Below are 72089 nucleotides of genomic sequence, written 5' to 3'. Positions count from 1 at the left end.
ATCGGTAATGAAATCTATGTTGATCACGTCCCACATCTACTCTGGCAACTCAATTTCTTGATATAATCCTCCTGGTCTCATGTGCTTAATTTTCACTTGTTGATACACCATGTACTTGGACATAAAATTTGCCATATCCCTCCTTATATTGTTCCACCAATACATCTCCTTAAGTTCATGATACATTTTTGTCGAACAAGGATGAACAATATAGTGCGACCCATGCACCTCAGCCAAGATCCTTTCTTATAAACCATCAACGTCAGGAACACATAATATCCCTTGTTACCGCAAAGTACCATCACCACTAATCTCATATTTTGCCCACTTACATCACCCTTGTTCCTCATCAAGGCTGGATCTAACATTTGTTTCTCCTTAATTTCAGCACCAAGACAACCGCGCCACCTCCTGTACAAAAATGCCACCATCCTCAGAGTCCAAAGGGAAAGCTTCAAGGTTAGACAAACGACAAATGTGCTTCACCATCTCTTGCTTCTCTTTATCCATATGAGCTAGACTCCCTATGGATAACCTGTTAAGAGCATTAACAACCATGCTAGCTTTACCTTGATGGTAGTGAAGACTCATGTCATAATTATTGAGCATCTCAAACTATCTTATTTGCTCGAGGTTAAGCTCTTTCTGAGTAAACATATATTGCAGGCTTTTATGATTAAAAAAGATGTCCACATGTACTCCATACAAATAGTGACGCCAGATTTTTAATGCAAACACCACCGCTAACAATTCCAAATCATGATTTGGATAGTTCTTCTCATGTACCTTCAACTGTCTAGAGGCATAAGCAATCACCTTGCCATGATGCATCAAAACACAACCTAAACCAACCCGGGGCGCATCATAATAGACCACTAAACCCTTGGTACCCTCAGGTAGAGTCAAGACTAGAGCTGAAGTCAACTTATTTTTTAACTTCTCAAAGCTACCTTGGTAAATATCCGACCACAAGAACCTTACCTTCTTCTGAGTCAATTTGGTAAATGGAGCAGCAATAGATGAAAAACTTTCCACGAACCTCCTATAATACTTGGATAAACCCTAAAAGCTTTGAATATCGATTGGAGTCGTGGCTCTAGGCCACTTTTTAACTATAACCACCTTCTAAGGATCCACCATGATCCCTTCACTAGAAATGAAATGCCCTAGAAAAGTGACAACGTCCAACTAGAATTCATATTTTAAAATTTTGGCATACAACTGCTGCTCTTTTAGGGGATGCAACCCTACGCGAAGGTGATTAGCATGATCCACCCCACTCTTTGAGTACACCAAAATATTGTCTATGAATATAATGACGAACAAATCCAGAAACTGATGGCAGACCCTATTCATCAAATCCATGAATGCTGCTGGGGCATTGGTCAACCCAAAAGACATAACTAGAAACTCAAAATACCCATATCGAGTACGAAAAGCTGTCTTAGGGATATCTATCTCCCTAATCTTTAGATGATGATACCCAGACAGAAGATCAATCTTGGAGAAAAATTTAGCACCCTGCAACAGATGAAACAAATCATTTATCCTTAGAAGAGGGTATTATTGCTTACTGTTACCTTATTTATCTGCCGGTAATCAATGCACATTCAAATGGAACCATCCTTTCTATGCATAAATAACACCGGTGCACCCTACAGGGACATACTAGGATGAATGAAATCCTTTTCTAAAAGATCCTTGAGTTGCTCCTTCAACTCAGCTGGAGCCATTCTATACGGAGGAATAAAAATTGGACAAGTATCTAGAACAAGATCAATCCCAAACTCAATCTCCCTATCAGGAGGAACTTTATAAAGGTCATCAGGGAGGACCTCAGGAAATTTATCCACCACTGGGATGGAATGTAAAGAAAGACCCTCCGAGTTAGAATCTTTAACTTGGACTAGATGATAGAGATACCCCTTGGAGATTAATCTCCATGCACTAAGCTACAATTTGAACTTCCTCTTTGGAGCTAGGGAACCACCCTTCCATTCAACAATCGGCTCATTAAGGAATTTAAAGACAACCTTATGGGTTCGACAGTCTAAAGATGCATAGCACAAGTACAACTAATCTATCCCCAGTATGGCATCAAGATCCACCATGTCTAATTCAAATAGATCCACCAAAGTTTCTTTACTACCAATAGATACCATACCCCCTATAGACTCTTCTAGCAATCTAAGAGTCACCTACCGGGGTAAAAGTAAAAAAATAGTCCAAAATATACTCTGGATCAAAACCAAAATACACAGCCATGAATGGTGTCACATAAGAAAAAGTGGACCCTAGATCAAGTAAATTGTACGCATCATGAGAAAAGAGTTTCAACATACCAGTCATGACATCAAGGATGCCTCAGACTCCTAAAGAGTAGTGCAAGCATAAAGATGGTTTTGATCAGTGTCGAAGCCAGATGGTGCACCCTTTGGTATCAAAAATGAAGAAGAGGCAACCAAAACCTTGTTTGGCCCAGTGGAAACCTTACCAATATGACAATTTCTAACCCATATGCCCTGGCTGACCATAATTAAAGCACCTGTCCCTTCCCTCATTACAAAAACTGTAATGCAAACAACCATAAAATCTATAGAGAGTATAGGATAAAGATGACTAGGCCCTACTTTCCTGAGATTAGGCACCCTGTGTCCTAAAATTACTGCCACCATAGAAATTCCTATCACCCGTCAGCTTTGGGTAGGTAGCACTAGCCTTTGAATATGACCCAGAATTTCCCCAGTTCTTCTTATGCCACTTACCATCATCCCTGCCACTCTACTGTTGGCCACCACCCTACTTAGAAAATCTAAACTTCTTTCCCTGCCTCTCTCCTAACTCAGTTGATTTTTCTTTTTTTTTCTCAACCTACAGTATATATACCACTAACCTAGAGATATCCCTCCATCAGACTCACGATGAGCTATTACAACCCGTCATTTTTGTCCAATTAAAAACTTTAGCATATAACTAACCCACCAATTCCAAAATTTAATTACCAAGGCATTATGAAGTGGTATCGTCATACCGACTATAGCTTGCAAGCAATGTCATTAGCCAACACTTAGGGGATTCCCATGTACCCCACAAGATTTTGAATTAAACTAAAAACATAGACATCAAGGCCTTTGTAAGATATTTAAAATCAACCATACCAATTTAGGTTCCATTACTATTTATGCAATGCAAAGGTGTCAAGATTAGTCAAACTATGAGAAAAAAAATCATCTCATTGGCATTTTAACAAACATATTGAGGGCATATATTTTCCAAAAGAAAAACCAAGTATCAATTGACCATTCCCATGCAACCATATGTTCAAACCATAATTATAACATGAAAAACCATAAGTAAAACATGGAAAACATTATCCAACCAAACAACCAACCCCCCCCAAAATCCATTTCAAACCAAAACCATGCCACAATAATACCATAAAAACTATTCATTAAAACATGCTTTTAGTTGAACTAATAATGAGGAAAGAGTAACATTCCTGAGTTACAAAGATTCACGGAGATTTTTTGATCCTTAAGCCTTTAGATGACTACCTTGATGAAACCCTAGCCTAATCTTCTTGAGAGATTTTTAGAGAACGTTTAGGGAATACTTTGATCTTCTAAAGTGAAGAATGAAAGGCCAAAAATTATTATAAGATGTGGGGTCTTAAGGGCTTGGGGTGAAAATTGTCTAAAATACCCTCAACTTAAAAGCTGTAGAAGGCTGCAGGAGGGTACGGTTAGACTCCTCCACTCGTACCCACATCATACGAGTGGTATCTTCCATTCGTACCTTAATTAGAAAATTGGACATAACATTCTGTCCAAAATACAAGTCCTTAGCCAAACTTGTACCCTAACCATATGACTAGTACCATTCAAGTCGTACCCTAAAAAGAAACATCTAGGATAGACACTGGATAATATACGGTTTAGACCCTACCTCTTGTATCATGTACATACGACTCGTATGGAGTCTTCTCATACCAAGAATGACACTTGGCCAATGTGACACTGATCAACATACGACTAGGGTCCTAGACCCGTATCCACACCATATGAGTGGTATGGTGTAAGTCATATGATGCACAGAAGGTTCAAGATTTAGGAAATTTTGCAAGGGCCAAAGTTTTAGGGTGTTTCACTGATAGCTTAATCTCTTGAGTCAACCCATCGGTCCTCAAGTGCTCCACCTTTACTTGCTGATATACTATGCACTTAGCGACAAAATTGGCCACATCCCGCTTCATATTATTCCACCAATAAATTTCCTTAAGATCATGATACATTTTTATCAAACAAGATGAATAATATAACGTGACTCATAAACTAAAACCAAAATTCTTTCTCGCAACCTATCAACATCGAGAACACATAGTATACCTTTATATCTTAAGATTCTATCACCACCAATCTCAAAAACTACCACTTTCTGCCTACCTACATCATTCTTGATTTGCATCAAAATAAGATCTAACATTTTCTTTTCCTTTACTTCAGCACCAAGAGATGACTTTGCCACCTCTTAAAAATCACACCACCATCCTTGGAATCCAAGATAAGAACTCTGAGATTATCCAAATGGTGAATATCCTTTACCAAATACCGCTTCTCCTCATATGTATGAGACAAACTTCCTGTGGATACTTGGTTGATAGTAAAGACTAATATGATGGTCCTTGAACCACTTAAGCCATCCCCTTTGCTTGAGATTCAATTCTTTCTTTAGTGAACACATATTGCAGGCTCTTATGATCAGAATAAATATCAACATGGACCCCATACAAATAATGCCGCCAGATCTTTATTACAAACACCATAACTAACAAATCAAAATCATGAGTCAAATAACTCTTCTCATAAACTTTTAACTATTTAGAAGCATAAGCAACCACCTTGCCATGCTACATCAACAAACAACCCAATCCCCCGGGATGCATCATAATAGACAACAAAACCATCAGTGCCCTCAGGCAAAGCCAAAATTGGAGCCGAAGTCAACCTATCCTTCAACTTCTTGAAACTACCCTCATATGTATCAGATCAAAAGAAATTCACCTTCATCTAAGTCAACTTAGTCAATTGGCAGCGATAGAAGATAAACTTTCCACAAACCTTCTATAGAAGCCGACTAATAGAAGAAGCTCCAAATATCAATGGTGGGCCTAAGATACTTATTAACCACCATAATCTTTTGTGGATCCACCATGTTCCCCTCACTAGAAACAACATGACCCAGGTAAGTGACAATATTCAACCAGAACTCACAATTAGAGAACTTAGCATACAAATGCTGATTTTTTAGGGTCTGCAACACAAGGAAAAGGTAATCAACATAATACATCTCACTCTTAAAATACATCAAAATATCATCAATAAAGACAATGACAAAAAAGTCTAGAAACTGACAAAAACCTAATTCATAATATCCATAAATATTGCTGGAGCATTAGTTAAGCCACATGACATCACTAAAAACTTAAAATGATTGTACCGAGTTCAAAAAGCAGTTTTAGGGATATGCGCCTCCCTAATATTCAACTGATGGTACCTAGATCAAAGATCAATCTTAGAAAAGAACTTAGCGCTATGAAGTTAATCAAAGAGATCATCAATCCTCAGAAGCAGATACTTATTCTTTATGGCCACCTTATTCAATTGGCGGTAATCAATACACATATAAAGGGAACAATCCTTCTTACACATGAAGAGCACAGGAGAACTCTATGAAGATACACTAGGACAGATAAAACCCTTATCCAGAAGATCGTTCAACTGCTCTTTAAGTTCTTTTAACTCAGTTGGAGCCATCATATAAGAAGGAGTAAAAATAGAATGACAATCCAAAAGAAGATCAATCCCAAAATAAATTTCCTTATTGGGAGGAATAATAGGAAGATCATCAAAAAACATCTCGAGAAATTCACAGAACACAGGGACAATTTGCAAAGAAGGACCTTCAGATCTAGAATCCTTAATATGCATGAGGTGATAGAGGCACCCTTTAGAAACCAATTTTTAGGCTCTAAGATATGAAATAAAACTTTCCTTAGGTACTAGGTAAATGCCTTCCCATTCGATCACTAGCTCATTTGGGAAATGGAAATGAACCCTTCGAGCTTGACAATCAAGATACCCATAGCATGAATGCAACCAATTCATCCCTAAAATCATATCAAAGTCTAATATGTCCAATTATATTCGATCCACTAAGGTATCCCTACCATGGTCCAACATCACACAATCCCTATAGACCCTTCTAGACACAATGGAGTCACCTATTGGGGTGGACACCCATAAAGGGTCCGAAATACACTCAGAATCAAAACCAAAATAAATAGCCACATAAAGAGTCATATAAGAGAGGGTAGACATGGTATCAAGGAGACAATATAAATTACAAGAGAAGAGTTTGAGTGTACCAGTAATGACATCAAGAGATGCTTCAGAGTCCTAGTGGGTGGCAAAAACATACAAAGGGTTTCATCCAGCACTGGAATCTTATTTGACCTAGAAGCAAACTTAGAAGGACAATGGCAAGAAATTTAAAAACTTTTAAAATGGATGAACCTATTAGAAATCTAAAAACTCTTGAACTCAAGAAGCAACAAGGGCAAGAGAAGAAGGAAGAAAAAAGAGAAAAATATATGGCATTAAAGGCTTCAAAATTTAATTCAAGTGAAGAAGACATTGATGCTGCCTATTTGGAAAAAAGGATTCTTAGAGCTATGAAGAAAAGTGGCCAGTTTCAAAGAAGAGGAAGTAGCAGTAAGAATGAAGGCACTATTAAAGTTATTACAAATTTGGAAGTCTTGAGCACTTCATTAAGGACTGTCCAATGCACAAAATAGGTTATCAGGAATATCTCAAGATTGAAGGTGACAAAAGAAAGAACAAGGACCAACTGCCTGTAAAATTAATAAGAAAGTCTGCAGCTGGTTATGCAGCGATGCATGCCCAAGCAGTGTGGGGAGATTCCTTCAGTGAATCTGATAAAGCTAAAAAGGTTGAAGATGTATCTATGCTGGTTGTGGAGGGTGTGAAGTTACATATGATTCCTTGTTTTCTCTCAAGGAAAACACTAAAGATGAAGAAGAAAATTAGGTAACTCTTTATGAGATTAAGGAAAATTTAGATAACTATTCTGCTAGAAAGATAAAAAAGCTAGCAAATGTGTTGATTGATTCTGTGTGTAAACTAACTTCTAATAAAAATGCTCTAGAAGAAAAAGTAGAGAATTAGGAGCTTGAATTAATTACTTTAACTCTCCAAATATCAGAAACAAAGGAACAGTTTGCTAAGTTGAAATCTTAAAATTTGGGTTTAGTAAGTCAACTGGTGAAAGTAAATAATTCCGATAATAAAGGGAAGAAAAAAGCTTTAAGAATTCAAATTGAGCTTGATGAAAAATTGAGGGATTCTCAAAAGTAACTTATAACTGCCCTCCATAAGAATGAATTTAGAAAGGGACCTGGTCCATATAAGGGAAGAACTTAACATATCACTAAAATGGACCACATCCTCTCAAATCCTTTCTAATTTAACTGGTTAGAGTATTAATAATGGTGAAGGGATTGGATATTAGTATCAAACCCAATCACTAGGGTCTTAAGGAAAAACTATTCATGGTATTAGAAATAGGGTCGATAAACCTTTATGTACTCATTGTTGAAGAGATGGACACTTGAGGAAAAACTATTAGTATTGACTTAGAGCTAGAATAGGTAGTACTAAATACATCCAGTAGGAGAACTATTATCCTAAGGGTTTTATGCCCTTGAAAAATATGAAGAATAACTCTATACCTAGATGGGCCAAAAAGGATTTCATCACACCTTTGTCTTCTTATACTCAAACTCAAGTGGGTTTCCAAACTAATAAATGACTATGTTTGTAGATAGAAGGAGGGGAATGCAGTCAGAATTGATTCATGGATATTAGATGTTTAAAGCATATGACAGCGAGGACTGACTATTTTCATTCTCTCAAAACACTTCAAGGTGGAGGTGTATCTTTTTAAAATGGTAAAAAGAGCTATATCCAAGGTGTGGAAAAGATTAGAAAATCACATGATCAAGCAATAGAAGATGTGTATTATGCGAATAGTCTCAAGTACAATCTTCTAAGTGTTTCTCAAACCTGTGAAAAAGGTAATAAGGTGAAGTTCTCAGCAGGTGGATGTGCTATGTCAAGCATGAAGTCTGGGAGAGTTATTCTCAAAGCCAAGAGGATAAAAAATATGTATGTGGCTGATTTGGACTCTGTGGCTAATGGAGTATTAACTTGTTTAAGTGTTAAGGTAATGATGCAGATTTATGGCACAAAAGACTGGGACATATAAGTTCCTCTTTCCTGAACAAGTTAATTTCAAAGGACCTGGTCTGTGGCATGCCAAAGCTGAAATTTCCGGACAACAAAGTTTGTAATGCCTGTTTAAAAGGCAAATAAACCAGGTCTTCCTTTAAGTTGAAGAAGCAGGTGAGTACTTCTAGACCCCTTGAGATGCTGTATATAGATCTATGTGGACCTGTTAAAGCCCAAAGTAGAGGAGGAAATAAGTATGTATTTGTTATTATGGATGACTACTACAGGATCACCTGGATAATGTTCTTAAGAACCAAGGATGATAACTATGAGGTTTTGGTTACTTTTTCCAAAAAAAATTGGTAAGATTGCTGAATTCAAATTTGATCATGGAACTGAATTTGAGAACTCCCAAGTTGTAGGATTCTATGCTGAAAATGGAATCAGTCATATCTTCTATGCTCCAAGGTCTTCAAAACAAAATAGAGTTATTGAAAGAAAGAACAAAACCCTCATTGGAAATTCATAGAATTTTCCACTCACTGCCCTGATTATGACTTGGCCTACGAGTCATAGGTATCCTGACAGGTCGTTAAGATGAGTCACAATAAAAATTAGTAATTAAGTGGCTAAGTTTTGCTTTGAGTATGAGTGTCTTACTATGAGACATAAGAACTTGTTATGAGTTGTTAGGTGTAAATCGTAGGGTGTCCAGTGTATACCCCAAATAGATTCTGTGTTGACTGCGACTAGACCCTATGATTCCTAGGGTCCCATTACAAGTCGTGTCATTGATTCGTAAGGTCAGCAGTGTATGGTGCCTTAGCGGTTTTTCCTTGGCTACGAATCCTTGTGATGAGTCATATAGTGACCCGTTGTCACTGAGGACTAAATTTTAGCTTCAAATAAAGGGGTACTTTGGATAATTCCCCTCTTATCCAATTAAGACCCCACATTCATAAGGCACTTTAGAGAGGTTATTCCTCATTCATAACTTACTCAACAGTTCAAAAAATTCTCTCATTCTCTCAAACCTCCATACTTAGGGTTTCAAAGAGGTAGATCATCCAAGGGATCTAGGGTTAAATTATTCCCATGAAACTTGATATTTCAGGCATGTGACTCTACTATTAAACTTAATATCTCTATTTCTTAAAAGTACATGGTTGTTTATGTGATTGAAAGTAAAAGTTTTGACATGATTTGAGGGTTTTGACATGAATGGTCAATTAATGGTTTTCCCATAGTTTTATTATCCATTACTTATGTTTTAGATATGGTTTTGAACTTGTGGGAACATGGTTATGGTGAATAAACTAAGGGATTGCGATTTTCCAAACTTATGACTTTTGAAGTGGTTTTAGTTATGAGAAATATGGGAATTTAACTATTCTAGAACTATTGCATTATAATATTGAATTGAACCTTGTGGGTTAGTGTTTTCAAAAGCTATTGCATAATTAAACCAAGAGGGGTTGTGAATTCCTCAAGTAATGAAATTATTTTGGTATGTTGATGATACCTTGCAAGTGTAGTTGGTATGATGATACCAACAATGTATGCCTAAATATTTATTATGGTTCAATGAATAGAATTGTGTGGTAATTTTTTTAATTGAAATTTAAAGAAGGTTGTGTAGCTGATCGTGAAAGTAGAGGTTCAAGAGACCAACACTGGAAACCACAGTTGCCAACTCGGGGGTCTATATGAATGGGTTGTTCGAGTTCCCCCATTATTATTCTCATATGATTGGGAGGTTTTAGTCCTCCACATTGTACTATATGAATTGGTGCTCGCGTCACCTTAATATACTAGGAGGTTCGAGTCCCCTGTAGTGCATATATATATCCTTTGGTTCGTACGGGGACACGCACTTGGGCACTACCAGCTGGGGGAGAGATGGGCCCATATAGCCCATGGGTGCTTTGTATGTTATGATGGTTGAGCTACACAACCTAGAATAAGGTTTTAAAATGCATGTTAAGTCTTGTTCCCTATACTCTCTCTCTTTCTCTCTCTCTCTCTCTATATATATATGACCCAACCAGACTCAGGGTCTTGTCGTAATGGGAATCCAAAGTTTAACCAGGATCAGGGACCACTCTCGATACCTGATGTTGGGTGTATTTATGCATTCTAGCGCTATTATTCTAGCTTATTTAGCCTTATTTTGAAGATAATGCTTATGCTATATGTGTTAATAACGATATAAATGAGCATTTATGTTTCCAATAATTTTTTTACAATGTTTAATGGTGGATTCACATGAGTTTTGATTCAATTTGAGCATTTATAGTTCAACCGAGAAAACTAGTGTAACTAGCTTGAGCTAGGTGTTTTTCTAGTCTATTGTGTTGCATTCTAAAGTGTTTTAATGAGTTACTAAGGTTTTTATTATGTATTTATATGTGAAACAACTTAGTTATAATGTTCAAGGGTCAATTGGATCAAGAAAAGAGTCAAAACAATAAGTTAAAGCTCAATGTGAATTTAGCCTATGCTTAGCTTGTGTTTCTAGTTCATTGTTGAGGATGTTGAGTTGTTTTGAGCTCTAAATTGTTCTATTTAATGATATATAATGCTTTTTTAATAGACTATGATGATATATGAAGTATTTAAAAGCTTCAAATTAAGTGGAAATAACTCAAAAAGGCTTGGAATGGATCACGGAAGCACAAACTGCAACTTGACACCAATTTGGATACCTGAAAAGTATTGGAAGAGTGTAGGTGTATGGGAATGAGTTTTGGCGTGTGCGACACATCAATGGATTCAGAAGTTACCCAAAATAGTGAAACAATGAGAATTCGATGCGTCACGTTGATTTACACAACCCAATAATTGATGCGGCACATCACTGGGTTCGCAGACGACCAAAAATAGTTTCCTTGTTCAACAAGGCATGGGCTATTTCTTCCACTATAAATAGGACTTTATTGACATTTTTTACTAACTTTTGGAAATCCTTGGAAGATATTGGAGGCTACACAACTTCTTTTTAGGGTTTTTATCATTCTTTTATTTTAGTTTATTTCATGGTTTGTATCATCAATCCAAGGGATTAGATGATGATTATCTCCATTAAAGGCTAACACTCCTATACGGGGTTAAGGCCACGATCATGATTACTTTTATTTTGAATTAATTTTGTTAATTTGCTTATCATTATTGGTTGTTTGTTTATTCTTGTTTTAACTATTTTAAGGATTAGCTACCCTTAGAATACATCAATTGTCAACCTTGTGATCTCGGGAGAGGGAATAGGGAGATAGAATGGGAATAAGCAAAGTATGGTTCTTGTTTCTTTATTAAATAAGGAATTTAAATTAGTATCTAGGATAGGGATAGACTTAGATGACTTACTTAATTCACACGTAGGATGATAACTTTAAAGAACTTAAGTAGACTATTATATCCTTGCTCAACGATATAGTTGTAAGGTTCAACTTAGGTAAAGTATTAGAGGTTGGGAAACCATGATCATGAAATTAACCCTACGAATCAACAATTAAGATAAGTGATTTAACGATTGATGTTCAATAATGTAGTATGATTGTTCGTAAGACTTAACCCTGGGTTTCTGTCCATAGATTGTCCTAAGTGATTACTTTTTCCACATTAGTTAAGTTTCTTTTTAGTTTACACTTCTTAAACCTCCCTATTTACTTTTTCTCAATTGTTAAACTAGAATTGGATAGGCGGCGAACGTAAGTCCCTATGAGATCGATACTTGGGCTTTCTTGAAGCCAGTTTACTACTTGATAAGACCACATACACTTGCGTGTGTGCTTGGGGGCCGTCAAGTTTTTGGCGCCATTGCCGGGGACTTGTTATTAGGAAACTATCTTATTTTTCGTTTTCCTATATTAAGTTGTAAATAGTTTTTGTTTAGTTTCTTTTATTTCTATTTTTCTCATACTGTTCTTGAGATGTCAGTCTAGGATAGGTGGTTTTCGAGTGATGCAATTCTTATTGTTTTTGTGGAGGACACCACTTTGTGACTTATTATCCAGATTTTTATGAAAGTGAGTGGATGAAACCTTCACAATATGATACGGATAATTCGAAGAAGTCTGAGTACTCGAAAACTGATATTATAGAAATTATTATAGAGCCACTGCTACCTTGTCTACAGTGGCTAAGCAAAGAAATATATGGGGAGGATATTAGCCAATGTGTGGAGCAAACACAAGAATCACAGCCACTCGATTGTCATCTTGATCTTGAGACTGAAATTGAGAAGGTGAATAAAAGTGAGTATGTAGTAGATTGTGTAAATTATGAAGTAGGATTGGTTGGGCCTCACTCGAAGAACTTTTCTACATTATGTTTAGATGATCTCTTGTCCGTGGAATCATTTAAAATAGTGGAATAATGTGAAGATGAGGAACAAGAATCCTATATTCTTGATTTTACACCGGATAAGCAACATAAAAACACACCTCACTTAAAGGCCGAGTGGTTTACCATGCACATTCCATTACTCGGTTCCTTAATTTTTGTACAACCTACCTATGATTGAGGAAAGAAGATGGATGCAATATTGGGGGTGAAATTTGTATCCTCAAGGTGGAGGAAAAATTTGATGGGTCCTGCCGTGACACTAAATTAGGCGCTTCTTGGGAGGCAACCCAAGCTAAGTTATATTTTCTTTTCAGTTTTTAATTTTTATTTCATGTAGTTTTTATTTTTGGTTGAGTCACAGGTTAATAGGAAGTCTGAGTACCATAAACTTGAGCTTGAAGCATGGCAAAGAATGAGTGTGAGGTCCCATGGATCTCCTTTATGTGAAGATGCTACTAGCTAGGCCTATAGGCCTCAGGGAGTATTTCTATCTTTTACTTTTAAATTCACTTTGGGGAAAAAGTATATTTTTAAATGTGGGGTGGAGAAATTCCTAATTTTCAACTCAATTTAAATTTTTTTAGGTTAGGAATAAGTGAGATATTCTTGTTGGTGCTATTTTTGATAACATGATGCAAGTGGGTTTGTTTGTAAAAGCATGTTGATTGATGTGAATTGCTATTTTTTAAACTACTAGGATCAAGTTTATGATTTTTTTCTTATTGGCTTAATTTTCAATTCATGCTATTGTTGGTTGGGAGTCTATGATGATTCTATTGAGTTGAGCATGTGCCATGTGTGTGTAAGATTTTTTTTTTTTTGTATATTCCTTGTTGCATGTGATGTCTAGAACTTGCCCAGCGTGTGTGTGAAATAAAATAAAGAATGTGGGTTTAGGAGATGATATAGGCATTTCTTTGATAGCCTTATTTTTTACCTTCTTTTTACCTAACCTTATGCATTGTCCTAGTTAACCCCCATTGAGCCTTTAGCTTTTTTGTTGGAAACCTCATAAGTAGCCTAATTCCCTTCTTTGATAGACCATACTTTGATCCAAAAAGCTCCTAAGTGCTTTAAAAAAAATAATTTAAGAAAGGAGTAGAGAAATTAAAGAAGAAAAAGGTGAAATTGTGCCCCAAGGTAATGGTTATTGGTGCATATTTAATGTGTGATGGATGGTTGTGATATAAATTATGCTAAAAATATTGCCATGATTGTGAAAAAGAGAAAAATTAATTCTTGTGGTAGTAAACTATGTGTCAACCAAGTGTTTGTGAAAATGCTTAAAAGAGATGGGGCAAAAATAAAAGAATGGGGTAGACAAAAAATGATGCACTTTGGTTGTTGATGAGTGATTTTAAATATTCAATGTATTGTATTAAAGCGCTTAGAGAGGTTAGTCACTATTTCCAAATAGTTTCTACCCGTCCCTTAGCCTACAATACAACCCAAAAAAGTCCTACTTGATCCTAAAATTTACATTCTACTATTAGTGGAGCATTACACTAAGGGAAAGCCTATGGTTCATTATGTGTAACTTGTGAATTCTTTGTGAGAGTGAGCGTAACTTGATTTGTATACCCATTGTGATAAATTGCATTATTGTGAGTGATTATGGTTAACTCTCTTATGGTGAGGGGAACATGTTTGATGAATATGATTCTTGTGATGTCTTTGATTGAGCAATATGCCTGACTTTGCCACTTGTGGAGTCCATTCTTGAGGCTAGGATATTTTAGAAGTAGGATTCTTGAGCTTACAATTGTGTATAACATGCTTTGTGTTGTAAACTTGTATTCCGTGTATTCATTGTAGTGCTATCTTGAATCTCTAACATGTAGTATAAGTTTGGAGTCTCTTCAGCTCATGGTGTTTGTAGTTAAGAGTTGTTCGAGGACGAACAAGGCTTTAAGTGTGGGGTGGTGATATTGGGTGTATTTATGCATTCTAGCGCTATTATTATAGCTTATTTAGCCTTATTTTTAAGATTATTCTTATGATATATGTGTTAATAATGATATAAATGAGAATTTTTGTGTCCAAGAATGTGTTTACAATGTTTAATGGTGGATTCACATGAGTTTTGATTCAATTTGAGCATTTAGAGTTCAACCAAGAAAACTAGTGTAACTAGCTTGAGCTAGGTGTTTTTCTAGTCTATTGTGTTAGGTTATAATGTGTTTTAATGAGTTACTAAGGTTGTTATTATGTATTTATATGTGAAACAACTTATTTATAATGTTCAAGGGTCAATTGGATCAAGAAAAGAGTCAAAACAATAAGTTGAAGCTCAATGTGAATTTAGCCTATGCTTAGCTCGTGTTTCTAGTTCATTGTTGAGGATGTTGTGTTGTTTTGAGCTCTAAATTGTTGTGTTTAATGCTATAGGATTCTTTTTTAATGGACTATGATGATATATGAAGGATTTACAAGCTTCAAATTAAGTGTAAATAACTCAAAAAGGCTTGGAATGGATCACGGAAGCACAAAACGTAGCTTGACGCCAATTTGGGTACCTGAAAAGTATTGGGAGAGTGTGGGCGCGTGACAAGGATTATTGGAGCGTGCGGCATATCAATGGATTTTTAAGGCACCCAAAATAGTGAATTAATGTGAATTTGACGCGTCAAATTGATTTACACAATGAGATAATTGACGCGACGCGTCACTGGGTTCACAGACGACCAAAAACTGTTTCCTTGTTCAACAAGGCATGGGCTGTTTCTTCCACTATAAATAGGACATTATTCACGTTTTTTTACTAACTCTTGGACATACTTGGAATATATTGGAGGCTACACAACTTCTTTTTAGGGTTTTTATCATTTTTTTATTTTAGTTTCTTTTATGGTTTGTATCATCAATCCAAGGGATTGGATGACAAATATCTCCATTAAAGGCTAAAACTCCTATCCGGGGTTAAGGCCATGATCATGATTACTTTAATTTTGAATTAAGTTTGTAAATTTGCTTATCATTATTTGTTGTTTGTTTATTCCCTTTTTAACTATTTTAAGGATTTGCTACCATTAAAATACATCAATGTCAACGTTGTGATCTCGGGAGAGGGAATAGGGAGATAGAATATAGGAATAAGCAAAGTATGGTTCTTGTTTCTTTATAAAATAAGGAATTTGAATTAGTATCTAGGATAGAGATATACTTAGATGCCTTACTTAATTCATACATAGGATGATAGCTTTAAAGAACTTAAGTAGACTATTACATCCCCGCTCAACAATATAGTTGTAAGGTTCAACTTAGGTAAAGGATTAGAGGTTAGGAAATCATGACCATGAAATTAACCCTGCGAATCAACAACCAAGATAAGTGATTTAATGATTGAAGTTCAATAACATAGTATGATTGTTCGTAAGCCTTAACCCTGGGTTTCTATCCATTGATTGTCCTAAGTCATTACTTTTTCCGCATTAGTTTAACTTCTTCTTAGTTTACAGTTCTTAATCCTCTGTATTTACTTTTTCTCATTTGTTAAACTAGAATTGGATAGGTGGTGAATGCAAGTCCCTTTGAGATTGTTACTTGGTCTTTCTTGAAGCCACTTTACTACTTGATAAGACCACGTACACTTGCGTGTGCACTTGGGTGCTGTCAATAAACAATCCAACCATCCAAATGTATACCCTGAGTCGGATGAATTTTGAACATATAATAAGTTAGCGTATTTGCGCAAACCCAGACTCTGGGATAGGTCAATGACCGTGACCGACCCAAATGAGTCTGATCGTCTTAAACCCAACCAATAACTATAACCAAACCAATATAAAAGCCAAGTTTCTTTCCATAACATAACATAAAAGGATGTAATAATCATAAATCCAGTTCAATGGTATCAACCCCAATACCAATGCCAATACTAAGGCTGACAATAATACCGATCCCGCCTATTCCAACCCATAGTAGCCACATTCGCCTCTGACTAAAAGAGAAAAAATATCCGGTTGGGACATGCCCCCAACCATAGCCAATACCAATATCTATAAAATAATCAAAGTATGTAAAGACATATATGACATGACATCAAATTATAGAAGCTCACCACTTCAATCTAATAGCTGATCCAAAATTCGATCACTGAGCAGGAGAAGTAGAATGATCGATTCCTACATCGCATGAGGATACAAGCGCCTGAAGATGGGTTAGCGGGTGAACGCTAGCATGAACTCAGGATAAGGATAAAATAATGCCATATAGTAAAATCAAGTAAACCAACCATATGCATACAAACCATATATATATATATAACGATATCGGGAAAGGGAGCCAGGTTTAGCATGTCTTTAAAACCATTAACCTGGGTATGCGTAGCTTAAGCGTCCTAAAACCACTCATGGGCTATATGGGTCCAGTGTAACCCTCTGAATGGGCCCTGATGCGTGTAGCCGCATAAATTGGAGATACCATAAGAGTAGGGGATTCCAAAGTACCCTTCGCTCTACATTATATATATGTACAGTGTACTTAGAGGATTCCCATGTACCTCATAGTATCATATATAGTCGCTATGATCAACCCTAATGTCAACAAATATGAGTTTACAGTGTCTGTCCTTTGGACTCGCACTTTCACAGTTAGCTATCAAACCCCGCCATTATTGCCCAATTAAAACTATTACCACCCAACCAAACCGTTATCCATTATTATTAACCAAGGCTATAAGTAGTGGTATCGTTATACCCACTATAGCTTGCAAGTAATGTCCTTAGCCAACCTTTTTATGTAAAGGGATTTCTTTGTACTCATAGATTACCTTATCAAGTTAACTTGCGAGAATTCGTGTACCCCACAAGTGTGCCATTATTAAGTTTGCTTGGGGAAATCCCTTGTACCCTACAAGTTTACTTAGGCGATTCCCTTGTGCCCCACAAAAAAGTTTAATTAACCATAACCACCAAACATTACCATTTAGCCATTCCAAACCATTTAACCAATTTATGCCATTTATGGTTCCATTACCAAGCCATACCATGCTATAGTTTCATTAAAAGTTCAATAATATAGTAAAAGCATTCTCATAGGCATTTTATCAAACATGTTTGGGGCATAGTGTTTCCAAAGCCAATTTCAATTACCAATTAACCATTTCCATGCAACCAATTGTCCAAACCAACATTAAAATATGTACTTACATAATTAAAGCATGGGAAAACTATAACCAAACATTAGATACCAAAACCCAACATATATTTGAAAACCCCAAAACCATACAATAATTATGCCATGAAAACTTTGTATAAAACATGCCTTTAGTTGGAACAAAAAATGAGGGAGAAGTAACATGCCTTAGATTCTGAAGATGATGGAGAGAAATCACCCGTACCAGCCCCAAATTGATCCTCTAAATGAAACCCTAGCCTTACTTTACCCAAGAGCCTTAGAGAGAGTTTCTAAGTGTTTAAGATTAGAATAATAGGGTAAATAATGTCCTAATAGAGTTATAAGTCATGGGGACTTAAGTGGATAAGTGGGGAAATGTCTAAATTATGACACGATCCGAACCAGGGCCTTCTCGTAATGGACAATCCTAAGCCCAACCAGGATCGAAAACTGCCCCCGTTACCCAATCCGACCACCAAATGCATAACTTGAGTCGGCTGATGTCTGAACATATAACAAGATAGCGTATTCACCAAGGCGGTGACTCTGGGATAAGTCTATATCCAAGACTAACCCAACCAAGTCCAACCACCATAATCCAACCCAAACCAATGCAGAAACCATCAGCCAATATATGAATATATATATATATATATATAACATAAACCATCCAAACTATAAACAAGTCCACAGTTGTCCATACAAAGCCTCTAGACCAACCAAAGAGTACCTAGTGGGGAAATGCCCCCAACCATAGCCAAAAACCAAAGCCTATGAAAGACAAGAGATATGTAAAGTAAACCATAACATGAAATTGATACCTTTCGAAATATGAAAGCTCTCTACTTCAATCCAACATCGACTGTCCCCAAATCCGATCACTAAGCAGGAGAAGTGGGTATACAACTACCCGAAGATGGGTTAGTAGGTGAACACTAGCATGCACTCAGGATAAGGATAACATAATACCACAGGTGAACACTAGCATGCACTCAGGATAAGCATAACATAATACCATTTATAAAACCTAGTAAAACAATCCATGATGCATACAACCATACATGTATATGTATATATATATATATATTTATAAGGCTCGTGCTAAGCCCGGGCCCAAACTCAAGTGAATTGATATTTTATGTAATAATAAAATTTAAAATAATATAAAATAATTATAATTTGCAAAGATCATAAAAAATGAAAAATATTAGCATTTTTATGAATTTATGAGCATACAATTTCTAATCACGTTAAATAAAAGCTCATATAAAATATTAATTTTGTTAAGACTATTTTAGTATTTTAAAGTAATTAAATAATCAATTTTGAGTAAAACATAACAAAAATGATTCAAAATTAAAGTTTTTGGGTCTTGTTGTTGGATAACTATTATCAAAATCTTGTATAAATAACATCATTGAAAGATGATTCATAAAGCATGAAGTAAAAGTAAAAAGTTAAATATTAAATATTTGACGTTTATATTTTGTAATTGAATTGATTAAATAATATGTAAATATGAGAAACAAAATATTATAACTAAATCTCCAAGAGTGATTTACCGATTTGTTAAACAACAGAGGAATTTGAATAGTTCACCTGATTGAGAGTTTGAATTTTTACTTTATTGATAAATATTTAATTTCTACATTGTAATCTCCTCCTTACTTCTTCTTCCTCTACTCCTAATTATTTTTTTCCAAAAAAAAAAAGAATTAGAAAATAGTTAAACAATAGAAATTACAAGAAAAAACTAAATAATAGTTTCTCATTTCATGACATATGCACCAAGTGTAAATGTCCATATGGCAAGAAAAAAGATAAAATTACTTCATCTTTATCATCCAATGTGTCAAAATTTTAGAGGATTAAAAATTAATTAAATTTACTAAAATAGCCTTGTGAGGACTACCAAAAATTGGTATTCTCTCTTATATATAATAAATAATATAACAATGCCGGGAAAGAGAACCAGGTTTAGCATGCCTTTAAAACCATTACCTGGGTTGTGTATCTGTCATCCTAAACCACCCAAGGGCTATATGGGTTAAGCTCCCCATGCTAAAAGGGCCCTAGTGCGTGTAGCCGCATGACCAGGGAAGAAGACTTTGGGATGACTAGTACATCCCCAAAAATATAGTGTGACATCGTGCACACGGTCACCAAGACCAACCTTATATCGACAAATATGAGTTTCTAATTTTGGTTCTCCCGGGACCTCCACCTTCCACGACTTTGATACACATCCCACCATTATTGCCCAATTAAAATCAATTTCCAAATAACCAAACCATTATGTAGTTATTAACCAAGGCCATCGATATTGATATCGTCATACCAATCTTTACTTGCAAGTATTATCCATAGCCAACCATGTATAGGTTTAAAGGGACTGGTAAGTGCCCTTCCATTTACCATATTAAACCACGTGGAGGAATTTCCATATTTCTCCACAAGCATAACCATTTAGACTTTTACCTTTTCAAACCATTTAAACCGATTCCATTAATGCATTCACTTGAGGAATTTCTATGTATCCCATAAATTTTTCAAAATAGACCAACCATGACCACCGAAACCTTTACCCTTTAAACCATTCCAAACCATTTTAGACCATGCCAAGCATTTATATCATTTTAACCATGCAAAACCATCCAAAACCATTTAGAGTTCCATTACCAAACCAAACCATGCAAGAGTCCCAATGAAAGCTCAACAATAGATTAAAAACATTTTTTGAGGCATTTTATCAAACATGTTGAGGGCATACCTTTACCAAGACCAAAACTAATGCATAAACCACCATAATTAGGGTTACTCAAGATAAATTTGATAAACCATAACCAACAAATAACCACATATGTAAACCACTACCAAAAACATGTAAAAACATAGTTTAAACTAATACCAATCCATATGCATCAAGACCCCCAACATATATTCTGAAAACCACCATTCATGATTCATAAATTAATGTTTAAAACACAATACAAATGCCTTTAGTTGGAATAACAATGATGGAAGGAGTACGTGCCTTATAAATGAAGATTCACAGAAGTAATCTTGACCTTTGATCCCTTTGAAGAATACATGAAGAAATTCCAGCCTCCAATCTTCAAAAGAGTGTTTGAGAGAGAGCATTTGAGGTGTTTTAATCCTTTAATAAGTGTTATGGAAGGACACCAAGGGCTATATATCATGAGGAAATAAGGGTTTTAGGAGTAGGAAATGTCCAAACAAACCTTGACTTAAAATTTAAAACAAGTCACGTCCAGGGGTACGAATTCCCCTTACCATCTGTATCCTAGGGTACGAGTGATACCCCAACTCGTACCCAAGACCATACCATGACCCTACCTACTAGTTTCTATATGACACACCTTTCTAGTTGTACCTTAAGGGTACGAGTGACACCCCAATCATACCCACCAACCGTATCTAGGCAGACTCCATAAGACAACACCTTAGGCAATATACGACTAGGCCTTACACCCATCGTAACCCTCTATATGACTCATACTAAGAAGAGTCGTATATTAGGAAGTAGACAAGATAAACACACTGCCTAGGGCACGAGTGAACCCCCAAGGCATCCCCTAACTCATATCCAAAGTGTACGAGTGGTATCCTTGAGTTGTACCAAGCCTAGTAAGTTTAATACCTTGGAAATTTTGCAAGGGTCCAAGACTTAGGGTGTTTCACTCTCCCCCATTATGATCATTCATCCTCGAATAACGGGTAAGGGTAAGAACAAGCACGAGATAACACCTTAACACACATCAAACTTTTCACCAACCAAAATAGAGGATAAGAACAAAAACTAAGATGAGAAGATCATCACATATCCCAAGTATGATTTACACCCCAATACTTTCATCCCGACCTCTAACTAATTTAGAAAACAAAGATGCAAGAGGGACCATTCCTCACCATTAACCAAGTTAGAAACAAAGATGTGATAAAGAACATATACCCTATGTATGAGTTTTTGGAAGAACCAATATAGATACTTGGACTCTATGTCCAATTTCACATCCCAAATGCCTTTTCCGAACCTTTAGTTCCACCATGGAACCTTTACCAAAGCCATACCTTATTTGTTCACAACCGACGAACATACCAATCCAATATTCTCATTGGAACTTCCCCAAAAGAATAAAGAACCCGAGATACCAAAACCACCCAAAGGAACCAACCAACCTAGAACCATCCACACCTCACCCCAACACAACACATAGATTATCAGAGGAACGGACTCATGCTGGAGAGCAAGTCTAATTCAACTTAGAATTTACCGAGACATATCACTACGAGAGCTTGAGTCTAGCTATACACCACCTCCATGTTCAAGCCTATCTAATGCTAAAAAGAGTTAACCTAGTCCACTGGGCTCTACTTCGTACATCTATCCCGAAACACCATTTTGCTCCCATCACCATTATAATATGGGAACTATGTGTAAAAGATATGAACAAACCATATCCAACCACTATAAATGAAACCCTAACCATATCTCAAGTACCTAAAACAACTATTGGTATATGTACCAATCATAATATTCAAGCCTACTACTTGTATACCCTCATTATGATCTATCCATCAAAAGATCTAGCACCCTTTACAATCTTCAGAAGGTTTTCACCTCCAATCCCTTTTCTAACCATTTCCCATGACAACAATCTTTCCTTAACTTCTAAAACATTAACTCTGGTAGTTACCCTAGACTCTTCCCCACTTAGGGGCTTCTACATTCCCCATTTCTCAATATCACCATGCTCCCCAATGCCACTACCATCCTAACACAAGAAAAATTATTTAAGGAACTGAATTACAAAAATTACCTATGCCACCCAAGGCAAGACAAAACCCCCCCAAAAGACATAACACCATAGGTACGAAGTACCGCACAATAACCACCTAGACCATAATGGGGAATCATCCTGGCCAAACCATACCAAAAAGGAGTCCTTAGGAATGGACACCGAAAGAAACACAACCACATATACCATGAGTAACTTAACATAAGGTCAAGGCTTATATCAAGGGAACAAGGAGAATGCAAAATGTGAACCTTAGTCCTAAGTGCTATAAGAATGCATGCAACACTAGTAGAGTACTCTCTTAATCGGGAGAGAAGAGTGTTATCAGAATATGCAATCCCGGCCTTTCCTTGAAGTCCACCACCATAAGAGAATTATAGATTAACAACCAACCTCCACCCCATTACACCAACATACACAATTCTTCTCTCTATTGGGTATCACTAAAGTCAATCACTAGGGACGCTTGGTTCTCCCATACTCAAAACCTTATTCATCCCAATACTACCTAGAGCCCAACATAGACATGCAAAAACTATTAGACCAAATTGACTCCAAGGGTTCCAATTTAACTCAAAACCATTTAAGATCAAACCATGGCCACCAAAGCCTTTCAAAAATCACTTGAATCCAATCAAAACCTAATCCATGTTTCCTTAACCATCTATGCAATGCAAGGATTCAAGAATAGTCAAATCATATGACAAAATTATATCCAATAGAAAATTTCACAAATATTGAGGGTATAAAATTTTTAAAACCAAAAATATGTAATTAGGGAATCTACAGTACCTTGAAATCCATTTAACATTCCCATGAATCCTACAAAGTTCGTTCATAAACATTTGTAAAGCATGAATAATGCATCATAATCCATGGAAAATTAATTAATTGAGTAATTATATCAAAACCCTCTATTATGCCATAATTCCATAAAACTAGGAATTCATTAATCAATTTCATGCTAACAGTAAAATGCAAGTATAGGGACAAGGATACATAAAAGTTGTCACGCCCTAAATTTTGTTAGGGCGGACAGGCACTAATTTTGGGAGAACCAACTCGTAACTATATACTTTTCATGCATATAACTATGGCATTCAAAGGTTCTGCTAGTATGGATATGGTACATTGATAAAATAGACCACGTAAGTAAGTCCAAATCTATATATACAAAACTTGGCCATTGGGGCCACAATGTTAAAAGAACACAATACTACCACACTAAACTTCACATTAGTCAGCAAGGCCTCTAAAAGATACATAGACTTAGTTAAGGTTGGGACAAACCCCCGCCTTGCTCATAACTACTATACAATACCAAAATATATATAATAGACTCGGAAAGCTCTAAATCATCTTGGAGCTCACCAATAGCAGCTGGATGTGCTGTGCTTCTACTAGGGTGGTCTACTAGCTGGAGTACCTATACCTGCGGTATGAAATATAGTGTCCCCCCAAAGGGTGTCAATACAAAGAATGTATTGAGTATGTACGACATGAAGTGACTATAAATAAGATAAGAGCTCAATAAAATCAGTTATCAATATATAACTATAAAGATAAGGATAGAATACCAACTTTGCTTATGCTTATGGGATCATGTACATTACATCCTTTACTTTGCTTTATTCTTCTTTACTTTATAAGATTATAAGAAATAATACAAATGACCAGCTGATCAGTGGTAAAAGAGGATGACCCATGCTAGGCATTTTAACCCTTGGGATACGTTCCTCATAAGTACACAAATTGGGATCGACCCATGCTAGTCTTTCCTTTTGCCCCTGGGATACCACCCATAATATTAGGATCGACCCATACTAGGTATTTCTTCCACCCCTGGGATACCACCCAAAATATATATAGAATCACTTCAGATCATTCTTTTCATCTTTAAAGTTGTTGTTTTGGTGGTCATGTATTAGATTTGGAACTTTGGACCAGTAGCAAAAGGTATGTAAATATGCACTAGATACAGTAGCAATAAGGTAGAATACAACAATAATAGAAATACAACACATATGAGCTTAACTAACACTATGGGTCATGTTGACTAAGAGAACAACTCATATGGCTTATTTCTAAAAGCATCCATATCACTAGTATTTAGAAAGAAAAATGGACAGATCTAGTAACAAACATATCTTTAGGTGCTTTAACAACCTAACAAGTTAGAATAAGGTTGTTAACCACCTTGGGGGTTGTACGCTGTAGTTATGTATAACTTGAAAGGAAGAACGCTTAGGAAGCTTACTTTGTAACAAAAGAGTTAGATTCATGCCAAAGAGTATAGGATTGATAAACCATACATACCTAGCTGCATAACTGATCATACTTTCATTTAGCGTCTTCCCTTTTAGATTACTAATCTACAATAGCATAAGACTAGTATTAGTAGATAATTAATATATTCAAGCTATTTAAACTTACTAAAATAGTAACCGGGTAGTAACCCACAGGTGTTCTCTCAACCTCGTTCTTCTCCAATTACATTCACACGCGATGTAACTTCTTATAAGATTCCCTTAACAATTTCATCTTTATTGTACTCTTAAAATAGTATCCAAGTGATGTGGGTAGTAAACTTATGCGATAGTTAATTCGGTGGTGTACCATTATACCCTTTTTCTACCTTTCAATGGAAATTATTCACACCTTTCCCCCAATTTCAACCAAATAGTCCCCAACATACATACATAAAATAGATCCAAAATAGCCCCAAATATCCCTTAATATGGCAACCAAAAATTGAACTCACCATCCCTTAAGTTCTTAACCACAATATATACACAATCCTCAACCAATATACGTATATAGGCAAAGGGAAAAAATGGATAGTAGCCATACCTTAATTTCGGTGGTAGTTTATTTCCTTAATGTATATCTCTTCAATAGCTTGATCCTTTTACTCACAAACCAAAAGTGAAGAGAAAAATCTCTTAATAATCAAGGATAAAGGGACTGCCAAACTTAAAAAGGGATATCTTACAGTTTAATCATGGAGAACATAATCCTTATAGTATTATTAAGATATGTTCATAATTTGTTCACTTACCTTTAAATTGGAAGGAAGGTTTCCAAATAACTCTATCGGAATTTTAGGTCTGCTGCATAGCTAAGAGAGAACAAGAGAGAAAATTTTGAAAGCTACTTTTTTTTGGCTACATAAAATGAGCTATAAGGGCTGGTTTTAATCCCTTTAAAAAGAGCTGATCTTGGATGAATTTATTGATCATTTTTGGGCCATAATTTATCAAGTAGGTGATGCACCTATTTTCCCATTATATTGGGCCTTTGTGGATTAAAAACTATTGGGCCTTGTCTGCCCATTCTCCTCATTTTCTCTTCTTTAATTTGGGCTAGAATTAACTTAAGTAGGTGGTAGTGTATTTGTCTCAATAAGCTGGTCAAGGGAGCCTTAATAGGTGATGCACCTACTTAGGTTTTAGGTTGGTCAAAAGGTCAAAGTAGGTGATTCACCTACTAGCATAAAATAAGTTAATCAAGCACCTCAATATTTTATTCAATTTTAAGATCAAAATTCTTATAGTTAAACTTAAAACTTGGTCACTTCATCCTTTAGATTCAAATACCTACTTAAGGTCCCAAATTTAGATACTCTCATCGATGTTAACTTAATCATACTATATTTCAATACATGTGGGAATTCCTCTTAACCTATCTTACCGTGACTAATCACATAGGATATCCAAGCCCATTACCTACCCGATAAGTCCATATAAGGTGCTACATAAGTAGAACTAGTACATGCGGAATATATGGTGTTGCATCTTACCCCCCTTAGAAATATTCGTTCTCAAATGCTAGCATAACTATCTAGCCTTAACGAATATAAGACTAAGTTTAAACTTATTGTTATCCACATAACACTTGTGTATTTATACTTACTTGTTCATGCCCCAAATTAGCATTCTTGGACCAAGTCTTTACATTCAAATAAATGAGGGTACTTTGACTTCATTGCTTCTTTGGCTTCCCATGTGATTTCTTCTACTTGCGGGCTCCTCCAAAGCACTTTTACTGAAGCTATTTCCTTATTTATTAACTTCCTAACTTGCCGATCTAGTATAACAGTAGGCACTTCTTCATAGGTGAGTTCTTCCGTAACCTGCACATCTTTAGTAGGAGTAATATGAGATGGATCTCCTATGCACTTGCAGAGCATTGAGACATGAAACACCGAATGCACCATTGAAATCTCTTAGGGTAGGTCTAACTCATATGCCACTTGGCCAAATCTTTGAATAATTTTATATGGCCCTATGTAGAGGGGACTTAGTTTTCCCTTTTTATCAAACCTCATTACCCTTTTCATTAGAGACACCTTCAAGAACACCCAATCTCCTATAGCAAACTATAGCCCTCTTCTTCTAGTATCTGCACATGATTTATGTTGGCTTTGAGCTATTTCTAATCATAGTTGTATCACCTTAACTTTTTGTATAGCTTGATGAACAAGATTTGGCCCAAAAAAGATAGTTTCACACACTTCAAAGCACCAAAATTGTGATCTCTACTTTTTTCCATATAAATCTTCATAAGGTGCCATTTTGATACTCGAGTGATAACTATTGTTGTATGCAAACTCAATTAGTGGAAAATGATCATCCCAACTACCTTTGAAGACCAATACACAAGCATGAGACATATCCTCTAGTGTTTGGATTGTACGTTCTGCCTGGCCATCCGTTTGAGGGTGAAAGGCTGTGCTGAAACTCACTAGAGTTCCCAAACTCTTCTGTAATGACCTCCAAAAATATGTGGTAAACTGAGCTCCCCTATCAGATATAATAGAGATTGGGACTCCATGTAGCCGATCTATCTCTTTAATATATAATTTTTCATACTCTTCAGCTGTGTACGTAGTCTTAACCGGTAGAAAGTGCGCTGATTTGGTGAGTCTATCAACTATTACCCATATAGAATCAAACTTTCGAGATGAGTAAGGTAGACTAGTGATGAAATCCATGTTGATCATATCCCACTTCTAAGTTGGGAGCTCCATAAACTACATATAACCTCTTGGATTTTGGTTCTCTACTTTGACTGACAATTTGGACATTCAGCTACAAATTTTGCAATGTTCTTCTTCATATCGCCCCATCAATACACCTCTTTCAAGTAGTGATACATTTTAGTTGAACCAGGATGGATAGAATATCTTGAATGATGTGCCTCCAACATAATCTGCTTTATTATCCCATCTATACTAGGTACACATAATCTATTTTGGAATCGACGTATTCCCTCTTCTGTAAGCTCAAATGCCTTTCTCACACCTTGTTGTACATTTTCCTTAAGCTGTAAAAGAATAGAATCTATGTATTGTTTCTCTTTAACTTCGGCTACTAATGAGGATTCTGCTGCATTTTGCACAATAACTCCTTTGTCTGAAGATTCAATAAGGCACACCCCTAAGCTAGCTAATTGGTATAGATCCGTAGCTATCCCTTGACTTTCTATGGGATTCCTATAATTACTTGCCATTGCCTTATGACTTAGTGCATCGGCTACCACATTTGCTTTGCTCGGAATATAAGATATCAATATCATAGTCTTTTAACAACTCAAGACATCTTCGCTGCCTCAAATTTAGGTCTCTCTGGTTAAAGAGGTATTGCAAACTCTTGTGGTCGGCATATATATCAACATATACCCCATAAAAATAGTGGCATCATATTTTTAAAGCAAATATAACTGCTGCTAGCTCAAGATCATGTGTTGGATAATTCTTCTTATGTGGCCACAATTGTATTGAGGCGTAAGCTATTACTTTACCATGTTTCATCAAAAAACATCCTAAACCAACTCCTGAAGTGTCACAATATACCACATAGCCTTTCGTACCATCTGGAAGTACCAATATGGGTGTAGAAGTCAACTTACTCTTCAAATCTTGAAAACTTCTTTCACATATTTCATTCCATTGAAACTTAGAATCGATATGTGTTAACTTTGTTAAAGGTTCAGAAATAGAAGAAAACCCTTCAACGAACCTTCTATAATAACCTGCCAAGCCTAGGAAACTACGAACCTCCATAGACGTCATGGGTCTTGGACAGTTCTTCACTGCCTCTATCTTTTGAGAATCAACTCTTATTCCTTCATTAAATACAGTATGATCCAAGAATACTACCGATTTTAACCAAAACTCATGTTTGGAGAACTTTGCATACAACTTACAATCGCGAAGGATTTGTAACACCTGTCGCAAATGATTAACATGGTCTTCTTCTGATATTGAATACACTAGAATATCATCTATAAATATGATAGAAAATACATCCAAGAATGGCTTAAACACTCTATTCATCAAATCCATGAAAGCTGCCAGTGCATTAGTTAGCACAAATGACATAACTAAAAACTCAAAATGACCATATCGCATTTGAAAAGCCGTTTTAGGTATATCTTTCTCCTTTACTCTCAATTGGTGGTAACCTGACCTTAATTTGATCTTTAAGAAACACTTATCACCTTGTAACTGAACAAACAAATCATCAATTCTAGAAAGGGGATATTTGTTCTTAGTTGTCACCTTATTCAATTGTCGATAATCAATGCACATTCTTAATGTGCCATCTTTCTTACGTACAAATAACATAGGTGTACCCTAAGGAGATATACTAGGCCTTATAAAATCCTTTTCCAACAAATCTTTTAATTGTTCCTTTAATTCACGTAATTCTGCAGGGGCCATTCTATAAGGGGGAATAGAATCGGTTGAGTACCTGGGATCACATCAATACTAAACTCTACTTCTCTTTCTAGAGGTAAACTCAGAAGCTCTTCAGGAAGTACGTCATGAAATTTATTTACCACTGAGATGGGTTGAAGAGTTGGTGACTCCGCCTCTATATCGTTCACCCTTACTTGATTTCATATGTATCCTTTGGACATCATCTTCCTTGCCTTAATATAAGAAATAAATTTAACTCTTGGTGCCCCAATATTAGTCCTCCACTCAAGGACTGCTTCCTTTGGAAAATAGAAATGCACCCTCTTAGCTCGGCAATCCACTGTGGCATAACAAGAAGACAACCAATCCATAATGATTATAACATCAAAATCCACTATTTTAAGCTCCACAGGGTCAGCCAATGTATCACAATTACAAACAGTTACTATACAATTACGGTAAACTCTTCTAGCTATAATAGATTCGCCAATTGGTGTAGACACTTTAAATGGCTTAGCTAGCGATTCTAGTGTTCTTTTGAACTTTCCAGCAATTAATAGTGTGGCATATGATAATTTAGAGCCTGGATCAATTAATGCATATACCTTATGAGAAAAGATGGACAATGTACCTGTAACCACGTCAGGAGAAGCCTCCAAATTTTATCGACCTGCTAGAGCATATGTACAATTTTGAACACCACTAGAACTAGCTCCCTTAACTCCCCTACTACGACTAATAGGTATCTGCTGACTCCTACCAAAAGAAGGAACTGAGGATGGTGATGCAATAGTAGATCTATTAGGTCATGCCATATCAGCCATGCCCCTTTTCGGGCAATCTCTCATTATGTGTCCAGGTGTGCCACACCAATAACAAGAATTTGTCCCAAACTGACATGCACCTAGCTGATTTCTTCCACAATGCTTACAAAGCTATCTAGGAGGTCTTGATTGGCCTGCATCTCCTTGCTCTCGATACCCCATTACTTGTGACCTTGATTCTTACTTCTTTGCCCGAATTGATTTCCCTTAAACCTCTGGAATTGAGGAAGAACACCAGATGTGGAGTAGGAAGGTGATGGTCTAGGGGGTCTATCAAAAAATTAAGGCCTGAATTCACTTTGAGATAGAGAAAATTGTCCCATAGATCTAGCCTTCTTGGAGTCCCCTTTTTCCAGCTCTTGTATCCTTCTTTGCCTTTGATCCTCCATTTTTTGAGAAAAAGCTTGTATTTTTGCTATATCCATGTCTTTATTCATGGCAACAATAGTACAATCTCTAACCAAATACGGGTCCAATATATCCACATCTCGATGAACTCTATCCTCTATAGTAGCCACTATATTAGGAGCATACTTGGCCAAAGAGTTAAATTGAAGACTGTACTCCCACACGCTCATATACCCTTGGCGAAGATTTAAAAACTGATCTCCATGGGTCTCTCAAATCTTGAATGGAAGATAATGATCAAGAAATGTTGTTTTAAATTCTTCCCAACCAGCTAAAGGTGCACCTATACCCCTTGAGTTTTTCCAAGATTCATACCATAACATAGCCACCCCCTTTAATCGATATGATTCTAACTCTACTGTCTCTTTACCAGATACATACATAACATCTAAAGCCTTTTGAATCTGATCAATAAAGTCTTGTGGATCTTCATTAAGATATGACCCAGTAAATTGAGGAGGGTCCAATTTAAGGAAATCCTGGGTCCGTAGACTTGCTGCCCTATCCACAGAACTAGAACCCATAGTTGAACCAGCTTGTCCTTGACCTTATCTAGCAACTATACGTGTTAATAATTTTACCGAATTCCTCAAATCTTGCTCAGTAGCATTAATAGGTGACTCTGGGGGTACTTCCCTCCTCTTTAGCTTTTCTGGAGATGGAGGAGTTGAAAAAGTCCGTGATGCAAAATCATCTTGGGCCTCACTTTGATCAAAATATCTAGGTTGTGATTTGCTTGTCCCTTCTCCGGTAGCCACAACTACTTACTTACTCTTCTTACTCTTACTCCTTCTTATAATCAACATCATTACTATATTGAAAAAAAACATATTTAAGGTTAAGTACAAGTCAACCTACATTATTAGCTCTATCGTACGATCTAAGGAATCAAGAAAAGAAACAACTCCTAAATGCCTCGTAGCATTCTACTTAGAGATGTGGTGCACAACACGCCCATAAGAAAGACTTTACATAGATACGAATTTGTAGATGACTCCCTAGGATGACCTGCTCTGATACCACTTTTATCACACACCAAATTCCATTAGGGCGGACAGACACCCATTTTAGGAGAACCAACTCGTAATCATGTACTGTTCATGTATATAACTATGGCATTCTAAGGTTCTGCTAGTATGGATATGATGCATTGATAAAACAAAGCACGTAAGTAAGTCCAAACCTACATATACAAGACTTGGCCATTAGGGCCACAATGTTAAAAGAACACAATACTACCATACATAACTTCACATTAGTCTGTAAAGCCTCTAAATGACACATGGACTTAGTTAAGGTTGGGACAAACCCCCGCCTTGCTCATAACTACTATACAATACCAAAATATATATAACAGACTCAGAAAGCTCCGAATCAATTTGGAGCTCACCAATAGTAGATGGATGTCCTGTGCTCCTACTAGGGTGGTCTACTAACTGGAGTACCTGTATCTGCAGCATGAAACATAGTGTCCCCTCCGAAGGGTGTCAATACAAAGAGTGTATTGAGTATGTACGACATTAAGTGACGATAAATAAGACAAGAGCTCAACAAAATTAGTTATCAATATATAACTATAAAGATAAGGATAGAATACCAACTTTGCTTGCTCTTATGGGATCATGTACATGACATCCTTTACTTTACTTTATTCTTCTTTACTTTATAAGATTATAAGGCATAATACAAATGACCAGCTAATCAGTGGTAAAAGAGGATGACCCATGCTAGGCATTTTAACCCCTGGGATACGTTTCTCATAAGTACATAAATCGGGATCGACCCACACTAGTCTTGTCTTTTGCCCCTAGGATACCACTCGTAATGTTGGGATCAACCTATGCTAAGTGTTTTTTGTTGGGGCGGGCAGGCACCCATTTTGGGAGAACTAACTCATAACCATGTACTTTTCATGCATATAACTATGGCATTCAAAGTTTCTTCTAGTATGGATATGATGCATTGATAAAACAAACCACGTAAGTAAGTCCAAACCTATATATACAAGACTTGGTCATTGGGGCCACAATATTAAAAGAGCACAATACTACCACACTTAACTTCACATTAGTCTGCAAAGCCTCTAAAAGACACATGGACTTAGTTAAGGTAGGGACAAACCCCCGCCTTGCTCATAACTACTGTACAATACCAAAATATATATAACAGACTCAGAAAGCTCTGAATTAACTTGGAGCTCACCAATAGCAGTTAGATGTCCTGTGCTCCTACTGGGGTAGTCTACTAGCTGGAGTACCTGTACCTGCGGCATGAAATATAGTGCCCCCCCGAAGGATGTCAATACAAAGAGTGTACTGAGTATGTTCGGCATGAAGTGACTATAAATAAAACAAGAGCTTAACAAAATCAGTTATCAATATATAACTATAAAGATAAGGATAGAATAACAACTTTGCTTGCTCTTATGGGATCATGTACATTACATCCTTTACTTTGCTTTATTCTTCTTTACTTTATAAGATTATAAGGTATAATACAAATGACCAGCTGATCAGTGGTAAAAGAGGATGACCATGCTAGGTAGTTTAACCCCTGAAATACGTTCCTCATAAGTACACAAATTGGGATTGACCCATGCTAGGCTTTTCTTTTGCCCTTAGGATACCACCTGTAATGTTGGGATCGACCTATGCTAGGTGTTTCTTCCACCCCTGGGATACCACCTAAAATATATATAGAATCACTTCAGATCATTCTTTTATCTTTAAAGTTGTTGTTTTGGTGGTCATGTATTAGATTTGGAACTTTGGACCAGTAGCAAAAGGAATGGAAATATACACTAGATGCAGTAGCAATAAGGTAGAGTACAACAATAATAGAAATATTACACATAGGAGCTTAACTAACACCGTGGGTCATGTTGACTAAGAGAACAATTTGTAAGGCTTATTTCTTAAAGCACCCATATCATACTAGTATTTAGAAAGGAAAATGGACAGATCTAGTAACAAACACATCTTTAGGTTCTTTAACAAAATAACAAGTTAGAATAAGGTTGTTAACCACCTTAGGGGTTGTAGGCTGTAGTTATGTATAACTTGAAAGGAAAAACGCTTAGGAAGCTTACTTTGTAACAAAGGATTTAGATCATGTCAAAGAGTATAGGATCGTTGAACCATACATACATTGCTGCACAACTGATCATACTTTCATTTAACGTCTTTCCTTTTAGATTACTAATCTACAATAGCATAAGACTAGTATTAGTAGCTAATTAACATATTCACGCTATTTAAACTTACTAAATTAGTAACCGGGTAGTAACCCACAATCAACTAATCCAAGGGTGTTCTCTCAACCTCGTTCTTCTCCAATTACATTCACACGAGCTTAACTTCTTATAAGATCCCCTTAATAGTTTCGTCTTTATTTTACTCTAAAATAGTATATCAAGTGATGTGGGCAGTAAACTTATGCGACATTCAATTCGGTGGTGTACCATTATACCCTTCTTCTACCTTTCAATGGAAATTATTAACACCTTTCCCCCAACGTTAACCAAGCAACCCCCAATATACATACATAAAACAGATCCAAACAACCGCAAATATCCCTTAATATGGCAACCAAAAATTAAACTCACCATCCCTTGAGTTCTTAACAACAATATATACACAATTATCAACCAACACACGTATATAGAAAAAGGCAAAAATGGACAGTAGCCATACCTTAATTTCGGTGGTAGTTTATGCCCTTAATGTATATCTTTTCAATAGCTTGATCACTTTACTCACAAACCAAACGTGAAGAGAAAAATCTCTTAATAATCAAGGATAAAGGTATGCCAAACTTAAAAAGGGATATCTTTTAGTTTAATCATGGAGAACATAATCCTTATAGTATTCTTAAGATGTGTTCATGATTTGTTCACTTACCTTTAACTTGGAAGAAAGGTTTCCAAAGAACCCTAGTGGAATTTTAGGGCTGCTGCATAGCTAAGAAAGAACAAGAGAGAAAATCTTGAAAACTATTTTTTTTTGGCTACTTAAAATGATCTATGAGGGCTGGTTTTAATCCCTTTAAAAAGAGATACTCTTGGATGACTTTCTTGGTCATTTTTGGGCCATAATTTATCAAGTAGGTGATGCACCTACTTTCCCATTATATTGGACCTTTGTGGATTAAAAACTATTGGGCCTTAGCTTCCCATTCTCCTCCTTTTCTATTCTTTAATTTGGGCTAGAATTCACCTAAGTAGGTGGTAGTGTATTTGGCCCAATACGCTAGTCAAGTGAGCCTTAATATATGATGCACCTACTTAGTTTTTAGGTTGGTCAAAAGGTCAAAGTAGGTGATTCACCTACTAGCTTAAAATAAGCCAAGAAAGCACCTTAATATTTTATTCTATTTTAAGATCAAAATGCTTATAGTTAAACTTAAAACTTGGTCACTTCATCCTTTTGATTCAACTACCTACTTAAGGGGCCAAGTTTAGATACTCTCATAGATGGTAACTTAATCATACCATGTTTCAATATATGTGGGAATTCCTCCAAACCTATCTTACCGTCACTAATCACATAGGATATCTGAGCCCATTACCTACCCCATAAGTCCATATCCAGTGCCACATAAGTAGAACTAGGACACGTGGAATATAGGGTGTTACAAAAGCTCCATGATCTAGCCTGTTGAATGACTAGATCCCAGTCCCTCCGCTCAATCTGTACTTCCGAACTACATGGTACAACTCTCCTATTATTGTATTTCCTAAACCAAAAACTTCATCCAACCTACTAGTTTATCTGCATAACTCTTGGATTGCTATTTTTGAACTTATCATACCTCTTATGAAAATCAAGTATCTTGATTCAATCCTAGGATCTACCAACCACCATGTGCTACTAGCAAATTACCTTTATAGAATATACATAAGAATGTTCCACTCCACAGGGAGGACACTCCAAATTCCTTACTCACCCACCAATAACCTATCCATTTCCAGGAAAAACCATTCCCCTTATGCATGCAAAAATAAAATACTCCATAGGGGAACATTAAGATCGATGAGGCCTTCATCTAAGAGATACCTTAATTTCTCCTTAAGATCCTTTAACTTCACCAAAACCATTCTATAGAAAAGGAATAGAAATTTGGACAAATGTCCAAAACAAGACCAACCCCAAACAAACCTCTCCATTAGAAACACACCATGAGGATCATCAGAAAGGACCCTAGAAAATTCATCCACCACCAAAACTAAACCAAAGAAAGACCTTACGGGTTAGAATGTTTAACTCGGACTAAATAATAAAGGCGTCACTTTTAAAACCAACCTCTGAGTTATAAAATATAATATATCCTTTCCCTTATTAGCTAGGGACCAAAACCATTATCCCATTCCAAAATTGACTCACTAGGGAGCCTAACAAGTCTAACAATCTAATTAATGAAAAGCATGAGTGCAACCAATCTATCCCCTGATTGACATTGAAATCCACCACATCAGTGTCAAACAAATCTACCATGAATCCTTTATTACGAACAAATGCCCTACACCCTTATAAACTCTTTTAGAAACTGAAGAGTCACCTACCAGGGTAGAATCAAAAGAAGAAAAGAGTCCAAAATAACCTTGAGACCACATCCAGAATACACAACCATAAATAGGGCCACAAAAGATAGAGAAAACGAAACTAAGTATACCGTACACACCACCACAAAAGAAATTCTCAACATACCAGTGTCAACATCGAAAGATGCTTTAGACTCCCAAGGAATAGTAAAAATATTAAGACAATCCTGGCCACTGTCGGATCCAGAGGTAGTAGCCAATACTCTATTTGCCCAAATGGCAACCCTTATAGGACATCCCCATCACATGAGACCCAACTGACCATAACCAAAATACTGCTTTCTTCTTCCCTTGCAATAAACACTGTGCGACCAACCATAAAATCTATAAGAAAAATGGGATGATGAGGATTAGGCTCCACTAGGAAAACTAGAAGCTATAACTCCTTACCGGGTCTGTGCCACATGAGTTAGACTAGATCCATCCACGTTATTTTTGAGTAAAACAAGTAAGTTTCCATAACTTTAGATTATTGGGAAGACATATTTCGAAAAGTGAACCAAGAAAGATTCAGAGAAGAGTTCAAGACCTTAGACTCCAAAGACCAAAAGTAGAATAACCAAGAAAGTGAAATATCCTAAATGCCTCATAGCCTTTTGATTATAAGTGTGGTGCATGACACACCCATAAGCAATACTCTGCTTGATATGACTTTGGGGACACCCTATAACACCAAAAACTAAAGCTTTGATACCAACTTACCATGAACCAAACTAGGGCCTTGTCGTAATGGGCAATCCCAAGCCCAACCAAGACTAGGAACCACCCCTCATTACCCAACCCAACTACCAAACACATACCTTAAGTTGGCTGATGTTCAAACATATAACAGGATAGTGTATTCACCATGGTGGTGACTCTAGGATAAGTCTATATCCAAGAATAACCCAACCAAGTCCAACCATCATAATCCAACCCAAACTAATGCGGAAACCATCAACCAATATATGAATATATATATATATATAGGTATATATATATATAACATAAACCATCGATACCATAGCTAAGTCAACAGTTGTCCGTACAAATCCTCTATACCAACTAAAGAATACCTAGTGGGGACATGCACCCAACCATAGCCAAAAACCTAAGCCTATGAAAGACAAAAAGATATGTAAAGTAAACCATGACACAAATAGATGCCTTTCTAAATATGGAAGCTCACCACTTAAATCCAACATCGACTATCCCTGAATATGATCACTAAGCAAAAAAATTAGAATGGCTAATTTTTGTATAGCATAGGTATACAACATCCTGAAGATGGGTTAAAAGGTGAGCACAAGCACACACTCAAGATAAAGATAACATAATGCCATTTATAAAACCAAGTAAAAAAATCCATAATGCATACAACCATACATATATATATTCATGTCGGGAAAGGAAATCAGGTTTAGCATGCCTTTAAAACCTTTACCTAGATTGTGTAGCTTTACTATCCTAAACTACCCATGGGTTATATGGGTTTAGCTCTCCCTACTGAAAGGGCCTCAGTGCGTGTAGCTGCACAATCAGGGAAGAAAACCTTGGGATGACTAGTACATCCCCTAAAATATAGTGTGACATCATGCACACGGTCACCAAGACCAACCTAATATCGACATATATGAGTTTCTAGTTTGGGTCCCTTGAGACCTCCACCTTCTACGGCTTTGCTAAACATCCCACCATTATTGTCCAATTAAAACCAATTTCCAAGTAACCAAACCATTATCAGTTATTAACCAAGGTCATCAATATTGGTATCATCATACCAATCCTTACTTGCAAGTATTATCCATATCTAACCATGTATAGGTTTAAGGGGACTTTCAAGTGCCCTTCTATTTACCATATTAAACCACTTAGGGGAACTTTTATGTTTCCCCACGAGCATAAACATTTAACCTTTTACCTTTCCAAACTATTTAAATCGATTCCATTAATGCATTCACTTGGGGAATTTCCATGTATCCGTAAGATTTTCAAAATAGACCAACCATGACCACCAAAACCTTTGCCCTTTAAATTATTCTAAACCATTTTAGACCATGCCAAGTATTTAAAGCATTATATCATTTAAACATTTAAACCATGCAAAACCATCCAAAATCATTTAGATCTCCATTACCAAACCAAACCATAGAGTCCTAATGAAAGTTCAATAAAAAACATTCTTTGAGGCATTTTATCAAACATGTTGAGGGCGTACCTTTACCAAAACTAAAACCAATGCATAAACCACCATAATTAGGGTTACTCAAGATCCATTTGTTAAACCATAACCAACCAATAACCAAATATGTAAATCATTACCAAAAATAAGTAAAAACATAGTTTAAACTAATACCAAACAATATGCATCAAGACCCCTAACATATATTTCATAAACCACTATTTATGATTCACAAATCAATGTTTAAAACACAATACACATGCCCTTAGATGGCTATAATGATGAGGGAAGGAGTACATGCTTCCTTATACATGAAGATTCACAGAAGAAATCATGACCTTTGAGCCCTTTGAAGAAAATATGAAGAAACCCTATCCTCCAATATTCAAGAGAGTATTTGAGAGAGTATTTAAGGTGTTTTAATCCTTTAAGAAGTGTTATGAAAGGCCAAAAAGGGATATATATCATGAGGACATAAGGGTTTTAGGAGTAGGAATGTTTAAACTGACTTTTACTTAAAATTTAAAACAAGTCACATCTAGGCGTACAACTCTCCCTTACTATCCTTATCCTAGTGTACGAGTAGTACCCTAACTTGTACCCAAGACTATACCATGACTCTACCTACTAGTTTCTAAATAACTCACACCTCCCTAGATATAACTTAAGGGTATGAGTGACACCCCCAATCATTCCCACCAATTATATCTAGGGAAAACTCCAGAAGACAACATCTTAGGCAACATACGACTAGAACTTACACCCATTGTATCTATCTATATGACCCGTACTAAGAGGAGTCATATATTGGGTGGTAGACAAGATAAACACACTACCTAAGGTATGAGTAAACCCCCAAGAAAACCCCTAACTCGTATTCAAAGGGTACGAGTAGTATCCTTGAGTCGTACCAAGCCTAGTGAGTCCAAAACCTTGGAAATTTTTTCAAGGGTATAAGCCTCTCCCTTGTAACCAACATTGTCCACCATAAGACTTACCCAAACTAAGTCGTACCCAAACTGTATGATCAGTGCCCCTAAACCATATCCCTAGCAACATAGAATCAATTAAAGTTTGATCACTATCTACCATATGAGAATGGTATGACTCGTACCTTATCTTATAGCTCATAGTGAGCCACACTTTTAAGTGTTAAATTACGTGAAGGAAAAACCCAAACCATATGATTCGTCACCAACCATACGAATTATGCCAACCAAGTTATACCCATTCCAGAAACTAATCTATCCCACCAACCAACAGTTGTTAGCATACGACCAAGGAATACCCCTTGTACCCCATCATACGACTGGTACCCATATGTCATATGTAGTCCAAAATCCTAAAATCCAGGAATTTTTTTGAGGGTCCCAAACCCAGGGTGTTTCAATATTTATGTATATACATTGGATGATGTGCATGGAATCTTGAATGATTTTGAACCATTGATCATGAAATTATTTTATCCCGTATCCTCGAGTTATATGCTAGAGCTTCAATTGCTAACCATCTTCGAACGCTGTATCCCAATGTGATACAGAAATTAGCCATACTTCTCCTTCTCCTTCTCAGTTATTACGATTTGGGATTAGCTCATGAGTTGACATTAAAGTGGTGAGCTTTCATACGTCGAAAGACTACATTTTATATTTTATCTCTTATGTTTTATACTATTTTGGCATATTTTTGGCTATAGTCGAGGGTATGTCGCAACACTTTATTGATATTCAGTTTTGGTTTTTGTTTAGAAAGATTTGTTGGATTACTATGGACATATGTGGTGTTGGTCAGTTGTTTCAACTGAATTATTGGGTACTGATCATAGAAATATCATTTATATTGAATGTATCTTATTATATATTTCAAATTTATCCGAAATTAGAAATACTGTGTTGACTTAGTTTGGTGTAATGGTCTCCTATCCATATAGGAATTGAGATATCCATCACGAGCAGGCCTTAGTTTGGGTCATGACAATGTGAATGATAGTGGGATTCTAAAAAACTTTTGGGATGAAGCTATAAATACTTCCTACTATGTGATAAATAGGTGCTTGATTAGATCACTCCTGAATAAGACCCTATATGAGCTTGTGTTCAATAAGAAGCCTAAACCTGACTACTTCAGACTTTTTGGGTACAAATACTTTGTTCTTAATAATGGGAAGAATGATCTAGGGAAGTTTGACTCCAAAAGTGATGAAGCAGTAGTTGTGGGCTATTCTTAAAGAATCAAACCATATAGAGATTTCAACAAAAGAATTCTGTGTGTTGAAGTAAGTGTGCATATGGTGTTTGATGAGTTAGGAAAGCTAATAAATCTAGGTGATGATGAAGATCCAAAAATTAAAAAACTCATTCCTATTCAAAGAAATACCATTGATGAAGATGATGGTCAAGGTCTAAATGATGTAGATGAGAATAATGAAAATGATAGTGATCTAGGATCATAGTCATAGAACCCAATTCCAGTAGAAGAACAACAAGAAGGGTCTAGTCAAAATGTGCAAAGACCTGGTCCCAGTGGAACTAATCTCAGAAAATTTAATTGGAGGCATAAATCTTCTCATCCACTTGAGAATCTGACTATACCTTTGGAATCTGGAGTCCAAAAAAGAGCTCAAGCTAGAAATTTCATGGCATTCTCAATATTCTTGTCCCAAATTGAGCCTAAAAATGTGAAAAAAGCTTTGAAAGATGCTGACTGGATCAATGCAATGTAGGAAAAGCTTCAAAAATTTAAAATAAGTAAAGTCAGGCACCTGGCCCCCAGACTTATTGATAGAACAATTATTGGGACTAAATGGGTGTACAAAGATAAGCAGGATAAATAAGGAACTATCAACAGAAATAAAGAAAAGCTGGTTGTTCAAGGCTATAACTAGGGGAAAGGAATTAATTATAATGAGACATTTTCCCTTGTAGCAAGGATAGAGGCTATCAAGATTCTTATTGCTTTTGCTGCTTATATGGGGTTCAAACTCTTCCAAATAGAGGTCAAAAATGCTTTTCCAAATGAAAACTTAAAGGAAGAAGTCTATGTCAAACAACCTCAAGGTTTTGAAAATGCAGATTTTCCTTATCATGTACTCAAATTGGATAAAGCTCTCTATTGGTTGAAGCAAGTACCTAGGGATTGGTATGACAAACTTTGAAAGTTTTTTCTAGAAAATGGCTTTAACAGAGGGAAAATTGACAATATCTCTTTTTAAAGTCTAGAGGTAGCAACTTATTGATTGTTCAAATATATGTTGATGATATAATCCTTGGAGCTACTTCTGAATCCCTATGTGAATATTTTTCAAAACTAATGGGGAGTGAATTTGAAATGAGCATAATGGGTGAACTGAGTTTCTTCCTAGGTTTGTAGATCAAGAGAACCTCTTAAGGGAAAATGATCTGCCAAGAGAAGTACATCAAGGAGCTACTGAAGAAATACACTATGGGAGATGCCAAGCCAATTGAAACTCCAATCGAAATCAGTTCTAAGTTGAATAATTATGAATTTGGTCCCTTATTTAATGAGACAATGTATAGAGGAATTATTTGATCCATAATATATCTCACTGCAAGCAGGCCAAACATTGTGTTTAGTGTGAGAATTATGCAAGATTTTAGGCCTATCCTAAGGAGTCTCATTTGAAAGTTGCAAAAAGAATTCTTAGGTGTCTAAAAGGAATAGGGGACCTGGTCCTATACTATCTTTCTGAAGATAGTTTTGATTTGGTAGAATATGTTCATGTTGATTATGATGGATATCTGGTGGATAGAAAAAGTACCGCAGGAATGGCTCATTTTTTGGGTTCTTATTTAATCTCCTAGGATTCTAAGAGGTAGAATTTAGTTGATTTATCTACTGTTGAAGATGATTATGTGGCCATAGCTTCTTATTGTGCTCAATTTTTATGGATCACATAGAAATTGAAGGACTTTGGGATTATCTCAGACACTATCCCTTTGATATGTGACAACATAAGTTCTCTCAATATGGCCAAGAATCTAGTGCAGCATAAGAGGACTAAGCACATTAATGTGAGACATCACTTTCTGAGAGACAATGTTGAAAAGAAAGTTATTTGCATAAAGTTTTGCAAGATTGAAGATAAATAGCAGACATCTTTACTAAGGTTTGTTACAAGGAACAATTTTTGAAGAATAGGTTGAGGTTGGGTTTGATGAAAATAACCTGGCCTACTAGATGAATCAGTTTTTCTCCCTAAAAATGGCTATGATTAGAAGATAGGTATCCTTGATAAAGTATGTATTTGTTGGTCTAACTTAATATCATACCTTTGTAGGTATACACACATGGGAATAACTTTGGAAGAGGATAGATATGACTTGTACAAATTTAAGGATTCATTCAAGAAAGAGAAAGACCTGGTCCCATCTCTCAGGTTAGTATTGTGAATATGTATTTTTTTAATTCTGATAAAAAAAGCCACGTCTTCTCTCTCTGTATCAAAAATTTGTCTTCTCCTAAAAATAAAAGGTGAGTTATCCTTAAATGAAATTCAATCTCTTTCACTCATTCAATAGCTCATCCTTATACGTATATGTTACCCTAATGCCTTTTCAAGGTCTATGGTCCTTTTCCTTTCAAACACCTAACCTAAAATAAGGCATGTACTTAAAATTTAATGTAGATAAAACCAAATCTCAAACCTTGTTTAGAACTTCATATCCATATTCTTCTTTCTATCTTTGTCAGGAAATCACATAATTGAACCAGTCTTCCAACCACCTTCCTGGATGAATCTCAACTGAATTAAATCCTTAAGAAAATAGTTGATCTTATTCCTGAAGCATTATTGTCTAAAGATCTTTCTTCATTAAAAGAGTCAACCAAGTCAAGTCATTCCATCTCTTTAAAGCCAGACTCGTTCTTTACTTAACTCGTTGATGAAGATTTATCCTCAAAAACACATAATATTTCTGATAGGGTAATGATAAGTGATGATTAGGTTGCTAAAAATCCCATTTTCTATCAAATAACCCTAAAATAAGTACGTTTGATCCCAAGACACGATGTTAGTATAAAAACTAGAAGTTCTAGTGTGAAAATTATGAGTCCTACTATAAAAGAGCAGATTTCAGAGGGACCTGGTCCTAGAAAGAGGAAAATAATTATAAGGGAGGAAGAAAGTATGTTTGTGACCTAAGAAGTTAGAAACGGGTTCTTGAGAAATAAAAAAAGTACTAACTGGGAGGGTTTTTGACTCAAGTATATTAACAAAACCAGCCATAATAAAATTAGTTGTTCTTGTTAAATATCAGAAATGGCTCCATCTTATGAAAAAACCCATTCCCACAGTCTTTGATGAGGTAGTCAGGGAATTTTATTCCATATTAGAGTTTTCTAAAGACAAATTGAAGATGACTACTGTCATTCAAGGGAAGAAGCTGAATCTTTATGTTGTGTTACTTGGGAAAATTCTGGATGTTCTTATCAGTTGTGTGTGGATTGTCTCAAAACAACAGACCCCAATAGTGTTCATGGCAAATGCATTAAAGGTTAAAGGAAAATTTATGGCTGTAGTAAATAGGAAATCACTCAAAAGTGAGTTATAATTAGTCTTTGATTTTGTTAGCAAAGTGATTCTGTGTAGATCACAAAAAAAGAGCATTGCTTTAGCTGCTGATTTGTATGTGATGGAGGGTCTTGGTAGTTTTGAGTTCATTAGTTCACCTTCTTTAATAATGGAGCACATACATAAAGTTGTTCATGGAAAAAATGGAAAACATAGCATGCCTTATGGATACTGATTAAACAAATTGTTTGATCATTTTGGTATTGTCTATGAAAATAGAACTCCTAGAACTATGATACAATTATTTGGTATAAAGAATATAATCCAAACTAAGTTTATGGAATAGATATTAGGTAATATCTCTCAAGAGGATCTCAACAAAGAAATAGAGAAATTGAAGCTCAACATAGCTTCTAAGGATGCATAAATTAGCAAATCACAAATGACAATTCAGCATCATTATAAAAAGGATCCATGTGTCTCTGAAGAGCTTAGAACTAAGAATATTGAACTAAAGAAAAGAGTTTCAAATCTAACTGATGAGGTTCTCAGCTTGAATGCAGAAATAAGGCATCTAACCAAGGAATTGTTACACTATCATGCTATAGAAAATAATAATATGGCTCTACTTCCCCAAACCCTCTTCCCTATTCCTTCACCTATTTAAATTTTCTTGATTCTTGTGGCTTTTTCTCAAGAACATTTAAATTATGCACTAAAATGATACTTACTTTTTACATGTGAATGAATCTTTATTTGTGTGTTTCATTTGTTTGTTTCTTAATTTTAAGGTTATTCTTCATGTTAGTGTTACCCCAGTGGCCATGAGTTAACTAACTTGTGCTTATTTTACTCTTGGTTTATTGTTATCACTTTTCAATTATGCCAAAAGGGAGAATACTAAATTCATGTGGTAGGGATAAGGTGAGGTGTGTGTTGCATAGTATATTAGGGACCAGGCACTAGGTGCATATGTATTGAATATTGAAAGGCATATTGAAAAATGGTAGAATGCTGTGGAAGTATGAATGATATATTAACAGAGGGAAGAAATGATGGTGCATGGTGATAGGGGGAATCATGGTGCATTATGATAAGGGGAACATTCATCAATAGTAGTGGTAATCACTCTAAGTAAATGAGATGAATGAACGTTGATGCTTAAAAATTCATGGTTGGTTTGTCATCATCAACAATATGGAAAATTGCTATATCTTATTTTGATAATGATCAATTGACATTAAGGGACCAGGTCCCTAGGTCTTTATGCATCAGTACAACTATCACTATTATACGCAGTTTTGTCTGTTAGTGTAAGAAACTGTGCAGGTGCACTTGTACCTTTCAAGACACCTAAACCAATCATATTTCTACCCTAATTATTATCCAGCTATAAATAGAAAAGAATGCTCCTCAATTAACCAGTTTTTGTAATCAGATTGTTCAAAGAGAGAAATAGGAGAAAAACTCAAATATTGCTCAAGTCCCTATCTTTTGTGTGTTGAGAGAGTGTGTGTTCTTGACTTAAGTATTGGTATGTAATTGAATTACTCGTGTTATAAGCGTAGTGATTTTATTTTGTTCTTGAGAGTTCTTAGGTAGAGTTACCTGAGTGTGATATTGGTTAAAGTTAATCAATATTGAGGTGAGTTCTTGGAAGATTTGTCAAGGTAGGTTTGTAATAGAGGTATTGGAAATTGGTGGAGCTTGGATTTAAGTTTCCATTTAAGTCTGTAATCAAGAGTTTGATTATAGTGGATTTTTGAGTGTTTATGAGGGCAAGCTATGGTTTTTCTCCCCTGAGCAAGGAGGTTTCCACATTAAGTCTTTGTCTCTTTTAATTTCCAGCAAAATTTTAGTTTCCTACTGCTAAACTGTTTGATTGCCTATTTTTGACTCTAAGGGACCTGGTTCCTCATTGTGTGGTGCAACCTCCCTACATTTCAACATAGAATAAGAATAAACTTATAGAATAATTGGTGAAGTATTTAACATTTATGAACCAAGACTTCTTTTATATGTCCAGAGTCTTATTCTATCTCATCATACTGGCATAATCTTTGGTGTTATCGTGGTTTTTCACTGAGAGGCCATGCACGTGTTTTGATATTCACGAGTGTTTGATCTAGGAACATTTCATAGGAGTTGTACCACTCCGCACTCATATTGGTCCAATCATCAAGTGTATTCTGCAGAGAAATACACCACCTATAAAGGATATGATTTGGATTATGGTTTTAACCTAGCCCTTACTTTGACTTGTAGCACTACACTATATTCACACATCATAAGAGGGACAGATATTTATAGTGCTTACTTGATCAATCAACTAATGGCTTGTTATTACCATATGAATGTAATTTATGGGATCTCCAATCACAGAGATTGGATTACCATCATTGTTAATCTTCTCGAATTGACTAAAATTCACTCCCCTCGATGTTTTCTTTAGTCCGTGAATTGATGAGATTCACCTTTGACTACACATAATTTATTTACTTAAATAATTTCTTCTCAGAATTGCTACTTTATCGCATTATGTATTAAATTGCCACTAGAAATTTTATTTTTCACTATAGTTATTACAATATATAACCACAAAAAATGTTAGTTTTATTCCAATTAAAATACTCAATAAGAATTCTCTTTACCACTTAATTTCATCACCAACCAAATCAAAAACAACTAACTCTATTTAGTTGATTTTTATGTTATGACACCCTTGGGTAAACATATATCATTCATGAACTTTGTCTCATTTGAATCAAAGATTCAATTTACATCACTATATCTTTCTAGTACAGTGAAAATCCACTATATTTAATATCAATATTGTCACCCATAAGAATACAAAAATTAGAAAAAAACATTAGTTTTTTTCATGACATCAATACATCCCAAAACCATTAGCATAAAAATATGGTCACTCTTCAACAAACTCAATAACAATTTTTTTCTTTCAACTATACTGTTATTCTCACACAAAATATATTTGCAACATTAATAGCACATTCAATTACAAGATACCTCTACGCTTTTATAAAACCTGTCAGGTGGGCCAGGTCAGGTCAGTCTGGCTCTGTTAGACTAGCCCAAATAGAGAATCCAATACAGTCTAACTCAGAATTGGTAAGGGAATGGGTGTCTGGGGCTGGGTACAGGGATGGACTGTCTGGTTCAAAGAGCCCAATAGATCAGGCCAATTGAGAAATCGGACCAAGCCCATCGGTGTAGCGAACCGAACAAGCTTGGCTAAATAATATTTTTTTAAAAATTTATCCCAGCGGCCCAATGGCCTATTTGCTGATATTGGACCATTGGTAACAGCTATATAGCCATTGGCCCAATAGCCAAAATTAGCTTTTGGCTGATTTTATTTTATTTTTTATTTTTTTTCTATAAATACATGACATTTTGAACTATTTTTTTCCACAACTTACAATCTCATTCACTCAAACTCTCTCAACTATTCTAATTATCTCTTAAGGTGCTCAATTTTATTTTACTATTTTTTAATTACAAATATCAAGTGAAAGTTTTCAAAAGTCTCAATATTTGGATACTTCAAAAATTTAGTGTTGTCGTTTCATCTTTTACTTTTACTTTTTAATTATTGTATTATTTGTCGAATAATTATTTTTATTATTATTATATTTTTTTTGAATATTTGTTAGTTTAATTTATAATATGAATAAATTAAGAAAAGTCGGTAAAAGTGTTAGAATTCTTTGTTCCAAAAGTGGTAGTAAAAAATTAGTTGGTTTCAGTAGAGGTAGTTCAAGTACTAGATATACTTGTGTTTCTCCTGTACTGATTAGCGAACCCTTTTAGAATGAAATAAGTGTAGGTGCTCATGATATGAATTTTTTAGAAGCTCAAGAAAATTATAGTATAGAAAAAGAGAATGAAGTAGACACAGTTGATTTCAATGAAGATAATGATGCTATTAGTGATGCACCCGAAGTTCGTAATGATAATGTTAGATCTAAATCAGTTAATCTTCCTCCCTGGTCTCCTGCAAGATCTCGTAAAAATTAGTATTGTGTGAAATTTTTTTACTCGTGTAGAAGAAGCTACTAAGGTCCAATGTAATCTTTGTTAGGAATTATATGAGCATAAGACCGGAGGTAATAAAGGATTTATGAGTGTGTTAGTGAGACATTTGAAAAAACAACACCTAATAGAGATAGATGTGGGAAAATGTGGTGGGACTGTTAGGGGGCCAACTCAAACTAGATTGGACCCAAGAACCGGTCAATTGGTTCAGAATTATAATAAAATAAAGGATCGGTAAGAATTAGTAAAAATGATAGATGCGAGTTGTTTGTCTTTCTCTTTTGCTTCTTTTGAAGCTTTTATTCATTATATTCAAGTAATTTATGATAGTTGTGGGTTGTTTGTCTTTCTCTTTTGCTTCTTCTGAAGCTTTTTATTATGTTCAAGCAATTTATAATTCTTATTTGAAGATATTCCTAGAAGTACTTGTCAGTTCGATATTTTTAGACTTCATGCACAATATGTTTATTATTTATCTACATTATTAAAAAATCTTCTGTATAGAGTTGTTCTAACTTCTGATCTTGATTGGCTATTAATAAAAATGATTATTTAACAATCATTTGTCACTGGATAGATAGTAGTCTTATTATGCAAAAACGTATTTTAATATTTTTGTATGATGAAGACCGTAGACACGCTGAAAAATTTATTTCTGAACCTATTACAAAAGTTAAAAAATACTATGATATTGAAAAAAAGTATTATGTATATCTTTTGATAATGCATCTAACAACAAGGCTGTTGTTGACTTATAAGAAATTAAAATTTCTCCACTGTTACCCAAAATATTTCATGTTTAGTGTGCTTTCCATATATATAATTTAATTGTAAAGATAGTCTTGAATTTTTTGAGCTTAGTATTGAAAAAGTTAGGCTTGCGGTTGGCTTTATTCAAGGAAATCATAGAAAAGTTAGACTTGCAGAATTTAAAATAAAATGTCATCAAAATGTACTTAGACTGATGTTAACACCTGAAGAATTAGATACTAGATGGAATGTTACTTCTAATTTTTTAAGAACTTGCCTTATTTATAAAGTTCCGATCACTATAAATTTTAATCAATTTGCTGTTCGTTTCTAAGTGTATGTTATATGATTCTGATAGGGCTATGATTGATGATGTTGTTAAATTTTGAATTTTTTTTATATAGCTATGATTTAATTTTATGCTTATTATTATCCTACTATTTGTAATATTTTATATTACTTAGCCGACATTTCGTGTTTGTTTAATGAATATAAGAATAAATCAGGTTAAAATGATGCTATTGCTGCAATGATTGATAAACTTTAAAAATATTTTCATCTATTTTCTTCTATTTACTTGATTGATGCTGTAATAAATCAATGTATGAAGTATAATACTATATTTGAATTTATGTCTATTATTTATAATGTTTTAGCTATACAACTTGAAGAAGAACCTTTCATTTTATGGCTATGGGTGATACAAATAATTTCATGGACGCATTATACAATCATTATGCTGATTTACTTGATGATTCCTTATCGACACATATCACTCGAATTCTCACTCCCCATGTCACGACTTTAAAACAAGGGACATGATGTCACTTGTCGTGGCGTACCTTGACAAGTAAGTTTATGCACCAAACTGATACAAAAAGGGGGAAAAAGATAGAAATGCCCAAGGTAAGGCTCCTAGAACGAAGTCAAACCATACAAGTAATTAAAACAATTCAAAAAGAATATATCTATTTAGGGCACGCCACTTGCAATCAAAAAATATTCCACAACGGTATCCCACATCGCTTTCACTAATAGATCTACAATATCCACATATTATACAACAACACACCAAATAGGGACATAAGTATACAACATCTTGAATATAAGAAAGACAGTAAAAAACTAAGTATATACAAGATATCAAGAACAATTAAGGAAGAATGAACAATTAGATAGAACAAGTTAATATGGAAAATACAAGTCACAGTACAAACACAATAAAGCAAGTGCAATGCATATGATGATGATGATGATGATGATTCACGAGGCCGTCGCACAACCTCCGTAACCCATAGAGGCAAGCCTCTTAATGTGGGACTCATGGGGGGGGGGGGGGAGTTGTTAACCCATATACAATCCATATATCAATATCTCCTTCCCAACATATCCCTTGAGTAGGGTTATAAAATCCAGTGTTTTTAAAATTTTCAGTATTTCCAGACCAAATGAGATATAAATCAAATATGACAAACAACAACAAGTATATACAAAACATACAACAAACAAATGAAATTATGTGTATGATGCCGTGAAGATGACCATGCAATGTTCATAACCCATCATAGTGAGTATTTTCACAACCAATCAAATGAGGTATTTTCATAAAAAAAATTATAAAAGTACATTTCCACAACCACGTGAGTCAATATCCACTTATAAATTCCACCATCTATGAATTTTCACAAGTTTCATATGCCAACAAGTATGAATATATCACAATACACCAATGGTATCACATTAAGCATTTCAATATTATAATATAATTATGCACATGTATTCAAGGCTATTGTAATGCCCCAAGTCTATACCCTAAATGCTACACGGTGCTTACGACCCCAAAGGACCACAAGCTAACCCATGACTGATATCTGTTGTGAGCACTGAATGATATATTGAAATAAATGTGAAAAATAGGCTGAAATACCATAAGTTCCAAACATCTGAAATACTACTAAAAATATCAAACTGTAATAATAATTTGTAAAACTAAATACTGTCTGAAAACTAGTGTGAAAATCCTCTAAACTAAACTGTCTAAATGTGGAGTTGCTAAGTTTTCTTGAGTTTTGTAACTGACTGAGTTCTACTGATCGTGATGTGACTGATACTATTTGTAACTGACATAGGCTATAGGTAAACAACTAAATTATCAGGTATTAAATACACCCAACACTTGATAGCATGAAAAGTAAGGCAAAGCATAATCTTGAATAACATAATAATGTTCACTTGGTCATAATTCTTCTATAGAGACATTTTATCAAACACTTGTAATGCATTAACTTGTACATGAATGGGGAATACATGTTAGTATACTATAATGACATTATTTCATTCTCATAGACAATTTATCAAACACATGAGAGACATTCTTGTTTTACTAAATCATAAACACTTAGGGTAAACATGGTTATAACAATCAACTTGCAAATTGAAGGGTTTATCATGAATATTATGTAGATCAACTCATACTAGGAACAATTCTTGAGACTTGGAATTTAAATCATGGATAACACATCAACATGAAAATTACAATGCCCAAACTTGTAAATTCATGGATTATAACATGGAGATTACTGAATTCAATATACATCCAATTCCCTTTCATGGAATCGACCATTAATCATGGATTTAAAACTTAATAAATGTCAAAACATGAATACAATCAAATTTCATACATGTAAATCATGAATCATGAATCTTGAAGTTTTAAAAATGGATTGTTGGACTCTATGGGTGAAAGGGTCCCCTAGATGAACACCTAACATACCTTAGAATATTTGTTCTTGAAGATTCTTGGAAAAATTCTTGAGATTGATCTTGATTTCTTGGAGCTAGGGTTTGTTTTCTTGAGAGAGAATACTTTTAATTTGGGGAAAATTGATTATGAATGACCTTTAAAACATTTTTAGGGATTAAATCCCATATCTGGTCATGCAAAAATCATGGGAAAAGACCAATTTATCCCTACACGTCACTTTTAATTTTTGAGAAATTTTTCTGACCTGGACCTCTGGCGCAATGTGGTACTATCGAGCCGTGTCTCTAGAAAATGACAACTGGGAACTGAGGACTTGGCATGACATGGTGGGATCACGGAGCCCCTTTGGTTCTGAAATCTGGACTCATCGCGACGCGGTGGGATCGCGTTGATACACTGGAAAGTGACAAACGTGAAAAATGAGCTTTGACACAATGCGCCAATATCGCAGAGCAATAATGGAAAATGACAATTGTCATTTTGACATACTCTGCAGCACACTACTGGCCTGAATGATGGTGTTTAACGACTGAAACTTAAAATAGCCATAACTTCTTACCTGGTTATCGAATTTAGTTAAATTTTATATCATTGGAAATCTAATTCAATTTTCTACGCAATGGCAGGCTCTAAATAGAAAAATAATGAGTATTTTAAAAATTTATATTAAATAACTCATGAATTGAGGGCTAAGTTAAGCTTGAGAAATATGGGGTATTACAATATCTCCTCCTTGGGAACATTCGTCCTCGAGTTAAACTGATTAAGCTAAGACACTGATAGACTGAGTTTACACACTAAAAATGCACATTTGATGTATGACTGAACTACTGAAAAACTAAGATTTCACACTGAACATACATATCTAATGCATGAGTATATGACTAAACTGATTCATGAATGCATGACTGAAATATACAACGGTAATGAATACTAAGTTTATAATTATATCTGAACAAGGAACTGAGTAAAGCTAAGGAAGACTGTTACCTTAAGATGGATATGAGTTTATAGATAAGAGGTGAGAATACTTGGTCCACATATCTGTTTCTACTTCCCAAGTAGCTCTCTCAACGGACTGATTTTGCCAAAAAAATTTGACTAAGAGAACTTTTTTGTTCCTCAGTCTGCGATCTGATGATTGAGGATCTGGACTGGAACCTCTTTAAAAGAAAGATCATTCTGAATATTTACATCCTCTAAAGGAACTATTACTGCTGGGTCACCAATGTATTTCTTTAGCAAGGAGATGTGGAATGCTAGATGCACCGAGGCTAGATCTGAAGGCAACTCAAGCTCATAAGTTACCTTTCCGAAATGACTGAGAATTCAATAAGGACCGACATATCGAGGACTGAGATTTCCCTTCTTGCCGAACCTTTTTACCCCCTTTATGGAAGAGATTTTAAAGAATATAAAATCACCAATCTCAAACTTGAGATCCTTTCTCCACATGTCTGCATATAATTTTTGTCGGTTCTAGGCAGCCTGAAGTCTTTCTCTGATTAATTAAACCTTCTTTAAGGCATCGAATACTAGATCAAGCCCTACTACTGCCGCCTCACCTACCTCAAACCAACCAATTAGAGATCTGCATCTTCTACCATAGAGAGCCTCAAACAGAGCCATCTAAATACTGGAATGATAGCTGTTATTGTATGCAAATTTGATCAAAGGCAAGTGGTCATCCTAACTAACCTTAAAATTGAAAACACAGGGTCTTAGCATATCTTCTAAAGTCTGAATGGTCCTTTCTGCTTGACCATCTATCTAAGGATAGAAGACTGTACTGATGTGAACTCGGATACCAAGACCCTTTTGGAATGCTTTCCAGAAATAAGAGGTGAACTAGGTGCCTCTATCTGAGATAATGGATACTGGAAGTCCATGTAACTTGACCAACTCTTTGATATAGAGTTTGGCATAGTCCTTAACTGAGTAAGAAGTATGGGCTGGAAAGAAATGAGCTTATTTGGTCATCCTGTATATGATAACCCATATAGAATCATGTTGATGATGAGTACATGGCAAACCCATCACAAAGTCCATGTTTACTTTTTCCCATTTTCATGTGGGAATACTGAACACCTGTATGGACCCACTTGGCTTATGGTGCTCAATCTTAACTTGCTAACATATAAAGAACTTAGCTAAAAACTTTGCAATATCTCTCTTCATCCCACTCTACCTATAGATCTCCCACACATTGCGGTACATCTTAGTGGCCCCTGGATGAATAGAGTAATGTGCACCATACACTTATGCAAGAATTCATTCCCTCAAGTCGTCTACACCCAGCACACTAGCCGACCCTAGCAACAAAATACACCATCTCCCCTTTGGGAGAAAACCTCTATTTTTTGATCTCTGACTAACTCTTTCAACTTAACATGACTGGGATGTCTATCCTGCTTTTCCTTCACCTTGAAAACTAGAGAGGATTTGAAACTATTCTAAACCCACACATTACCTTCTGTTGAATCAACTAAGCGGATACCTAGTTGGGCAAGCTGATGAACTTCCTGAGCTAACTTTTGTTTACCATCCTTCACATGAGTAACACTACCCATAGAGAGTCTACTAAGAGCATCAACCACTACATTGGCCTTGTTTGGGTGATACAAAATAGTCATATGATAATTTTTCAATAACTCTAACCACCTTCTCTGATACAAATTTAAATATTTTTGAGAAAAGACATACTGAAGGCTTTTGTGATATATGAACACATCAACATGCACCCCATACAAGTAATGCCTTCAAACCTTAAGGCAAGCACTACTGCTGCTAACTCGAGATCATGAGTTGGATAATTCTTCTTATGAGGCTTAAGCTGTCTGGAGGCATAGGCTATGACCTTACCTTTCTGAATAGGACATAACCCAAACCTACTTTGGATGTATCACAATACACAACAAATCCATCTGAACTATTTGGTAGAGTCAAAACTGGGGCTCAGGTGAGTCGAGTCTTTAACTCTTGAAAACTCTTCTCATAGGAATCTGACCACTAAAATTGAACTTTTTTCCAAGTCAATCAGGACATAGGGGAAGCAATAGATCAAAACCCTTTAGTAAACCAATGGTAATAGCTAGCTAAACCTAAGAAACTCCAGATATCTAATGTAAAAGTGAGTCTAGGCCAGTTTCTCTCCACTTTAATCTTTTGAGGATCAACTCTAATACCATCACCAAAAATAATATGACCAAGAAACGTTACTAACCTTAGCCAAAATTTGCACTTACTAAATTTGGTAAATAGTTGATGAGTTATGAGAGTCTGAAGTATGATTCTGAGGTGATCTACGTGATTATTCTTGCTATGAGAATAGACAAGAATGTTATCGATAAAGACTATAATTAACATGTCCAAGTACTACTCGAATACTCGATTTATCAAGTCTATAAAGGCTGTTGGGGCATTGGTAAGACCAAAGAATATAACTATAAACTCAAAGTGACCATACCAGGTTCTGAAAGCTATTTTTGGAATGTCATATTCTCTAACCATGAGCTGATAATAGCCTGATCTGAGGTCTATCTTAGAAAAGTAACTAGCATACTGTAGTTGGTCGAACAAGTTATTCATTCTGGGAATTGGGTACTTATTATTGACTGTGACTTTGTTTAAATGATGATAGTTAATATACATTCTGAGAGAACCATCTTTCTTATGCATGAATAGAGCTAATTTACCCCACGAGAAAATACTGGGTCTAATGAATCCCTTATCTAAGATATCCTTCAACTGTTCTTTTAATTCTCAGAGTTCTGCTGGTGCTATTTTGTATGGAGAAATATATATGGGTTGAGTATATGGGAGAAGGTCTATTCCGAAGTCTATTTCCCTAATGGGAGGAACTCTAAGAAGATCGTCAGAAAACACATCTGAGAATTCATTTACTACTGGAACTGACTCAAATATTGGAGTTTCTGAGTTAGAGTCTTTGACTCACATAAGATGATATATATATCCCTTGGATATCACCTTTTTCACTCTAAGGTATAAAATCAACTGACCCTTAAGCGCTATGGTACTACCTCTATATTCAAGGACTGGTTCATTTGGAAACAGAAAATGAACTATTCTATTTCTATAATCAACTGAGCCATAACATGATTGAAGACAATCTATGCCGAGAATGACATCAAAATCTGGCATCTCTAGATCTACAAGGTCTGCTAACATAACTTTTTGATATATCATAATCATATAGTTCCTGTATACTCATCGGGCTATGATAGATTTACCCATTATGGTAGAAATTGAGAAAGGCTCTGCTAAGATTTTTGGACTGACTCCGAAGTTTACGAATATGTAGGGAGTTATGAAAAATAAAGAAGCTCCCAGATCTAGCGAGGCATAAATATGTAAATAGAATATCTATAATGTACCAGTGACCACATCAGGAGAATTTTTCTGATCTTGTCTGGACTGAAGTGCATAAAGCCTGTTTGGGCGTTACCCATTGGTGGAACTGGAAGTGGTACCCTGCTGATTTGGGCGACCTGACTGAGATGAAGAACGAGTATGTAGACCCTGAGAACCTGACTGAGGACAATCTCTGACTCTGTGGCCAGGCTTGCCATACCTAAAACAAACATCACTGCCAGCTCTGCAGATACCCTTATAGTTTTTGCCACATTACTGACATAGAGTATTTGTTCGAATACTACTGATACTACCCTGAGGCTTTGATCCTAGAGCCCTATCGTTGTTACCATTTCTGAACTTGGGTACTGGAGCACTGGCTGAGGATGGAGCTGGAACTGAAGACTTTGGATAAAACTAAGAACGATTACCACTCTCTGACTTAGGCTGATTAAAATTGAGGCTACCTATTATAGCTCTCTTGTTCTGCCTCTCTCCCTCTGATCTTAGCCTCTTCTATCTTCTGAGCATATACTATGAGTCTAGATATGTCCATCTTCTTAATTAATATCATTTTTCTGCACTCCTTAACCATACTATCTAACATCTCAGATACGAACTTGCTTATTTTGGACCTATTATTTGCTACTACGAGGGGAGCATATCTGGCTAACTGAGTTAACATGAGGGAATACTCTTTCACATTCATACTACCTTACCTGATGTTGATAAACTCTAACACCTTGGCTTCTCTCAGCTCTAAGGGAAAGAATCTCTCTAGAAAAGTAGTAGCAAACTTTTTCTACTCTATGGGCTCTACATTTGTGACCCTATCTACCTTCCACTGATTAAACCACGTATGAGGTACATCTTATAGCTAATAGGCAGCTAACTAACACTCTCACTAGAATTCACTCCCATAATGTCCGTGACTTTCTGAACTTGATCGAGGAACTCCTGTGGATCCTCTTTTAACTTAGTCCTGAGAATAGGGAAGGATTCATTCGGGTGAAGTCCCAAATCCTGGCTGTAGCAGTATTGGCCACTGGGTTGGCCTGAACAGCAGCTGGCCATTCATTCTGTACTGTGATAAAATTGGCTAGAGTAGTGAATGTAACTCTAAATTCTATATGGGAGACATGCTCGTCCAGGGGATCTACCTGAATGGGCTGAGGTGCTGACTAATTTTCAGTTCTCCTTTCGTTACTTTTTTTGGGAGGCATGTTTTGTGAATAAAAAGGAGGAAACAGATTAGACTGAGAGTTTAACTTAAGATCATGCTCACTCATACGACATGAATATTTAAAGAAGGAATACTGTTTCCTAAAATAACTCATAGACTCCTATCCATAAGTTTGGCGCGCTACACACCCATGCACAAGACTCTACTAGATGCGGCTTTTAGACTTCCTAGGACACTGTTGAACCTTAGGCTCTGATACTAAGTCTGTAATGCCCCTAGTCTATACCCAAACTCTACACGATGCATATAACCCTGAAGGACCACAAGCTAACCCATGACTGATTTCTATTGTGAGCACTAAATAATATACTGAAATAAATGTGGAAAATAGACTGAAATACCATAAGGTTCAAACATCTGAAATACTATTGAAAAAATCAAACTGTAATGATAATCTATAAAACTGAATACTATCTAAAAACTAGTCTGAAAAGCCTCTAAACTGAACTTCTGAATGTGGAGTTGATGGTATAATCCCCTAACTAACTCCATCTACTATAATGCTGAGTCTACTGAAATAATAAAATAAAAGAATATCCTCGAATGATGAGGACTCACTGCTAATCTACTATTTTTGGCTAAATCTGAATCTATCTATGCACGGTCGAGAACCTAAGCGTCTGAACCTATGATATAAGACATCATAGCATAAAGAAAGAGTATGCGTCAATATATGTAATGTACTGGTATGCTAGATGGGGTAAGGCTGAATGCAAGGGTTCATATGCATGATCAATAACTGACTGTTTAATATAAAGTAACTAAACATAAGAGTACATGGATAAATGATACTACTATAAATACTGAGTGTGCACTAATGTGCATATAAATAAATATTGTGACTAAGCTTGTTTGAAGCTAAGTCCTGAATTCTGATACTAAGTAATTGATAACTGATTTACTGATATTGGTTGACTGTATCTAACAGTCTTGATTCTGTAAAACTAAACTGAGTTCTATTTTGAAGACTGAAACTGAGACTATGGGAGGTAATCATCTAATTGACATGCCCTAAATAAGATAAGATAACTGAGTTGGGGTCCAACCTGTGATCCTAGTTGGAAGAGTGTCAGTACAGTGCCACGAGTAAAGATAGGCTGAAGAGTTACCCTCATCTGGTAGGTACTCTAATGAGATGGTGGAACCCCCATCTGTCAGGTTAAAGCATTTCATTAACCCTCAACTGTCAGGTTAGATATCTCAACCTATGCTGGCTACGTAGTTCAGGAATGCAAGGATTGCTTCTAAGGACCACACACTTACTGGTAGGTGAGCCATCATCCTTGGGTTCACTCGATGTTGAATCCTACTCCCAACTGAAAGACACTGAACTGGACTGGACTCATACAGAGTTTACTGAGTTTTCTTGAATTTTGTAATTAACTGAGTTCTACTAATTGTGACATGACTGATACTATTTGTAACTAACATAGGTTCTAGGTAAATGCTAAATTATCGGGTATTAAATACCCCCAGGACTCGATAGCATTAAAAGTAAAGCAAAGCATAATCTTGAATAACATAATAATGTTCACTTGGTCATAATTCTTCTATAGAGATATTTTATCAAACACTTGTAATGCATTAACTTGTAAATGAATGGGGAATACATGTTAGCATCCTGTAATGGCATTATTTCATCCTCATAGACTATTATCAAACACATGAGAGGCATTCTTGTTTTACTAAATCATAAACACTTAGGGTAAACATGGTTATAACAATCAACTTCCAAATTGAAGGGTTTATCATGAATATCATGTAGATTAACTCATACTAGGAGCAATTCTTAAGGCTTGGAATTTAATCATGGATAACACATCAACACGGCAAATACAATTCCCAAACTTGTAAAATCATAGATTATAACAGGGGGTTACTCAATTCAATATACATGCTATTCAATTTCATGGAATCCACCATTAATCATGAATTTAAAACTCAATAAATGTCAAAACATCAATACAATCAAATTTCATACATGTAAATCATGAATCATGAATCATGAATCTTGAAGTTTTAAAAATGGATTCTTGGACTCTATATGTGAAATGAACCCATAGATAAATACCTAACATAACTTGGAATATTTGTTCTTAAAGATTCTTGGAGAAATTCTTGAGATTGATCTTGATTTCTTGGAGCTAGGGTTTATTTTCTTGAGAGAGAATATTTTTAAATTGAGGGGAAATTGATCAAGAATGACCTTTGAAACATTTTTAGGGATTAAATCCCGTATATGGTCATGCAAAAATCATGATAAAAGACAAACTTATCCCTGTATGTCACTTTTAATTTTCGAGAAATTCTCCTGCCCTGGACCCCTGGCACGATGCGGCGCTATCGCGTCGTGTCTCTGGAAAATGACAACTGGGAACTGAGGGATTGCCATGATGTGGTGGGATTGTAGGCCCCATTTGGTTCTGAAATCTATACTAATCGCGACGCGGTGGGATCACGTTGATACACTGAAAAGTGACAAACGTGAAAATGATCCTTGGCGTGACACGCCAATATCTCGGAGCAATACTGGAAACTGTCAATCATCATTTTGACATACTCTGCGACGTGCTATTGGCCTGAATGACGGTGTTTAACGAATGAAACTTAAAATAGCCATAACTTCTTACCAAGTTATCGAATTTAGGTGAATTTTATATCGTTGGAAAGCTAATTCATTTCCTACGCAATGGCAGGCTCTAAACTGAGAAATTATAAGTATTTTAAAAATTTTATATTAGATAACTCATGATTTGAGGGTTAAGTTAAGCTTGAGAAATATGGTGTATTACAACTATCAATATCATGTAGGAGCCCACACGGTCATTCATATCACATAATATCTCAATTTCAACAATTACATCACATATAGGCCCCCACACGTGCACAACACATGCATAGACATTTTTCATGATTAGTTCCCATCCTTAACATGCATTTTGTACCATCATTTACTACCCAACCCAATCTAAAAGAATTACGCCATAACCTACCTCGAATACTGAAATCGATATGCTACACTTCAAACCCACGATCTTACTTTCTACAAACATTTCCAAAATCAACTAAAACTAAGAAATATAGAATCTACATGCCAAAACAAATCCAATGATGCTCATATTGACTACTTTTGGTTCGGGGTCAAAACAAACCCCCAAAACGAATTTTCAAAATTAATGGGCAAAATAAAAAATTTACTTCAAAAACATGTTCCGCATAATGTTAGAAATCTACAAATGAAAACCCAAGTAAAAAGAGTCAAAAATGAGGTTCAAATCCAAGAAAAATTATTTTTGAGCTTTATCAGGTAAAATCTTTAAAATTCGGGTTAAGATCAAGAATTAGAGTTAGTTTGAAGGTTAAATTGATTAAAAAATAGTAATTATAAGATAAAAATATTATTCAAGTGAAAAGGAGTAAAATTGGAGATTAAAACCAAGATATATAATTTTTGGGTTTTTGATAAATTAATTATGAAATTACTAAGAAAGGGGAGAATTTTTATCTTAAATCCGTAATAGAATTAAGAAATCGGTGTTAATCTAAATTTTCAAGCTCCCACAAGCTTTACTTTTAAGATTTCACACTATTTTAGGATTTAACTCTCAAGTTACAAGATGAAAAATAGGCCCAAAAAGCAGCTATAAGGATGTTTTTTAGATACACCAGCTTTTTTGAAGATAAAAACTAGATTTTAAGTCCAAAAAAATGGACTTCAATAGGGTGCCCAAGATTCATTCAAAGTCTTATATATGCGAACAAACTATGCAACTGCATTAAATTTGATGTTCCGGACGTGTTGGCAAAGTTGAATTTTCAAAAAAATATCGTTGTCACAGAGTTGACCCCCGAAATCCAAAATTACAAGTTTTCAAATTGAAAATCAAAATGAGTTTTAAAAATCGTAAAATCACACCAAATATGTTACAACCCTAAAATAAAAATTCCAAAGCTACTAGCGCAATTGAATTTTCCATCCGAGGTTGTTCCGATCAAATATAGATCTCACACTCATATTTCTAATTTTTAACTTTTCAACCAACAAGTTGAAATGAGCTCGGTTGTATCGGGACCAGAACCAAAGGTCTACCTAGCCTAAAATTGATATTATGAAGCTACTGGCGCAGTTCGTTCATCCATCCATCCCACGCATCAAAAGATATTCATAAAAATCTAAAATAAGGCTCTCAATGCCACCAAAAACCATAGTATCACATAAATGGTACCAAAATACATCAAAAATCATTACAATCACCCCCACACCATATAAATACCATAATATAACTATGGGGAGGGGTAACTAGTAAAATCACACAGAAATACACTTTTGACATATTTCATCAAAAAGCTAGTCGTTACATCATCCGCTACTAAAAGTCTAGTTCATTCTCAAACTAAGTCAAAGAAATACCTAAATTAACGAAGAGTTAGGGATAGGAGCTATGCATATTAGAATTAAGCTAATAAATATCCTTATCTAAAAGTCGATATCTCCACTGAACCTTAACCACAGGGATAACTCTAGAGCGTAATTGCCTAACATCCCTATCCAAAATGGAGACTGGATCCTCAACGAAAGACAACCGCTCATCTAACTAAAATGACTCCCAATGAATGACATAAGACTGATTAGGAATATAGCGGCGAAGCATGGAAATATGAAAAACTAGATTAACACCTGATAAATCTGGAGGCAAAGCTAACTCATAGGACACATCACCAATAGTTTGAAGAATCTCAAATGGACCAATATACCCAAGGCTAAGCTTTCCCCTCTTCCTAAACCTCATCTCACCCTTCATGGGTGAAATGAAAAAAAATATAATCACCAAAACTAAGTCTCAATGTAAGAAGTCTACGATCAACATAGCACTTTTGCCTACTCTGAGCTGCTCTAAGTCTATCCTGAATGATTCGAACTCTATCCAAAGACTCACGAAGCAAGTACATACCTCGAGGTCTCAACTCTAAAACATCAAACCAACCTACTGGCGAGAGACAACATCTACCATACAACGCCTCAAAAAGAGCCATATCAATACTATAATAGTAACTATTATTGTATTCAAACTCTACTAAAGCTAAATACTACTCCCACTGGCCACCAAAATCCATCACACAAGCGCGAAGCATATCCTCTAAAACCTGGATAATCCCTCTGACTAACCATTATTATGGGGTGAAATATTTTGCTAAGATCAACCCGAGTACCCAACTTATACTAAAAAGTCTTCCAAAAGTGAAATGCGAACACAGAACCTCAATTTGAAATAATAGACACTGACACACTAAGTAGAGACACAATTTTATAAATATAGATATGGACCAACCTCTCAATATCGAAGGAAACTTGACCTGGGATGAAATGGGATAACCCATTCAATTGATCCACGGTGTCCCAAACTCTATCAAAACCATGAGAAGTATGAGGTAAACTAGTCATGAAATCCATGGTGATCCTGTAACACCTCATATTTTTGGGTTAAAATTTAAACCATTGTTACTATGTATATAAGCTCTAATCCATTGATTTTTGTATGAATATATATGTAATGATCATTTACCTAGTGTGAAAGTGCTATCAAGGTACAAAATGTTCATAAGAAACACTTAGAGCAAAGTAGAGTTAAGAGCTCTCAATTCATCCAAATTTTGGTATTTGATCCTACAAGGGTCAATTTTGAACATGTATAACTTCTAAAATATTATAAATTTTGGAGATTAAAACCCACCAAATTATATATACATTTTTCCTCTTTCTAACACATCTGATTTTGCTTTAATCCGATACCCGAGCAAAAAGTTATGAGCATTTCTATGAGGAACCAGTAAGGGCATGCAATATCACAATGGCATAAACCTTAGGCTCTGAATTTACAGCGTGACACAGACCTTAGGCTCCACATTTTGCAGCGTGACATAGACCGTATTTTGGAACATTAAAATACTCGTTTCTCTTCAGTTTTTCAAGGGTAGACAAGTCGTTTACACCCAAAATCATCCTAAACTATCCTATGACTGGTATAAGCATAATTTTAACACCTCATAACCCCAAAACACATCAAATACATAATCTCTTTTCTCCCAAATCCTTAAAAAAATTTAAAAAGGGTTCTTCTTCAAGAATTCAAGTTCCAAGATTCGAATTCATGCTTTCCTTCAAGAAGTCAAGAAATTAAGGTATGAGGGTATTGAATAAGGGTCTCCTTTCATCCTTATGCCAAAACTTAAGATTTTTATTCATGAATTTTATGAATTCCATAATCTAGGGTTTTATCCAATTATTACCCCAAGCTTGAGTTCAATCTTCCATGATACAAAATTCACTTATAAGCATGTTTTACATGATATTAGTCAAGATTTCAAGCATATGATCAAGTTATATGAGTTTTTCCAAAGTTTCCCCAAATCCTCTAGTTTAATCCTATTTTGATTTAAGGTTTCATGAAAAGCATGAATTTCTCAATTCTATAATTTAATTCTTGAATTCTACCATGAATGTGTATTCCTCCATAAGTTTAAGCATGCTTCAGTATCTCAACCATGTTATATCTCAATATTGACAAAATTATTGGATTCTTAAGTTTAAGTCATGAAGTTTCTTATCATGTTAGTAATTTAAAATTATCGTATTTAACTGTATTATTTAATGCTGGCGGGTTATGAACACCCGATACCTAGATAGTTATGTATGTTTCAGATTTTTAAGTTACAATTAATTCAGACCATGCTTGTATCAGTATATTCAAATTATCATATTCTTATTAAGCATTATTAATTATTGGATTTTTGGCCTTTATTCATGAAATTTCCTTTTTATGATCATTTTACATAATTTTAAATACTTCAGATTATACATGCACTATTTTTTTTAGAATACCATAACTTAACCATATCAGTTATCAATGTATGTACTAGTTTATTCTTCTATGTCTGTTCAGTTGGGAGTAGAACTTAGCACTGAGCGAATTTAGGGATGAAGGCTTTCGTGATAGTCAAGGGTGAGACCTTTAGTAGCAATTCCTGAGTTCTAGAAATACGTAGACAGTGTAGGTATGATAGGTATTCCTACCGGTAGAGGTTTGATACTTTTTAGAGGCACCTGCCAGTCGAGGGTGACCCCTAATCCATTAGGACACCAGTTTAATGGATCTACACAACTACTGTCATTGCTCGTGGCAAGGTATTAACGCCATTCTAACTGGGGTTACAAGTTGGACCCCAATTAGCTTAGATTAGGGCATATCGGTTAAATGTTAGCTCCTATAGTCTTAGTTTAATATTCAGACCACATCAACTCAGGTTTGCAAGACAAAGTTTCATTTTATTAGTTTGTCAGTTTTATAGATTTTTACTGCATGCTTTACTTGGTCTTGCATTAGTTTTACATGTTTATGCTTTCATGATTAGTATTTATACATGATTTCCAGTACAATTTTGCAACCTCTTCAGCTTTAACTTGAGATTTACATATAGTATTAATTTTTTACCGCTTTCTAGTTTATAAAATATTATCAGCTCATGATTTAGATATGTCACTAAGTCTTACAGCTTTTATGCACAACCATGATTTAAATGCATATCTTAGCAAATAGCTTATGTCCTCAGCTTTACAATATATTTTTTTTAGTATTTTCATGATTAATGCATGTCTCACATACTCATTACATTTAAAAGTACTGACCATATATATGCGTTTATAACTACATTTCTTCAGAATGTAGGTACCAAATGTAGCCCATATGCCAAGGTCAGGCAGTTCTCAACATTCAACTAGTAGGTGATGATTTCTCTAATTTCAGCAATTCAAGTCAGTTACAGTTCTTGTATTTTATTTTTGTTATTTTTATGTATTAATTAGGGATAGTTAGGGGTCATATACCAACTACCTATAGTCAGTATTGTAGAGGCTTCATAGATGGTTAGTCAGAGTCAGTATTTGTAATTTAAGTTCCTCTCTCTCTCTTAGATTTTAGTGTTATAAATTTTACTCAGTTATATTTTGAAACACCTTATCTCATGATAATTATGTTTTCTCTTAGTTATATAGTATTTATATATATATATGTATGTATATACACACACGCATATATATATATATATATATATATATATATATATATATATATATATATATCTTAAATTGGTTGCTCAAGTACTATACCAGTACATGGGTTAGCTTGGTATCACTTGTGGTTCTAAGCACCGTCTCATGACTAAGGGATAGTCTTGGGTCATAATAAACTTGATATTATACCACAAGGTTCTAATGTCCTAGGGTGTCTATGAAGCCATGTCTAGTAGAGTCTTGCTGAATGATACGGAGATATCTGTACTTTTCCTTGAGAGGCTACATGGCATTTAAGAAATATTTCCCTTCTTTCATATCTCAGACCGTGTTGTAGAGATGTTCTCTAAGAAACTTATATAGGTTCTTACATTACTCCATTTATTACAAATCTACCTTATTTTTGAGGTAACAGAAACAATCAAGGTTAAATAACTACTGATAGAGTTTTCTCATACAATCACCACAAATAGTTACGGGATTGCATATGAGCTCAAAAAAGGTCCTATTAGTGACTTTAAGTTCCATTGTTTGAATGATTTCGTTCTTATTTATGAAAATTATGCACTGATGCAAAGTCAAATATACCCTCAAATCCCTTCTCAAAATCCAATAATAGCATCTAATCTAGAGTTAGAAGCAAGAACCTAGAAGTTTAGAAGCAGTAAAGTGGGGATAGTATTTATCTGGATTTAGTAGATTATGTATCCACGGAGCCAGAAGGGTGTTGTTTAGTTTGTTTAATAGCACTTTGAGAGAGATTTCTCAGTTAAGAGAGACTTAGCGTATGTTATTACCCTAGTTGGGATAGACATTAGGTAGTGACCAGAATGATAGAGAAGTTTGTTAAGATTAAATACGCTCATAAAATTTTGTATGGATTAATGTTTCATGATTCCTACCCAGTAGTACTAAGTATAGTTCATTAAAAAATTTGGGATATCCATGTAAAGTGTTAGAATCTAAGTTTGAATTTTGAATGATTGAGCTAATAGAAAGAAAAGTTTGAAATTCTAGGTGGTGTGAACTCAGGGTATCGTAATACTCCTAAAGATTCTAAGTTAGTAAGTGTTTAAGTTATCATATAATGACTATTGGGGATATAGAGATTTAAGAGTTCTATCTCAGAAAGAAGTACTAGCAGTGGGTTTTACACTTTAATAAACTTTCAGGGTGGGTTTATTATTTATATGTATTGCTATATCTTGGACTCTAGTGTAGAGTGGTTGCAGTGTAGTTTGAAGTTTATTAAAGGGGTTTACAGACTTAGAACGATGGCTTAAATCTAAAAGGGAGATGATAGAACAAGGAACTAAGTCATGTTTTCAGATTCTAGTGAAACCTAGAACAACAGTAGGGGAGGAAGATACCCAACCCACTCTATCACCACGATATCTATTCAAGCCTTATAAGTAAGCTCTATAATTATAGCTCATATTCATGAACTTTTCATAGAATCATGCACACTCTCAATTCCTAGTATAAGGAGTGCCAAATCACTTAGAAGTACAAATCATATTCCATAAATTTATGAACTCCGAACTTAGGTCATGCAACTTATGACTTATGTACTCATTCTTTATAGTATGCTCAGTTCCCACACGGTGCACCCTTAATGACTAAAAAAATTCAGATTATGGAAAGTATGCCCTTAGTTTTGATATCTTTAATGAATTCAAGCCTTTGATACTCTATTACTCAAGCCTCAGTTAAGTGTCAAAATTGGGTATAGTATTCTTTCAAGCTTTGGGTTCTATGTTCTGAACTTTCAGTAAGCTCTCCTTATATAAAGATAGTGGTGATGAAATGGATGAACAATGGATTATATGGGAGATAAGAAATGTTCCGTATTAGGAAAAAATTATGGTATGCTTGTTTTATATAAGGCTATAAGTTTGAAGAAATATTGAGGCAAAGATTTTGGTATATGTCATGGTTAGTTGAGAATTCTATGTGTATCTTCTTAGGGATAGTGCATGGAAGTCATCCATTGATAAAGATATTAGAGAATATGGAAAAATTCCTAGATGGTTTGGATTCATAGAATTTCATATGTGATTATAATGACAGGCTTGAATGTCAAGTTGGTATAAAAGTGGTTGAATGCATTGTACGTTAGTGAATCCCTAGTAAGAGGTTAAAGTTAGTTATTAAAGTGGTAAGGAGTATTATTCTTGAGATGAGAGCTTTAAAAACCCAAAAGATATTAAAACTAATGGTTTATACTAATATTATGGTGTTATGTATAGTACCTTGTGATTTTGAGTTAGGCTTAAATATAGTGAGAGTATGTAGTTCAACTCAAACTTTGGCTAGATTATTCATATGTACCCATGTGAGAATCTTAAGTTGCATCAAATGAGCAGAGTATTTAGAAGGACAAGTATGGTTGAGGGAGTATTTGAGAAGTATAGATAAGCTTTAAAGTTAGCAGTTGCATTGCCTAAGACATAGTAATTCTATCCTAGCCTATGTTTATAGGCCTATAGTCCATGTTTTTGAGTAGTAGCCATGTTCCGGTTTCTTATTCAGATATCTTATTCAAATCATGCCCAAAATTCTTTACACCCTAATATAATTAGAACTTCTTAGAAAAAGTGTTGAAGAAATACTCCAGTTGAATATAAACTTTTAGTATGAGTCAATTCGTATAACCAAAAATTCAGTTTAGCAAACAGATATATAAGCTCCTATAGTTTTCCATCTTTTCATCTAGTCTTACTATATGAACTTTTATGAGTATGGCTATTCCATGAGGAAATTTATTTGCATCCATGCAAATTACTAACTCAGTTTAATCCATGCATCATGTCTCTGATTCAGATATTTAGTTATGATTCAATTCACAAGTGTTTAGTGTATGATCTTAGTTTTCTAATTATTCTAGCTCAGACATTGTAATGTCCCTTGTACGACCTTAGTCTCGTTGTCTCATAATTCATGCTTACATAACGTACTTTATGTTACGATAAAACCCTTTTATTTTAATTACTATATGTGTTTTTTGAGGGAAAATTCCTAATGTGAAGTTACATACTTTATTTCATACTTCTAAAGCTTCAATAATTTCCTACCCATCAGTCGAAGACGAATGATTCCAAGGGGGAGATAATGAACAGTCTGCCATTTTGAGCTAGAATTTGAACTGTCGTTCCTACATATATAATCTCTAATATAATGATTTTTATATAAATATACGTGTAATTATCATTTACCTAGTGTGAAAAGTTATATCGAGGTGAAAAATATTCATAGGAAGCACTTTGAGCAAAGTAGAGTTAAGAGCTCTTAATTCGACCAAAATTTGGTTTTTGATCCTACAAGGTTCAACTTTGAACGTGTATAAATTATATAATATGTTGAATTCTAGGGATAAATACCCACCAAATTATAGATAAATGTGTCCTCTTTCCAACGCATCCAATTTTTCTTTAATACGATACCCGAATAAAAAGTTATGAGCATTTTCGTGAGGAACCAGTGATGGTCCGCGATTTTTGTGTGGCACGGACCTTAGGCTCCGTGTTTTGTAGTGTGACATAGACCTTAGTCTCCATATTTTGCAATATGATACTGGTGAATTCCAAGATACACCTCCACTCTGAAGATGATACGATCGCTGCCAAATATAGTAACCCAACAAATGTTGGGGTCAAATCCTAAGGGAATACATGGAATAGTGGCTCTCAGTTGTTGTAATCAACGGGAGGATTATAAAAGTAAATGAGGGGTTTCGAATATCAATGTAGAACTAGTAGCAAATATTAACTTTAGTTGTATTCAATTATAAGGAAACACTAGGATTGTGTTCCCCCTGGCTTCTCAGCTTCGTAGGCTTATCGTGCTTTGTTGAACCAACACGATACCTTGCATGCAGAATTGATAATTTATGTACCTTCTATAGTCTTTTGGATGATCAAAAGGATTTCACCCTTTACCTTTTGAGTCTCAGGATGTCGACTTACTAACCCTTATCTTGATTTCAGTTAACTATGACCTTTTGAGTCTCTAGTTATTAGATGAAATCTAACCATCTTAGTTAGATAATACCTAGTAGCGTGGATCGACAGTTAAACTACAAAATACTGTTATAATTATCTTTTTCTAGTCACTACTCCTCTTTTAGAGTACAATAACAACAACAACAACAAACCAAGTGTAATCCTACAAAGTGAGGTCTGGGTAGGGTAAGATGTATGCAGTCCATAATACTCCTCTTTTAGAGTAATTTGCAATAAACAAGGCGGGATCCTAACATCTTCAACCGTTAAGATAACTATTAAAGTGAAGATAATACAATGCATGCATAGGTATCGATTCAGAACAACAATAGCACTTCCTCTACTACATCAATCTTTTAGGATTCCCACAACCCTAGTTAAGGGTTTTTAGCCTCTCTTGCTTGTGAAATAAGCAACAAAATTCATGATTGAAAGCATAAGATGAAATCACAATAATAAGAAGTGAGCACCCAAAACAATAACTGAAGTAATCAATTGAAATCAATACAAGAGAATTCCAAAGCCAAAATCGATTCTCAGTATCAAAATATATTTATAAGTATCAAGAGTGCATAACTTCTACTAAAATACACATAACGGGTATTTATAGTACATGAGGAAACCCTAAAATCAAAGCCCGAACAAAATAAAAGAAAAAAAGATAGGTGTCTACTTGTCATCGCTATATGCGCCTTGTCCCTGGGCGCAGGTATTACATGCGGCCTGCAGGGAGGGCCATGTAGTGACTGCATATGCCAGACCAAAAATTTTTGCACATTAGGTCTTGAGATTTTGGACTTCTGACACATGCTTTGCCCACATGAGGTCCACATGTGCTACATGCGATCCGCATGTTGACTTGGCATATACCGGAAGTTATTTTTTCAGTTCTTTAATTTCTGCACATACTTTGATCATGATAAATCCAAAAAGTATCTCGAACATCCATAATTGCTTCCATAAGTAGCCAAAACACCTTTTTTCATCTTTTTCACGAACTTAGCATCCAAAACATAATTTCCTGGGAAACATATCCAAAGTGTATCATATCTTATAAAACAACCTCAAAAACTTGCATGTTTTTCTCATTTTAATCATCAAAGGTGCTATATTTTTATAGGATATCAACACTCTCAACTTATAACGTTTGCATGTCCTCTAGAAACAAAACATAATGAAACAAAACTAAACTAAACATGACGCTTAACTAAGAGAATCTAAACTATTCAAGGCAGTCAGTCAACACCTTAAGCACAGAACACAACACCCCCTCTTATCTTACTTTTTAAAACCAACTGTATAAAAACATGAAGCACAACAATGTAACACAATGGGATCAAGGTATGACATTATATTAGCAACAAAAAACCACACATATATACAAATTACACTACCCAAAATAAGCAATCAGCTAGCAATATGACTCATGTGCCCTCACAACAAAGATGTATCACTCACTTGTATGTAATAATGCATGGTAATGCAGGGACAATCAAGAGACTCTCACACTCAGAAGAGAAGTTCCAATCAATGTGCATCAAATACCATAGGCTTGCCTTTATTTTCTTTACCTTATCATTCAACCAGTCAAGTTAGGATTAGTATAGGACTTTTCTCATTTTGGAATGTAGGCTTGGGGGCTCGTATGATGTATATGGACATATCAAGTGACTAGCCTCCTTGGCACTAACCTAACGTTCGGGTCTCATTTACTAGACAATATTCTTTTTATTTCACCCTTATTTCTCTCTTTTTATTTTTTCTTGCATATTCAGGTTGGGTTTTGTCTTTTATTCTTTCTTTTTCACAAATTTCTCTTTTCTTTTCTTTTGCTATGACATCCAGCCCTACTTTCTTCTTCTTTTATTTTTATTTTCTTTATACCCATTTTACATCACACACCCTTATGATATCCACCCTCAACTTAGGTAATTTGCCTGAGTTGAGGTGCATAATGTCTAAGGAGAACTAGGGCCAAAACAGGTTATTGCAACACAAATGGAAAGGTGAAAGGCAAAAACAAAAAAAGGCTACAAGGCTCAAAACAGGGATCAAGGGATACTATTTCACACATGGAAGGTTGTTTATGCTATAAGTGGACTAAAATAAAAAATGGCCAATCATCTTTTCCTAACCGACTATCCTTCAACCTAGGTAAGACTAACCGGGTAAGTTTTGAATTCAAAACACAAAGGAAACTAAGTAGCATCTCATACACACATGGCACAAAGTCAATACCACAAGCTACTACATATCCAGTTCATGCCATTGTTAGCAAGTGATTTTCATGTCCCCAATCCTAATTCCATAAAAAGATCCACAATATTCAAACATATATATATATATATATATTCACACAATTTTGAAGCAAAAAATTTGAAGGGGTATTACTTTTCTCAGATATCAATAAAACATGACAACTATCCTAAATACTTGAAAATCTTCTAATTACACAAACACACAACATAATACAACACAAATAAACATAGGCATGCCGGTTCTACAACCATACCACTACTGACAAGAAAAGAGCATGGCAATAAAAACCCACGGTGGCTATGGTATACCCCCACCCCAACTAAAAAATATGCACTATCCTCAATGCGCTAAGAGAATCAAAACAAAGGGAAGTGAGAAGATACCTGGGACACACTAAGAATCTGTGTACCTTGGCTTGCCTCCCAAGAAGCGCCTGATTTACCATCGTGACACGACTTAGGATCTGTGGCTACTCACACTTTGCTAAGGTCCATGTCAACTCAAGCTCTAACTTTCTCTAGGTTTCCATGTAGTTCTTTACTCACTGCCCGTTTACCTTGAATGAGATATCACCATCATGCTTTATTTCTATAGAATCATGTGGGAATATCTTAACCACCGTGAGTGGTCCAGTCCATCTAGATTTTAGCTTGCTTGGAAAAAAGCATAGTCTTGAATAGTACAACAAGACCAAATCACCAGGTTTAATATTCTTTACTCAATTTTTTTGTCATGATACATCTTCATTCTTTCATTGTATATAG

The sequence above is a fragment of the Capsicum annuum genome, unplaced genomic scaffold (genome assembly GCF_002878395.1).
Source record: "Capsicum annuum cultivar UCD-10X-F1 unplaced genomic scaffold, UCD10Xv1.1 ctg82882, whole genome shotgun sequence".
NCBI lineage: Eukaryota > Viridiplantae > Streptophyta > Magnoliopsida > Solanales > Solanaceae > Capsicum > Capsicum annuum.
This window is presented reverse-complemented; position numbering follows the sequence as displayed.